Source organism: Oncorhynchus clarkii, chromosome 30, assembly GCF_045791955.1.
Source record: "Oncorhynchus clarkii lewisi isolate Uvic-CL-2024 chromosome 30, UVic_Ocla_1.0, whole genome shotgun sequence".
NCBI classification, from domain to species: domain Eukaryota; kingdom Metazoa; phylum Chordata; class Actinopteri; order Salmoniformes; family Salmonidae; genus Oncorhynchus; species Oncorhynchus clarkii.
The window spans coordinates 9,237,447-9,309,535 of record NC_092176.1 but is presented as its reverse complement, the minus strand read 5'-3'; the positions used below and the strand labels follow the sequence as shown (position 1 = coordinate 9,309,535).

At 41.4% G+C, this 72,089-nt stretch overlaps 3 protein-coding genes and 1 pseudogene across 4 annotated transcripts in view; 2 read left to right on the top strand and 2 right to left on the bottom strand.

Annotated features, from left to right (window-relative positions):
• Positions 1-13,134, top strand: part of LOC139389669 (transmembrane channel-like protein 2-B) — a 23,002-nt gene extending 9,868 nt beyond the window's left edge. Inside the window, exons 9-20 of the mRNA XM_071136547.1 lie at positions 191-333; positions 735-882; positions 1,596-1,790; positions 7,949-8,128; positions 8,632-8,790; positions 8,973-9,101; positions 11,477-11,544; positions 11,653-11,892; positions 11,972-12,097; positions 12,304-12,382; positions 12,540-12,669; positions 12,905-13,134. Coding sequence (XP_070992648.1) covers positions 191-333; positions 735-882; positions 1,596-1,790; positions 7,949-8,128; positions 8,632-8,790; positions 8,973-9,101; positions 11,477-11,544; positions 11,653-11,892; positions 11,972-12,097; positions 12,304-12,382; positions 12,540-12,669; positions 12,905-13,134 — 1,827 coding nt within the window. The remainder of the gene's footprint in view (positions 1-190; positions 334-734; positions 883-1,595; positions 1,791-7,948; positions 8,129-8,631; positions 8,791-8,972; positions 9,102-11,476; positions 11,545-11,652; positions 11,893-11,971; positions 12,098-12,303; positions 12,383-12,539; positions 12,670-12,904) is intronic.
• Positions 13,135-13,423: 289 nt separating this feature from the next.
• LOC139389336 (aldehyde dehydrogenase 1A1-like) lies at positions 13,424-22,929 on the bottom strand. Of its 2 annotated transcripts, none has more exons than XM_071136008.1 (14): positions 22,865-22,929; positions 21,209-21,348; positions 19,789-19,893; positions 19,450-19,590; positions 19,177-19,306; positions 18,435-18,496; positions 18,122-18,250; positions 16,639-16,752; positions 16,315-16,417; positions 15,974-16,158; positions 15,614-15,778; positions 15,352-15,509; positions 14,964-15,038; positions 13,424-14,857 (listed from the first exon to the last, which is right to left on the bottom strand). In XM_071136008.1, the coding sequence occupies exons 1-14, from the start codon at positions 22,920-22,922 to the stop codon at positions 14,785-14,787; spliced, it is 1,638 nt and encodes a 545-aa protein (XP_070992109.1). In that variant the 5' UTR covers positions 22,923-22,929; the 3' UTR covers positions 13,424-14,784. The 2 variants fall into 2 exon arrangements, with proteins under 2 accessions (XP_070992109.1, XP_070992110.1); XM_071136009.1 differs by having other exon boundaries at positions 21,209-21,345; positions 22,865-22,921.
• Positions 22,930-27,375: 4,446 nt separating this feature from the next.
• LOC139390221 (cytochrome P450 1A1-like) lies at positions 27,376-57,913 on the top strand (annotated as a pseudogene).
• Positions 57,914-63,631: 5,718 nt separating this feature from the next.
• On the bottom strand, positions 63,632-71,380 carry LOC139390220 (uncharacterized). The gene is made up of 8 exons (XM_071137477.1): positions 71,362-71,380; positions 71,010-71,202; positions 66,645-66,825; positions 65,773-65,983; positions 65,211-65,371; positions 64,669-64,871; positions 64,133-64,211; positions 63,632-63,682 (listed from the first exon to the last, which is right to left on the bottom strand). The coding sequence occupies exons 1-8, from the start codon at positions 71,378-71,380 to the stop codon at positions 63,632-63,634; spliced, it is 1,098 nt and encodes a 365-aa protein (XP_070993578.1).
• Between the last annotated feature and the right edge of the window lie 709 nt (positions 71,381-72,089).

Sequence of the window (72,089 nt, the reverse complement as noted above, 5' to 3'; positions counted from 1 at the left end):
CCATCTGATCCTGCCATTCTTTGATTGGGTTTGTCACATGCCTATGTGCTTGGTTTGCTGGTGTGTAATGTGTTCGGCAGGGCTGGCCCTTGGCATAAGAACATGTCACTATCATTTTGCATCTACATCCGCTTTCTTTGAGATGGATTGCTTTCACACATCCATGATTATTTTTGGTTAATTCCAACAGGGTTACTGCAAGTACTCTATTCTGTTCTATGGTTTCTATAATGACGAGCGCACCATCGGAGTCCTCCAGTTCAGACTGCCTCTCTCCTACCTACTAGTTGGTGTAGGCATCTTCGGCTACAGCCTGATGGTGGTCATTAGAACGTGGGTAAAGCACACACACACACACACACACACACACACACACACACGCACACACACACACGCACGCACGTACGCACGCACGCACTCACACACACACAAACACACACACACACACACACACACACACACACACACACACACACACACACACACACACACACACACACACACACACACACACACACACACACACACAGTAAATTATAATCCACATTCACACCCCGTATCTCAAATATTGATGCTAGCAACCCTCCCATTGCCAGCTCACTCCCTCCGCATTTTTCCAGTCAGCACTTGGATTCGAACAGCAACCCTCCAGTTACTTGCCCACATCTCTAAAATCAACCCCCCCCTCCCAGTATAGTGTACTGTATGTCACATCCATTTTCTGTGTTCCTCAGGATGGCCCGTAATTCGGACGAGGGAGGAGACGGTGGGGATGACGGACAGTTCACCTTCGCATTTAAGATGTTCACCAGCTGGGATTACCTCATTGGCAACCCAGAGACAGCCGACAACAAGTATGCCTCAATCACCACCAGCTTTAAGGTAATCACAGCAGAAGCTAATTCTTATCCATAGCTAGTAGGCCCTGTTGTTTATGACATAGGATGATTCTACACCAGGACAGCCTGGAAATATTTTGGCTATCTCACATTGTTATAATTCTCACATAGAAACTTAATTGGGAGGAAGGATCTTAGATATGTTTTTTACATTGTTATCACATTTTATTTGCGGGGGGGGGGGGGGGGGATGATGAAAGTGGGCATTTTAAGCCCTTTTTAGAATGTGAATAATTGTATTTCAGAATCTAGACATACTCCATATGTTAGAGCACACTATAAGGAGAACAATGGCACCACGAAGTTGTCTGTATCATGTACGGATCACAGATCATAGGGTCTTACAGGAGACATGTATAGGTCTGAAAAGGGCCTAAAATGGATACTTTTATCATTATTTTCTGAAATATGACTCTTGATACAAATGTAAAAATTATGTCAAACATCTTCCTGCATTGAAGTTTATATGTGAAAATTGCCAGAACAATCTGAGGTACCTAAAATATTTTTGGGCTGTCCTGGCATTGAATCTCCCCATAACATTGTTCTGCAAATATCCCTTCTCCTGCTCTTATCTTCAATCTCCCAAGAATCCTATGCACGTAAAAAAGGTACTACACGTATGAGCCTACACACTTACTATCTTCAAAACAAAGTATTCTCTGTGTTTCTCACTGACCGAACTGTTCTTGGTAGGAATCCATAGTAGACGAACAGGAGAACCAGAAGGATGAGAACATCCACTTGCGAAGGTTCCTGCGGGTTCTAGCCAACTTTTTAATCCTCTGCAGCCTGGGGGGCAGCGGCTTCCTCATCTATTTTGTGGTCAAGAGGTCTCAGGAGTTTGCCAACCTAGATCAGGATGAGCTTTCCTGGTTTGAAAAGAATGAGGCAGGTACAGTTGTTTTGATCAGATACAGTGCTTTGCAAAAATATACAATTATTCAGCCTGTTTGTTTAGGCAAGTCTAAATTAGTTCAGAAGCAAAATGTGGCTTAACAAATCACATACAGTGGCAAGAAAAAAGTATGTGAACCCTTTGGAATTACCTGGACTTCTGCATAAATTGGACATAACGTTTTATCTGATCTTCATCGAAGTCACAACAACAGACAACACAGTCTGCTTAAACTAATGACACACAAACAGTTATACATTATCATGTCTTTATTGAATACACCGTGTAAACATTCACATTGCAGGGTGGGAAAAGTACAGTGCCTTGCGAAAGTATTCGGCCCCCTTGAACTTTGCGACCTTTTGCCACATTTCAGGCTTCAAACATAAAGATATAAAACTGTATTTTTTTGTGAAGAATCAACAACAAGTGGGACACAATCATGAAGTGGAACGACATTTATTGGATATTTCAAACTTTTTTAACAAATCAAAAACTGAAAAATTGGGCGTGCAAAATTATTCAGCCCCCTTAAGTTAATACTTTGTAGCGCCACCTTTTGCTGCGATTACAGCTGTAAGTCGCTTGGGGTATGTCTCTATCAGTCTTGCACATCGAGAGACTGACATTTTTTCCCATTCCTCCTTGCAAAACAGCTCGAGCTCAGTGAGGTTGGATGGAGAGCATTTGTGAACAGCAGTTTTCAGTTCTTTCCACAGATTCTTGATTGTATTCAGGTCTGGACTTTGACTTGGCCATTCTAACACCTGGATATGTTTATTTTTGAACCATTCCATTGTAGATTTTGCTTTATGTTTTGGATCATTGTCTTGTTGGAAGACAAATCTCCGTCCCAGTCTCAGGTCTTTTGCAGACTCCATCAGGTTTTCTTCCAGAATGGCCCTGTATTTGGCTCCATCCATCTTCCCATCAATTTTAACCATCTTCCCTGTCCCTGCTGAAGAAAAGCAGGCCCAAACCATGATGCTGCCACCACCATGTTTGACAGTGGGGATGGTGTGTTCAGTGTGATGAGCTGTGTTGCTTTTAAGCCAAACATAACGTTTTGCATTGTTGCCAAAAAGTTAAATTTTGGTTTCATCTAACCAGAGCACCTTCTTCCACATGTTTGGTGTGTCTCCCAGGTGGCTTGTGGCAAACTTTAAACAACACTTTTTATGGATATCTTTAAGAAATGGCTTTCTTCTTGCCACTCTTCCATAAAGGCCAGATTTGTGCAATATAAGACTGATTGTTGTCCTATGGACAGAGTCTCCCACCTCAGCTGTAGATCTCTGCAGTTCATCCAGAGTGATCATGGGCCTCTTGGCTGCATCTCTGATCAGTCTTCTCCTTGTATGAGCTGAAAGTTTAGAGGGACGGCCAGGTCTTGGTAGATTTGCAGTGGTCTGATACTCCTTCCATTTCAATATTATCACTTGCACAGTGCTCCTTGGGATGTTTAAAGCTTGGGAAATCTTTTTGTATCCAAATCCGGCTTTAAACTTCTTCACAACAGTATCTCGGACCTGCCTGGTGTGTTCCTTGTTCTTCATGATGCTCTCTGCGCTTTTAACAGACCTCTGAGACTATCACAGTGCAGGTGCATTTACACGGAGACTTGATTACACACAGGTGGATTGTATTTATCATCATTAGTCATTTAGCTCAACATTGGATCATTCAGAGATCCTCACTGAACTTCTGGAGAGAGTTTGCTGCACTGAAAGTAAAGGGGCTGAATAATTTTGCACGCCCAATTTTTCAGTTTTTGATTTGTTAAAAAAGTTTGAAATATCCAATAAATGTCGTTCCACTTCATGATTGTGTCCCACTTGTTGTTGATTCTTCACAAAAAAATACAGTTTTATATCTTTATGTTTGAAGCCTGAAATGTGGCAAAAGGTCGCAAAGTTCAAGGGGGCCGAATACTTTCGCAAGGCACTGTATGTGAACCCTTGGATTTAATAGCTGGTTGACACTCCTTTGGCAGCAATAACCTCAACCAAATGTTTTCTGTAGTTGTGGATCAGACCTGAACAACGGTCAGGAGGAATTTTGGACCATTCCTCTTTACAAAACTGTTTCAGTTCAGCAATATTCCTGGGATGTCTGGTGTGAACCGCTCTCTTGACATCATGCCACAGCATCTCAATCGGGTTGAGGTCAGGACTCTGACTGGACCACTCCAGAAGGTGTATTTTCTTCTGTTGAAGCCATTCGGTTGTTGATTTACTTCTGTGTTTTGGGTCGTTGTCCTGTTGAATCACCCAACTTTTGTTGCGCTTCAATTGGCGGACAGATAGCCTAACAAACTCCTGCAAAATATCTCGATAAACTTGGGAATTCATTTTTCCATCAATGAAAGCAAGCTGTCCAGGCCATGAGGCAGCAAAGCAGCTCCAAACCATGATGATCCCTCCACCATACTTTACAGTTGGGATGAGGTTTTGATGTTGGTGTGCTGGGCCTTTTTTTACCACACATAGTGTTGTGTGTTCCTTCCTAACAACTCAACGTTAGTTTCATCTGTCCACAGACAGTGCAGCAAAGATTTTGGACTGCAGTGGCTTCTTCCGTGGTGTCCTCCCATTAACACCATTCTTGTTTAGCGTTTTATGTATCATAGACTCGTCAACAGAGATGTTAGCATGTTCTAGAGATTTCTGTACGTCTTTAGCGGACACTCTAGGATTCTTCTTAAGCTCATTGAGCATTCTGCGCTGTGCTCTTGCATTCATCTTTGCAGGACAGCCACTCCTAGGGAGAGTAGCAGCAGTGTTGAACTTTCTCCATTTATAGACAATTTGTCTTACCGTGGACAGATGAACATCAAGGCTTTTAGAGATACTTTTGTAACCCTTTCCAGCTTTATGCAAGTCAACACGTCTGAGATCTCTTTTGTTCGAGGCATGGTTCACATCAGGCAATGCTTCTTTTGAATAGCAAACCCACATTTTGTGAGTGTTTTTTATAGGGCAGGGCAGCTTTAACCAACATCTCCAATCTCGTCTCAATGATTGAACTCCAGTTTAACTGGCTCCTGACTCCAATTATCTTTTGGAGAATTCATTAGCCTAGGGGTTCACATACTTTTTCCAACCTACACTGCAAATCTTTAAATTATGCATTCAATATAGACCTGAAAAATACAATCATTTCTGTGTTATTAGTTTAAGCAGACTGTGTTTGTCTCTTGTTGTGACTTTAAAGACCAATTTTTGCAGAAATCCAGATAATTCCAAAGGGTTCACATACTTTTTCTTGCCACTGTAAATTACGTGGACTCACTCTGTGTGACATAATAGTGGTTGACATGATTTTTAATGACTAACCTTTCCTCTGTCCCCCATACATACAACATCTGTAAGGTCCCTCAGTCAAGTATTGCATTTCAATCACAGATTCAACTACAAAGACCAGGGAGCTTTTCGAAACCCTCATAAAGAAGGGCAGTGATTGGTAGATTTATTTTACCTTTATTTAACTAGGCAAGTCAGTTAAGAAAAAAGTCTTATTTTCAATGACAGCCTAGGACCAGTGGGTTAATTGCCTGTTCAGGGGCAGAACGACGTATTTGTACCCTTGTCAGCTCGGGGGTTTGAACTTGCAACCTTCCGGTTACTAGTCCAACGCTCTAACCACTAGGCTACTCTGCCGCCCCAATGGGTAACAATAACAAATCAGACATTGAATATCTCTTTAAGCATGGTCAATTTAATAATTATGCTGTGGATGATGTATTAAACCACCCAGACACATCATAGATAGAGTCCTTCTGAACTGAGCTGCAGGACAGGACAGGAATGAAATTGCTCAAGGATGCTACCATGAGGACATTGATGATTTTAAAACAGATACAGAGCTCAATGGCTGTGATCGGAGAAAACTGAGGATGGATCAACAACATTGTAGTGACTCCACAACAATGACCTAAATGAGCGAAAAGAAGAATACAAATAATCCAAAAGGCACTAAAGTAATACTGCAAAATATCAAAGCAAAGGAATACACTTTTGGGCATAAATGCTAAGTTTTATCTTTGGGGCAAATCCAACACAACACATCACTGAGTAACTGCCTCCTTATTTTCAAGTATGGTGGTGGCTGCATCATGGTATGGGTGTACTTGACGTCGGCAAACACAAAGGAGTTTTTCAGAAAACGCGGTGGAGCTAAGCACAGGAATTCTTCTTCCACTTTGACATTACAGTGTATTTAGTGTAGATTGTTGACAAAACAATTACAATCAATTTCTATACCACTTTGTAACACTATAAAATGTGAAGAAATCCAAGTTGTCTGAATACATTTGCAAGCACTGTACATGCTGTGTTATGGTTCATCTCATCAAATGCAGTGAGCCGGAAATGTACATTTGTGTTTGTCCTGCTTTCTTCAGTATTAGAAAAAAAAGTGTTATTTAGAACACATAGGTGAAACCTTGGAATAACCCCAGGGTTCTACCTGGAACCAAAAAGGGTTCAACTATGGGAACTGATGAAAAACATTTCAGAACACAAGATTCAAAATATATCGTACTGTAAAGGGTAACACTTCATTTGATGTGGTCCTTATTACAGTGTAATTTTTATTTTTACATTTTTAATTTAGCCTTTATTTAACCAGGTAGGCCAGTTGAGAACAAATTCTCATTTACAACTGCAACCTAGCCAAGATAAAGCAAAGCAGTGAGGCACAAACAACAACACAGAGTTCCACATGAAATAAACAAACATACAGTCAATAACACAATAGAAAAGTATAATATACAGTGTGTGCTATTGAGGTAAGATAAGGCAATAAATAGGCCATAGTGGCGAAATAATTACAATTTAGCAATTAAACACCGGAGTGATAGATGTGCAGAAGATGAATGTGCAAGTAGAGATACTGGGGTGCAAAAGAGAAAGAAAAAAACAGTATGGGGAGGAGGTAGTTGGATGGGCTATTTACAGATGGGCTATGTACAGGTGCAGTGATCTGTGAGCTGCTCTGACAGCTGGTGCTTAAAGTTAGAGAGGGCGGTATGTGTCTCCAGCTTCAGTGATTTTTGCAATTCGTTCCAGTCATTGGCAGCAGAGAACTGGAAGGAAAGGCGGCCAAAGGAGGAGTTGACTTTGGGGTTGACCATTGAAATATACCTGCTGGTGCGTGTGCTACGAGTGGGTGCTGCTATGGTGACCAATGAGCTGAGATATGACGGGACTTTACCTAGCAAAGACTTATAGATGTCTTGGAGCCAGTGGGTCTGGCGACGAATATGAAGCGAGGGCCAGCCAACGAGAGCATACAGGTCGCAGTGGTGGGAAGTATATGGGGCTTTGGTGACAAAACGGATGGCACTGTGATAGACTGCATCCAATTTGCTGAGTAGAGTATTGGAGGCTATTTTGTAAATGACATCGCCGAAGTCAAGGATCGGTAGGATAGTCAGTTTTACGAGGGTATGTTTGGCAGCATGAGTGAAGGATGCTTTGTTGCGAAATAGGAAGCCGATTCTAGATTTAATTTGTGTAATTACAATAACAAGTATTGTAGTAAATTGTAATAAATCAAAGTTACACTCTAATAAAAACATTTAACTGGTGGTAAATGGAGTCTGTAATTACAGACCTATAACAACAAATGCTTGTTACTGTGCTTGTTACATACGTGCAAGTTTCCACTAAATTTACCAATTCAATGTTTCGCTTCTTCTCAGCTGCATCCGATTCAGTAACAACTGTCACAAGGTTGTACATCTCTCGTGGACAGATGTGCTAGATGATCGAGATTACTAAAGTCGGAGGCTCAATAGGCTCTAATTACCTATCTGTGAGTGCACTCTGGGAGGGGATTAGTGAAGGGTCATTGCATTTCAAATTACATATGTAATTACACTGAAATAAGGACCACTTAAAATACATTTTTACCCTGTAAAGTATTACCACGCTTCGGTTTCACTTAATAACTTTAATGAATAAGCCATTGAAAGGATTATACATGTTTATATAAATGTTACACATACTTTATAAATTAAATGATATAGGCTATGTTATAAATGTTAATGAATTTAAAGCTTAAAATTATAATGAATGCTAATATCTCTTTACAAATAAATTGTTTTTCTAGCCTTCATCCCGGTGATTGGTTGTGTGTTACCTTCCAGGTGGAGTTTGTGATGTCACTGCTGGGGCTGGTGTGCCCCCCTCTCTTTGAGACCATCGCTGAGCTGGAGGAGTACCACCCTCGTATCGCCCTCAAGTGGCAACTGGGCCGCATCTTTGCCCTGTTCCTCGGGAACCTCTACACCTTTCTGTTCGCCCTTTTTGACGAAGTCAACGCAAAGGTACCAGACAGTATGTCAGTGGCATGTACCTGCAAATGCATATGTGTGTGTTTAGTCACCTGTATGTATGTATGTGTGTATGTGCAGTGGCGGATTTAGGAATAGGCAACATGGGCTCCCACCCAGGACGGCATCTTGCGCAATTGGTTTTCTAGCACCCATTTGCACGTCACGTCAATGATATCATGTCACCGTGTGGGACTGTGGGTCAATTAACCTTGTCGGAGTGGGCGCCCGGATTCTAGTTTGTGAGCTAGGCAGGCGGTTCTAGCCATACAAGCTAGAACTGCCACTGTGTGTGTGTGTGTGTGTGTGTGTGTGTGTGTGTGTGTGTGTGTGTGTGTGTGTGTGTGTGTGTGTGTGTGTGTGTGTGTGTGTGTGTGTGTGTGTGTGTGTCTGTGTGTCTGTGTGTGTGTGTGTGATGGTGTGTTCAGTACATATTGTATGCATGTGTATTTGACTTACTCACCTGAACCTGTCTTTGTGTGTTAACATGTGTACAGTTGGAAAAGGAGAAGTCTATTAGGAATGCCACTATCTGGGGACTGAATGAGTACTATTCCAACTATAGCTCCTACCACAACACTACTGACATCCCCCCTCCAGACATCCACCCTGCTGATGTCATCAGAGGGCCGTGCTGGGAGACCGCCGTTGGCATAGTGAGGCTTCCATGCGTTCTTCTCCGTTTTCCCTTCGTCACTGAGTTTTTCATCCTGGTTTTTCCTCCACCTGACCTGAGCAGGAAAAAGTTCCCTTCATTGTACATCAGTGATATGACTGAGGCTGTCTGTGACATGCCGAGTGTTTCCTGTTTAGTTTTCTTTCTGTGCTGTATCTCTAGGAGTTTGTGAAGCTCACCGTCTCTGACATCCAGGTGACGTATATGACCATCCTGATTGGTGACTTCCTGCGAGCCATGATCGTGCGATTCCTCAACTACTGCTGGTGCTGGGACCTGGAGGCTGGATTTGTACGTGCTAGGCTATCAAAGCATTACAGACCACTGTATGTGTGTGTGTGTTCCCATTTTATTGTAATCGTTTTTGGTAGTGTTAGGGTTGCGTCAATTCAAATCTGGTATCAGAACAAGTTATAACATTGAGTCACTGATTGTACTCTATGTAATTTTATTAGCTAAGCAATAAATGGCAAATGCAACTTTCGTATATACGGGCTCACTGTAATACCACGCAGGGCAGAACAGGGAACTGACAGGATGTAAGAAAACAGCTGTGATAGGCCAACAGACGGGTTGGAACTATGTCTATCACAGTAGAGGCTGAGCGTGGTTTAGACTTGCTCAGCCTATCGCAGGCGCTCAGGCTGGTCCCACCTCTTGGCGCTTCTTGGAGTCAACCCTCTGTCAATGTATAGATTCTCACTGTTCTGGTATCACCCCCTAGTTATAACAGTTGCTCAGTTCCTGCTATTGTGTTGTTCAGTATTTGTCCATCTCATTTAAACCTCGTGATGACCACCCCTCCCTATACCTGATTAACCACAACTTTGTAAGATACAGCAAGTCACACCATGTGCTCAATATTGTCACATACAAACACAAGGACAAAGCATCTGCTGGGCTGTTATCTACAGTTTTGCAACATGCAGGTCACACCATGTTACTCAGTTCTTGTCACACACACAAACAGGCAAGTAGATGTAGCAAGCAGTTGTTTAATCTAATGATGATGCTCAAGTGCACAAATGCAGATACTTCAAACAGCCAACATCAGATATTATTTAATCATATATATGGTAATGGCTATAATGTAAAAAACATAATCCCACAGTAGCATTACATTTTTTAAAACATTTTAGTAATTTAGCAGACACTTAATTAGGGTTCAGTGCCTTGCTCAAGGGCATATCGACAGATTTTTCAACTAGTTGGCTTGGGGATTTGAACCAGCTAGGCTACCTGTCTCCTTTTACATTACAATATGGGATAAAGTGGTAATAAAATGGTAATAGTATGGTAACAAGGTAGAGTTACTCAATATCAACACATCATTCTTCACAGTTACCCCTTCATTTGTGTGTAATTATATTCTTGTTTCAAGGTTATACACCACATATGTAAATACTCAATACTAGTGTTTTTCTTTGCTTTATTGCAAGTGGGAGTACATTATGTGTTTGTTCCAAGTAAACTTGATACCTCAGTGTTCATTTCGTCAACACTAATTATGACAGAAAATATTCAGCAACAACCTATTTTTCCTGAAAACTGAAAATAATGAAAACGAATGACGATAACGAGACAAGAAAGAAAATACAACTATTACAAATGACTTTTCATTTTAGTTGATGACAATGTAACGAGACGGGACTTCCATGTGAGACTAATGGACATTCAATTGCACATGAAGCTCCTTTTGATCTGTTTTGTCCAATCATAACCATGCCTTTGCAGAATATAATACAATCCTCTCATTGGTCTTTCAGTTGCGCGGGCTGCATGAGCTGATCTGCCTGGCCCTCCTCCACAAACAAAGCTACCAGGCAGTCACTCGTCTCGCCTTTGAACGATTGCAGATTGTAACTAACCTCAACTAGAAACAATGATGTTTATTCTTTCTTACTTTCATATAGGCTATTTTTGCTTTGATCACATCAGAAGCTCAATTACTATGTGCGCTTTTGTTCATCTGTGTTGCCGCTCTCGTGGTCGGCTATTGGAAATGCTACTGTTATTTGCTGAATATGAGGAGTACAGTAATAATTCTGGCATTGTTGGAAAGCTTAGATTCCCCATTTTAAGGGAATCACTATTATTTACCACCCATCACAAGGTTATGATGGGGAGAAAATCAGAGCTGTAGGCCTAAATTGTTTAACCTGTAGCCAAGGCTTTGTAGCCTATACAGTATAGTAAATCATGGCTGGCTTTGTTTAAAATCTGCCACAACAGCAATGTTGCCAGCTATATGAGGGGATTGTATGCCTAGTTGGACAAGGCTATGTGCACGTGATGGAAATTAGAGGTAAATAGGAATTATTTAATGGAAAAAAATGCACAGAGTAAGATTTTACTTAAACAAGACTAAAATTGTCCAGAGTTTTAATTGACTGATAAACTAAAACTACGAAGCATGTAAGGGCTAAAATGGGACTAAGAATAAAAGCTATTTTAGTCAAAGGACTAAGACTAAAACAAAAAAAATGCTGACAAAATGAACAGTGATACAACACAGTGACATCCGGCAAGATAGGTGATCCTTCACGTAGTGACACAGGACACTGCCCTGTTAAGTTAATTACTATGGGAGAGAAAGAGGGAGAGAGAATAGAATTACGTTTACATTATTTAACATGATTTGCAATATTTTTTGTATGTGATTCTAGCCGTCGTATGGAGAGTTTGACATCAGCGGCAACGTGCTTGGATTAATATTCAATCAAGGAATGATTTGGTGAGTAAATATGAGACACCACATAAACCATCAGCACATTTCCACAAACCCTGTAAGTTGTGTTGATTTGCGATAAGAGTCACATTTCTGTATTTGTGTTTGTTTCAGGATGGGTGCGTTCTACGCCCCTGGCCTGGTAGGGTTGAACGTCTTGCGTCTCCTCACCTCCATGTATTACCAGTGCTGGGCAGTGATGAGCTGTAACGTTCCCCATGAGAGGGTCTTCAAGGCCTCTAAATCTAACAACTTCTACATGGGCCTCCTCCTCCTGGTGCTCTTCCTCAGCCTTCTGCCTGTGGTTTACACCATAATGACCCTGCCGCCCTCCTTCGACTGTGGCCCCTTCAGGTGTCTCTCATACACACGCACAGACACACATACACACACACACTAGGCACACATCTAATGCTGATCTCTTGTCTACCAGCGGAAGGGAGCAAATGTATAATGTCGTCATGGAGACTATAGAGAACGACCTACCAGCATTCATTGGGAATATCTTCACCTACGCAACTAATCCTGGGCTGATCTTACCAGCAGTGCTGCTGATGGTGTATGCACACACACAAACACAGACACACACACACACACACACACACACACACACACACACACACACACACACACACACACACACACACACACACACACATACACACGTTACAGCAACACAGATATGGTCATAGTAAAATATCATAATCATCATAATACATGCCATGTTTAAAACAGGTTAAATAGTTTTCTGTGATCCTGTGGCAGGTTGGCCATCTACTATCTGAATGCGACCTCTAAAAACTATCAAAATGCCAACCTGGAACTGAAGAAGAAGATGCAAATGGTAAATGAGCATGATCACCTAAACTACTGTATCTCAAGCCTTAAATGATTTACTGTAAACAATGTAATGCTACTAAGTACGTGTTGGTCAATGCATGCACACAATGCTGATGTGGGGATTGCAGAAACAGCAACAGTATTATCTGCGTTGTGGTTAGGCTAGAGATGAGGAGAAGAACAGGAGGAACAACAAGGAGAACACCAACCAGGTGATGCAGGACCTGGAGGACCTCCTGCCCAACCGCTCTCTGCTCCCACCTGCTGCGGAGGAGGAGAAGCCCCCACCAGGTCAGTTCACATAGCCTACTCTACCTACCTACCTACCTACCGTCTCCACTCAGTGACACCTAGTGGCTGGATGTTTTTTGGGAATTCACAAAAAACGGTGGACCCACTTAATGAACATAATTTAAGAAACAGTTTGTTTTGAGTGAATTGTATCATAATATCGCCCCTCAGCAGAGCTACATGTATATAGGTGTACATGAATGTCCACTTTGTTTTTCGTTTTTCGCCTTTTCAGAGATAGTGCGCGAGAAGGGAAGCAAACCTCCCAAAGTGGCAAAACGTCCAGGAGCAGCAGCCAGTGGCAAGGGGGTTAATATTCAGAAGGATGTTTCGTTGGCTGCACCAAACCCCAAAGCAGCTGTGACCCATCCCCCAGGCCCAAGGGGGACGTCTGGAAACGCCAGAGGACCACCCCCAGGGCCGGCGAGGGGCAGAGGGAGGGGGACACCTCCCTCTAGACGCTAAACAGGTGAAAACCAGGGTGCTAGGATGTCAATACCACCCTGACAAATCAGGCTGTAGACAAGCAGGGGAAGAGCAGGGTTGTGTTCATTAGGTACCAAACGTTAGAAAACAGACCGAAACTCCAATAAGAAAAGTTCCTTGTTTTCCATCGGAAAAAGTTTGGGAATCTGGCCAAAGATCTAAAGCCTGTAGGTAGCATTTGTAACACCCTCGCAATCATGACATAACAGCATCCAAAATCCCAACATGAGGAGATTTTCTGTGACCAATTTAGGGAATGTTTATTTATTTATATTTGTCTCAGCAGAGATCTAAACTTCTACTCATTTCAGTCTGAAATCGTATGTTAATAGTTTGTAAGAGATGCATTTGTAGTACTTTTTTTTCTTCCAGCACTTTACATTCACACTCGGTAATAACAGGGTAATAACTATGTTTTAACTACAGTAGTAGTTACCAATGTAGTTTCCCCCCCCAATCCTTTCCTGTCATCCCAATTAGCCCATGGTTTGTTAATCGGAAGATGGAAGCTTCTATGTAAGAACGCCGAATCAGTGCTGGAAAATAACCACATTACCTGTTCGTCTTTAGTTCTGTACTGTTAAATCCATTCCCCATGAAATTGTCACGTGGCCTTATTTAGTGTAAAGTGTCTTAGAGTGTTCAAGTGACAAAACAAAGCCCAGTTCATAATCAGAGGTTTCTTTATTGATAAAAAATATATGACAAGATTTGACAAGTGACATTCGGTGACGTGCTCTAACTTAACTAAAAAGGAAAAAGACGGCTCAAAGACCGAGTTATTGGTCGGCTCGGGGCAATTTGGTGTCACTTTACACAAAATAAGGCCACATGACACGTTTACGCAGCATGGATATAATAGTAGAACCAAAGAGAAATGGGTGATGTGGCATTTTCCTGCACGGATTCAGCGTTATTACATAGAAACTACCATCTCTGTTTCCAGACACAAAACCATTAGCTAGTTAGAAAAGGGTTGGATGCCGTGTTATCGGGCTGTTTTCACCAACCTGGAAGGTACAAAGAGCTACCGTTTTGCTATTACAACCAATAAAATACAAGAGTTACAACATATGTCTACGAATCTCTATGCCAGATAAATCAGGTTTTATATGCTTACTTATGGGAGATTTACAAAAGCAAACACACACACACATTTACAGAAATACACCGTCACTATCCATTGGCAATGACAACGACAAGACAGTATGTACTATAAACCACACAATTAGCATTCCAACGGATCTCAAACTACTGGACTGTTCAAATAGATCACATACAGTGTACAAATGATAGATTATACCAAAAACATTGTCTTTCTCTCGAATTGGACCAGAATAACCAGTGGGATGCAGTTTATATGATAAATCAATGATTCCAATTGATGACAAAGTTAACCGTTTGTGCATGCAAACTTGTTTCGGATTAGGTGCTGTCCCGTCTAAATGGTGATGATAATTTTGGTCAACCTTGAGCACTGTGAGAGCTGTTTTAAACAGAAAGTGACTCCCTGTTTTGTCTAATAGCATACAATAGTATGTGGGTCGTTGCTGAGAATTCCCAGTCGGTCCATAGAGAATTTCGGTGGAAGTCCCACTGAAATACTTGAATGGTACCGTACAGCAAATCTTAGGAGTTCTTCTGTGAGATTTTGATAGTTACAGCCTTGACCTCTGTGTACTCCCGGAGGGCATACTCCCCTCTGAAACCCAGACACATGGTACAAACAATAAGGAAACTAAGATAAACTAATTGAATAAATTAATGTTGGTCTTATTCTAGAAATCTGGAAATCTGGAATCACTCACAGTTCTCTCCCATTCCCGGACATCTTAAACCCTCCGAAGGGACATTGGGTACTCATGGCATTGTAGCAGTTCACCCTATGATAAAGAGGAAATCAAAGGCCCAGTTCAAATACCTTTGAAATACAAAATCTGGCAGCGTAAATTCATTCGAAACATTCCTTCAACAATGTGCGTTATACGGATGTGATTATTGAACTAGATTTGAGTAAACTGAATAATCCATAACTAATCACGTCTTTATAATCTACAGTGTTGAAGAGGTGTTTCATATGAAATCACGCTGCCAGATTATAATGAGGTTTACAGAATTTGCACAGATCTGTGCTCTTTTGCCAGATGAAAATGCTGCCCGAAATGGTCAAAAGCTTTTGGCGGTGTCCATACATACCACACCATGCCGGCCTGTAAAGCTGAGGACACGGTGAGGGCTTTGTCGATGTCATTGGTGAAAACTCCGGCAGCCAGGCCGTAATGGGTGGCGTTGGCCCTCTGAATTACCTCATTCACGCTGCGAAAACGCATGATCTGCTGCACTGGTCCAAAGATCTGAGCGAGAGAAGAGAGAGAAAGAGAGGAGGGGGAGAGAAAGAGAGTGAGACAGAATTTGTGCATTCTCATGCGTGCACGTATGTATGTGTGTGTGTGTTTACCTCTTCTCTGGCAATACGCATGTCGTCGGTGACGTTAGAGAAGACAGTGGGCTGGATGAAGAGGCTGTTCCGGTTCCAGGGCCCACCCCCACACTCCAGTGTGGCCCCTTCCTTCTTCCCACTCTCGATTAGCTCCAGGATCTTATCAAACTGCTTCTGATCTATCTGCACCAACAAGGAGAACATCCGACAAATCATCACCACACAAGCTTTGACTGTCATTCTAAAAGTGTTCATATGAAAGCCTCACATCTTGCGACTTTGATATTAAAACTCACTCGACTGTCCTGAACTCACTCGACTGTACTGCTATTGTTATCCATTTGAGGAATAACAGTGTGTTCTACCACAATACCTTACCTGTGGTCCCTGGTCCACTCCTGGTACCAGTGGGTTTCCCAGGACCTTGTTACGGGCCTTTTCCGCGCTACGACAAACAAACTCCTCATAGATGGAGTCCTCCACAAACACCCTGGAGCCAGCCAGACAGCACTGGCCCTGGTTGAAGAAGAGACCACTGTGGGCCTGTTCCACTGCATACTCCACTACAACACACATACACACTCATGTTATGTTCATGAACACTTACTTGTATACACATACACAAACTCAACGCATCCCAAAAACATATACACAGAAACACACACAGACAAGCATACGTATGCACAAACACACACACACACGCACACACTCACACTTACAGTCACAGTCTGCGAAGACAATATTGGGGTTCTTGCCGCCCAGCTCCAGAGTGACACGTTTCAGGTTGCTGTCACCAGCAGCCTTCTGGATGAGTTTCCCTACCTGGAAACCACCACAGGAAAAAATGCTCAATTAACAACATAACTAATACCAAACCCCCCATCCTATCTGGTAACCATTCACACCAAATGGGGATGGCACTGGGCTATTGGTTTAGGAGTCAGAATCTGGACCAAACAGAAAGGATATTGTGAATTAAGGTTTGGGTGATCAGTGACATGTGTCATGATTGAAAGTGAATGGGTCATTCTCTGAATACGTACAGCAGTTGATCCAGTGAATGCTATTTTGTCAATGTCCATATGATGAGCAATGGCACTGCCTGCTGTTGGACCGTATCCTGGCAGCACGTTCACCACGCCCGGGGGAAAACCAGCCTGGACACACACACACACACACACACACACACACACACACACACACACACACACACAGACAGACAGAATGAAAGAGACCAACACTACATGATCTTATTAACTCAGGTCTATATTTTTAAAATGTCTGATTTTGGAATCATTAATTATGGACGTGCCTCAACAACATTATGCCATTAGCTAGTTCTACCAGCTCTCATAGTCTCACTTCAGAATTAGATGTTCATCCATGTTTCTAAATTGTCAAATTACGAAGTTCTTCCAAATGTCAAATTTCAAAGTGTTTAAAACCTTTTGTGACTAGGGGGCAGTATTTAAATTTTTTGAAAAATAACGGGTAAACGTAGTAAACGGGATATTTTGTCAGGACAAGATGCTAGAATATGCATATAATTGACAGCTTAGGATAGAAAACACTCTAAAGTTTCCAAAACTGGAAAAATATTGTCTGTGAGTATAACAGAACTGATGTTGCAGGCGAAAGCCTGAGAAAAATCTAATCCGGAAGTGCCTCATGTTTTGAAAGCGCTGCGTTCCAATGCGTCCCTATTGAGCAGTGAATGGGCTATCAACCAAATTACTCTTTCTCCATATTCCCAAAGATGTCTACAGCATTGTGAAATAGTTTTACGCATTTATGTTGAAGAATACCCGTAAGCGGCCACTTGCGCAATGCAAGTGGTCACCTGATGGCTCCCATAGTGACTCTCACGTAAAATACAGAGGTAGCCATTATTCCAATCGGTCCTACTGAAAAACGAATTGTCCCGACGGGAATATTATCGAATAGATATTTGAAAAACACCTTGAGGATTGATTATAAACAACGTTTGCCATGTTTCTGTCGTTATTATGGAGCTAATTTGGAATATTTTTCGGTGTTTTTGTGACTGCAATTTCCGGGCAATTTCTCAGCCAAATGTGAAGAACAAACGGAGCTATTTCGCCTACAAAAACAATATTTTTGGAAAAAAGGAACATTTGCTATCTAACTGGGAGTCTCGTGAGTGAAAACAACAGAAGCTCATCAAAGGTAAACGATTGCTTTTCTGATTTCCGTGACCAAGTTACCTGCTGCTAGCTGGACAAAATGCTATGCTAGGCTATCGATAAACTTACACAAATGCTTGTATAGCTTTGGCTGTAAAGCATATTTTGAAAATCTGAGATGACAGGGTGATTAACATGGTGATTTCACATAAGGGTAAAGAGCGGGGCCAGATTAAAACGGGGGGAAAAACACACTTCATCCTTGAGGTTGAGGGTGAGTAATAGTCGTTGAGTTAAGCACAACAGTGTGCGGCTAATGTGTTGTGAGAATACCTCTGAAGTATTAGAGGTGGATGTGCGTGTTCACATGTGTGTAGTCTACCTCTTTGATAAGGCAGGCCATGTGCAGGGCTGTTAGTGGTGTCTGTTCAGCTGGTTTGATGATTACAGTGTTCCCACAGCACAGAGCTGGAGCGATCTTCCAGGCAAACATCATCACAGGGAAATTCCACTGAGTTCAGAGGAGCAAAGGTATGGGTTATATGAGAGCTGAGGACACACGTGCATGTGCACGCACGCGCGCACACACACACACACACACACACACACACACACACACACACACACACACACACACACACACACACACACACACACACACACACACACACACACACACATGGGGATTTACTTACTGGAATGATTTGTCCACACACCCCAATGGGCTCGTGTCGTGTGTAGGTAAAATACTCTCCATCTGAAGACAATGGCATGTAAAGGAATTTGGGCAGTAAGACTGCTGTTCTGGCCTTTGAAACTATTTCATAATTGTTACAGTACCAGTCAAAGGTTTGGACACACCTACTCATTCAAGGATTTTTCTTTATTTTTACTATTTTGTACACTGTAGAATAATAGTGAAAACATTAAAGCCATGAAATAACACATGGAATCATGTAGTAACAAAAAAAGTGTTAAACAAGTTTTTTCAAAGTGGCCACCCTTTGCCTTGATGACAGCTTTGCACACTCTTAGTTTCTGGTGGCTACTTTGAAGAAACTCAAATCTAAACTATATTTTGATTTGTTTAACACTTGTTTGGTTATAACATGACTCCATATGTGTTATTTCAAAGTTTTGATGTCTTCACTATTGTTCTACAATGTAGAAAATATTAAAAATAAAGAAACACCCTTGAATGAGTAGGTGTGTCCAAACTTTTGACTGGTACTGTATGTAAATACAATTGTTGATACACATAATTTAATACATATATATATATATATATATATATATATATATATATATATATATATATATATATATATATATATATATATATATATATATATATACACAATATATTCATGTCAATCGGGTGGATATGATCTCATATTTGGGAGATGGTCAAATTAAAGTGTTTGTGGATTAACTCACCTACAGGAATGGTTTTGCCTTGTATCTTGTCGGCCCATCCTCCATAATAACGCAGGGTTTTAACAGTGGCCATTAGATCCACAAAGTATGCCATGAGGAAGATCTTCCCTGAGTCAAGAGCCTCCAACGTCTGAGTACATATACATTAAACAGAACTCCTCAGCAACATCTAGCAAATGCATAACAAATATTGAGCCCAGGTATGGGACATGTGGGACATATGGTTGTTGAGCACTTGCAGTGTTAGACTGTGTGTGTGTGTGAGTTCCTCACAGCCAGTCGGAGGCGATCCCTCTCCACCAGGTCAGCCAGCCTGTTGAGCAGCAGCCCTCTGTCGGACGCATCCATGCATCGCCATGGAGACCCCAGCTGGAAGGCTGCCCTAGCACTCTGGACCGCCTTGTCCACATCCTCCTAGGTATGAAAGGAAAGTTAGGCACACACATCCACAAAGACAGGCACACTTCCGAAGGTCACACAGGCACGCAAACAGACACAAGCGCACAAACACAACCCCTCTTTCTCTCTCTCTCTTTCTCAACCGTACTCAAAGAACCATACACAAAAAACATTTATTGATTGATTGTTTGACTAATTGACAATGTCACTCACGGTGTCTGCCTCCTCTACCTCACACAGCAGGTCTCCAGTGGCAGGGTTGTGAACTGGCATCTTCCGTCCACTGCAGGACTCATGCCACTCGTTATCAATGAATATCTGATCTCCCCAAATCACAGAAAGACACAACAGCAAAACAGATGACGTTAGTAAAAACCTCACTAATGAAAAGGCCTTGCACACAGACCCAACAAACCCCAAGCTGGTGCTGTACACTGAGTGTACAAAACAAGAATGACTCCTTCCTAATATTGAGTTGCACCTCCCCTTTGCCCATTCACCCTCTGAATGGCACGCATACACGACCCATGTCACACTTAAAAATCATTCTTTATGCTGTTCTCCTCCCCGTCATCTTCACTGATCGAAGTGGATTTAACAAGTGACATAAGTAAGTGATCATAGCTTTCACCTGGATTCACCTGGTCAGCCAATGTCACGGAAAGAGCAGGTGTCCTTAATGTTTTGTAGACTCAGTGTATACTGTACACTACACACAAACACTCCTGTGTCAATGAACTCCTATCCTGATTCTAGATCTGTTTGCGTTGTCTTGCCAACTATGGGAATTGACATGCCAAAACATAACAAAACAGTGACCATGGGAGTTGGCTATATAGAGAAAACAGATCTGGGACCAGGCTAATGAATGCCCTTCCCTCCTGTCATCCATGACCACGGGCCTCTGGCAGAGAGCATAGTTTTCCATTTCAGGGAACAGACTCCATAACAATGAGTTAGATTTTTATCCTCAGTAGAGCATGTTTTATAGCTTTGTCCTGACCAGATCTCTGTTTAATGTATAAGGAAGATTAACCTTGGATTAAATCCTTTCACTTGATTAGATGCATCTGAGTGTTGTTGGTAAGTCAATATATTAAAGTAATAAATCGTGGTAACTCTACTGTAATAAACTTTCTGATAAGATCACAGTAAACAGTTTACTGACTTCCTCTGCTCCTGGGAACCGTCTTGCCAAAGGGATGTAAATACCACACTTATTCTACTACATCTCCAATAGACAGACACACACGCACGCACGCACGCACACACACACACACACACACACACACACAAAGTATTCATGAAGAACTATTAATGAAATATGCCATTATAAATCAAATGCATCAGCGCATGGAGATGTTTAGACGGCATTTTGTAGCTGAAGATTTAGAGAGGGGACATCTGGAAAAAGACTGGACTTCACAACATACTGTGTGATATTCACTGTAGCAAAAGCTTTTTCACCACCCAATATACTACAAAATACTCCTAAAACTAATGATGCATAGATGATTTTAGCAGAAAAGTACTCCACAAAATTCAACACTTAAAACAAAAAGCAAAAGAGAATACATAACCTACACAAACATAATGACATACTACATTAGCTATAAAGATTGTTCCAGCTGACCTTAGTGTACTGGACCTCCAGGTTAGGGACGGGCATGGGCATGGTCTGTTTGGCTGGCCCGGCGTCTCCGTGGTCCGGATCATGGTCCTGGTGGTTCTGGCAGTTTCCTGGCTCGGAGCTCATGTTGCCCTGTTTTCCTACTGGGACAGCGAAAGGTGAAATTGTATGACACTGGGCTGAACACATGCCCCTCTCCCATCCCACCTACCGTCTCCTGCCCCTTCCTCTCATTGAGAGGCACTGATTGGACAATAGGCAAACCTGTGGAAGGGGGTGATTTGCATTGTTCAACCTGATTGGAGGGATGGTGAGAACCTGTGAGAACTTCACAGTGACGGGTTCTATCAAAGAGACGTGGTTGGTGGACATTTAAGTAAATCAAACCGACCAATCAAGTTTCCACACTACGAAAAGAGAAAGGCAACACACGAAAGTAAAAATAACACAGTAAAATCTACTAAAAGCAATACAAGCAATGTGTGTGCCCGTGTGAGCGCGCATAGTACTCGCAAGAGCAAGTGTGCAAACATTGTCATCCCTATGTAATTGTCTTCCCTACAGAATATACCATATGAAAATTGTGCCAAATGAGATATTGGCATCTGCTACTGCCTCACACTAAGGGGGCAGAGGTCGCGACTGGCACCATAAAGTCGGGGCTGGCGGTGCTGGCTCCAGAGCCCTGATCTCATCTCATTAGGCTACCGAGGGAACCTGAGGACAGCAGGGTCATGTTTATTAGGCACTAAATTAAACAAAACAGAGTGAAACATGGAGGAACTCCCTGGAAAAAATGCTGATTTTTGTTTTCCATTGCAAAGGGTTTTAAAAATGTTTTCAGTCCACTTTTTCAAACATCATTATCGTGTCACTTTTGGCATCACATGGACTGAAACAGGGAGGGACTACCTGTTGTGTCTCCTAATGAACACAAAACTGTTTAGTTATTGGACACGAATGACAAATGTTTCTTGTCGGACAGTAGTTGGCAAATATGTTGATAGAGCTGGTTTTTTTGTGACCCACATTTTTTTACGACAAGAAAACTGGACTATTTTAGTGACCCAGGATTTCATTGCTAGTCATGTGTGTAACATGTTCAATTTAACAATTAGTTAAAATTGTGTCTTAAAAAAGTTTACTTGGGAAAAAAATACTTTAGAAACAATGCATCGTATTGACATTGTGTTTGCATGAACATTACTCTGATTGTGACTGATTTGTAACTGATTCTGCATTTTGAAGCACTACTTGAGAAAGACACAGAATTCAAAATGTATTAGCCTATTATATTTCATGGATAATATTTCACAGCAGTCGTTTTCGTAATCGGCTGACATTCTTATAAAATCAAAGTCACATTTACAGAAAATGTATCCATTTTCATGTACTCCTGAAGAAAAAAGTTATTTTTCTGTCTTCACTTGATGTGAAAAGTATTTTTAGTTTAATTTTAAAATGAAATCCAAATGGTTTCTAAATCCAAACTTTATACCAAACATAATTATGGTATGTCAATAAAAACAGGTTATTTACACAAGAATAATGTACATTTATTATAACTTAATTAACCTTGACTTGTGACGTATGGCATTAGCAGACTGTGAGAAACAAATAAATGACTGGACGCAGTGGAGCTGAGTTTGGCTGTCTTACCTGTGCATGCAGATGGTGCACCTGCAGATTGAACATTCTCAACTCCAATCACCGGCATGTCTTCAACTCTCTTCACTGCAGCCCCAAATTTGAGAAAGGCAAAAGTACCCAACGCAGACCCACCACCCTTCTTATATAGTTGCACTCACTGGTAAAAAAAAAAATATACCCACTTCTTACTGGGACCAACAGAGAACCACGTAGCTGTCGCACCCACCAGGGACCCACGCCTTTGGGCCCATACGCTTAATCACTGTTCAAACTGAACCAATCCCTAATTTCCACTTTACACACCACGCTTGTTGTACACTGGCCGCGAGGCAAGCACGCATACCGCTCAGCTTCCATGACCGTGAAATGCAGCATGTCATTTTTTGATGTGAGAGCCACCTCTTGTCTTTCCCCGTCACCTTTGCATTGGTCCAAACCACTTATCTCTGCTGAAAGGGAAATTTAAAAAAGGGACTAGTTTTACACCACTTTGGGATATTGCACGCCCGATTTGGAGGCGGTGAACGTAATAATTGGGAAGATTTTAGCTTTGATAAGGGCCCCCTGCTGTCCCGCTGTCTCCCAGGAACAATACCATCGCATAACTGTGTCTGGTGCGGCTCTATTTTGGTGTAGCCTGTCTGGAAAGACGCAAAGTCCTTTGAAAATGACCCCTGGGCTTAGACAACATAACCTTGGTAATTAACCCTAGTTAAATAATGAAAAGCACAGCGGAGCTGCGTTTTGGAGTGTTGTAATGTGCCGTGAAAAAGAGCCATACGCTGATGCATTTTTCTCTTTGTCGCATACTCAGCGCACATTTTGGACTCACTTAGAAGGCTGATTCTTTGAGCCAACTGCAGTGGCGATGAGGATGATATCCTTGTCAATGAAATTAGGCTCGATGGTGTCTTATAAAACTGAACATCTGTATGCCAGAAAGAAGGAACAAAAGCCTCATCAGTGCTATTTGCAACTAATGACCGCATCCCAACCCAATAGACATTTAATCAGCTCTACGTATGTGATGCGGGCATGCATGTGTGTGTGAGTATGTGTGCATCTGTATTTGCTGTGTGTTGTAATGTATGTGTTTGTGTGTGCGTGCCTGTGTGTATGGTAGGGTCCTGGGAGGTTCCTTGGTGGTGTCTCCAGTGAGTCTAGTCTGTGTTGGTTGTCGCCATGGTTCCATGACACGTGTTGCCCCAGTGGCTGTGCTAATGACGGGAGGGAGGAGGAGTGGCGGGACTGCCGGATCACTCAGCCTGGACTGGGACTGGGACTGGGCCTAGGTCGGTCAAAGGAGGCGTCGCAGCCTGACAGCACCGGGTGTCCCACAATTGAGCCTGAGTGGAACCGACGACCCATTGGAGAGAGGAAGAGAGGGATATGGAGGGATATGGAGAGAGAGGATTTGCACTGACGCCAGAAACATAGAGAAAGCAGGGCAAGTCAGAGTTACAAATAAAGTAAACATGCAGCATAGAGACAAAATGCTGAGTCTGGATTGGTGGCCTGCTTTCAATGTTGATACTCTATCATGAAATAAAAAAGAGTCAATCCTGTACAAGTCTTCCTCTTTGCATTATCTTGTGTAGGCTGGCTTCCTTGTATGATATTATATACACTACCGTTCAAAAGTTTGGGGTCACTTATAAATGTCCTTGTTTTTGAAAGAAAAGCAATTTTTTTTGTCCATTAAAATAACATCAAATTGATCAGAAATACAGTGTAGACAGTGTTAATGTTGTAAATGACTATTGTAGCTGCAAACGGCTGATTTTTAATGGAATATCTACATAGGCGTACAGAGGCCCATTATCAGCAACCATCACTCCTGTGTTCCAATGGCACATTGTGTTAGCTAATCGAAGTTTATCATTTTAAAAAGGCTAATTGATCATTAAAAAACCCTTTTGCAATTATGTTAGCACAGCTGAAAACTGTTGTCTGATTAAAGAAGCAATAAAACTGTCCTTAGATATATGTATGTAGATATACCATTAAAAATCTGCAGTTTCCAGCTACAATAGTCATTTACAACACTAACAATGTCTACACTGTATTTCTGATCAATTTCATGTTATTTAAATGGACAAAAAAAAATGTTTTTCTTTCAAAAACAATGCCATTTCTAATTGACCCTTAACTTTTGAAAGGTAGTGTATGTTTGTCTAAGATAATTCCTTATTGTTTCTTAACCAAAAACTTTGGTTCAAGGTCAACACATTATATTCCAACTCCAAGGATCCTGAGACTTACCAGAGGAACATACAGATGTAGGATCTTAATTTGATCACTCTGTTGTTGCAGGAAATGTCCTGTACAGTTGGACATAGAAACTTAGTGTATTCAAGGTTTAAAAGGGCTTCTAAAGTTTATACTTTCCACAAACATTTAAGGCTTGATTTGCCCTGATTAAAAATGTATTGACCCCTACAAAGTTGTTTCTATGTTGCAAGACTCAGTCCAGGGTCATATATGCCGCTGTCACTGAATCATTTGATCCCACACCCACTCTTTTCATGGTAACTCTTGACATTTTAACCCATTTAGTCTTTCAGCTTGTTGTTTAGGTTGACATTATACAGATCCGCCAGCTAAGTTAATATTTAATTTCTCTTGTTTTACTTCTGAAGGAGGAAACAACCGTTTACAAGAGCAATGAAAAGCAGGTATGATAAACAAAACACATAGCATAGATATTTGTATTTGCCAAGGTAGCAGCTACTCTACCTGTGGTTCAGCAAATTAAGGCAGTTAAACATTACAACAGATTTCACAACAGATTAAGTGTGTGCCCCCAGGCCACTACTCTACTGCCACATATCTACAACACAAAATCCATGTGTACCTGTGTGTATAGTGCGTATGTTATCATGTGTTTGTATGCATGTGTCTGTGCCTGTGTATTACACAACACACAGAACATTGTCAATCAACAGGGATCTTTTCCACAGTTAGGGGTGTAGGGTAAGGGTAAGGGTCAGGGATAGGGATAGGGTTAAGGGTTTGGTTAGGGTTAAGGTAAGGATCAGTTTTGATTTTGGTTAGTCTTTTTTCGCAGGTCAGCAATGTCATTATAGTATCTCCTCTTTTGCTACACCCCCAGTGGAGCAGGTTATGTAAGCTCAACTTTCTGGGTTGTTCTGCGGCTCCCTTGACGCAATTTTGGCAGAGACCGCATCTAAATCTTTTTTTGAATCCAAAACGATGGATTTCAACACTCACTTTGCACACTTGCTCAGTGTCACGGGATTAGTTACATGTTGTCAGTAAGTACATATCAGTACCATGAGCTGGACCAGCTCTTAGGGCCATGTAGGCTCGAAACCAACCAGGGGTTCAAACTACTGGCTCTGTCATTGCCTACTACTACACAGCTGAATCTCACTGACTTACAGAACATATTAACTGAAGACGACATGGGCGATGAAACTTGGGAAAGCATTCATTTACAATGGAAGAAGTGAAGTGTGCAGGGGGACTGTTGGGCAATGTGAGCACGGGCGAGGGACGTGAGCACGGGCGAGGGACGTGAGCACGGGCGAGGGACGTGAACAGGGCATGACCAAAATTGGGGAAAGCAGAACTTTATGCAAATACACTGTGACATTGCTGCGCTATTGACCAATCAAAGCTCACTATAGCTTCCAGACCCTACTGGATTGATTGGGGATACCTAGCAGTACCTAACATGCTTGCTAGCTTGCAAGCAGCCAAACGAGGGGAAAGCTAGTGTGGAGTGGTGAAATGCAAGTGCTAGTCAATACGTACTTTGAGTCTGCCATCTTGTGGCATGTACAGTAGTATAGTATGTGACTTAATGAATTTCATTAAACACCTGTGGCCTCTGTTCCATGGTGTGCTATAAAATATTAATTTGTTTGTCAAATTACATTCATTTTTTGTTTTCTGGAATTAAATTGTTATGAATTGAAATATCAAAAGTTTGATGTTTAGATTAATCATGTTATTTTCTCTCTTCATGTTGGGCAGGCTAGATTGCAGTTAGTCAGAGAGTCCATACATTTTTAGAGTGAGGAAATCCAAACACGAATTTACAATGATTGTGTATGTTTGGCCACTGCCAGATGTGTGCGGTCTGCAGCCGCTTGTACACAAAATGATGAGAGAATTAAGCTACCGTTGACCACACAGTTAGCACCTGATACGCATATTGAGCACGCACAATAATGTCTCATCCTGTTAAAACAACGCAAAGAACAAGATGAAAATGGAATGCTAGATCAAGCTCTATGAAGCTGTTCAATCGACCGCCCGCTGGTTTGCAGTCTATGCTAAAACAGGCTGATATGTCACTGCCTCTCATGGTACTTGGACCTGCCTAGTGCCAGTCTTCTCGCAGAGTGTATCCAGTCATCAGACCCTGCGGCAATTTGCTTAGCTGGAGGTCAAACTGCACTCATTAGACCAGTCTCCAACTTTAGAGAACTCTTACTCCTGGAATTCAGTGAGTGACATACAGTATCCTGGCTGGGGCGCTCTGAGACTGCAATATGAGGCTGACGTTTGGGATATTCCCAAAGTATGGCTCCTGTATAACCTTCTCTGGAATCACCTTGGCTCTCTGTACCCTCACCCTGCTCCTAGTTGCTCTCAGCGGCTGAAAGCGAGAAGGCGGGAGCGGCCCCAAAAGGCACTCTGCCCTTCAGGGCCGACCCCGTTGCCCTGGTGGGTAACCTGTTCCAGATCCACCTGTCACTGACGTGTCTCCGTCTGCAGTACGGAGATGTATTCCAAATGCATGTGGGCTCCCTTGTGGTGGTGGTGCTGCAAGGCTATGCCACCATTAAACAGGCGCTGGTACGGCATGGGGAGGCTTTTGCCAGACACCCTGACCTCTTCACCTTCTCTGCCGTGGGCCAATGGCACCAGCATGACCTTCAGTGAGTACGGCGCTGCCTGTGCGCTCCACAGGAAGCTGTGCAAGAACACCCTGCGCTCCTTCTTGCAGGCAGAGCTAAAGTGCTAAAGGAGCACATGTGTGCCGAAGCGGCTGGTATGGTGGTGGTAATTTGGGAGCGCTCAGAGGGGAGCGAGGGGTTAGTTCTGGACCCTGTGCTCCCGCTGGTCACGTCGGTGGCAAATGTGGTGTGTGCCCTGTGTTTCGGGAAGAGGAATGACTACAATGACCCCGAGTTCCTCACTATTGTGCACATCAACAACGAGGTGTTGCGGATCTTCGCTGCAGGAATCCTGGCCGACTTCATTCCTGTGTTCCGCTACCTGCCGAGCCCGTCTCTGAGGAAGATGGTCGAGCACATCAAGAGAATGTGGAACACAACATCGAGGAGCACCTGTAGACATTTGAAAAGGTATGAACCACACCTGGGTCATGCAAATTAGAGCATGCCACAGAAATAGTTTAAAACAGAAAAAAAACACGAGTGCTTCATTTTGGGTCACTCCCCATAGTCACTCCCTGTTCCAGTCAGTTTTCTTCTGTTTGGTGCCTAATCCCAAGCGGGGAATTTTTAAAATGTAAATATGCTTAAATCATACTTCATGAGTATATTTAAATTATCTAAATTGGAACAATTTTGAATACATTTAATGTCCAGTTTTTTTAATTTTTTATTGGCATTTAAGTATATTAAATAAATGTCAAGATATCTAAATTGGGACACTTTTTTGTACTTAAGTATATTTTTAGTATATTAGATAAAGAGCAAAACAAATATACGTTGAATACACCTTAAGGATATTTTATTTATATTTCTCATAAATTATAAATATACCAAAATGGTATTTGAATTAGAATTTTCTTTACAAAAAAGTGTATTTATAATTTACTTTTACAAATACACTGCTACTCATTAACCACATTAGCTATTATAATTAGCCATGTAAAGGTTACCTTGATTGACCAAGGCATCTTCTCTCTGTGGCTGGAGCACACAACTGCTTTGTAACCCTTTTGAGCACTGTGCACCATTCACATTTCACACTTTAGTTGTTTGCATAATGGTAATAAATTAACATTTAAATAACATGTGTAATGTGTTACATTTGAATGGGATAAATATGAGGAACAATATCATATTATAAATCTAAACTTCAACAGAAAAGGATGATTAGGGATATGCAAATTTCTGTGTTAATGCGTTTTTGAAAGTATACTTTAAATATATTTTGTGGACATTTAAGCTAAATATACTTTTTGAAGTATATTTTTTTGTAATATGAAAAACTATACTCTCAGGAAGCATGTTCCTCCACTGTGCAATAAACAATCGTTATCATTGTCAACTTTGCACATATCTGAACAGAATTTCAGAAAGTACATAAAAACTCATTATTGGCACTGAAACTACAGTGCCTTGTAAAAGTACTCATACCCCTTGGATTTATTCACATTTTGTTGTTACAAAGTGAGATTAAAATGGATTTGTAATTGTAATTGGTCATTTTTTGACAACAATCTACACAAAATGCTATAATGTCAAAGTGGAAGATTTATATTTATTTGTTTTCAAAAAATTAATAGAAATGAAATAACTAAAATATAGTCGTTGCATAAGTTTTCAGCTCCATGAGTCAATATGCTAGAAACACCGTTGGCAGCAATTACAGCGTCTTTTTGGGTAAGTCTCTAAGAGTTTTACACATCTTCTTGGTAAGCAACTCCAGTGTAGATTTGGCCTTGTGTTTTAGGTTATTGTCCTGCTGAAAGGTGAATTCCTCTCCCAGTGTCTGAAGCAGGGTTTCCTCTAGGATTTTGCCTGTGCTTAACTCCATCCAGTTTCTTTTTATCCCAGAAAAAAGCATACCCATACCATAATGCAGCCACCACTATGCTTGAAATAAGGAGGCGGTTACTCAGTGATGTGTTGTGTTGGATTTGCCCCAAACATATAGCATTGTATTTAGGCCCCAAAAGTTTTTTTTGCAGTATTACTTTATCACAACAATGTTGTTGATCCATCCTCAGTTTTCTCCCAATAATTTAATGATAGTGAACTTAAAGCCTGAAAAACAATTAATTTAAAGTACACTTTTAATAAGTGTAGTAAAGGTAGATTATAGTATATTTATAGTATACTAAAAGACTGAAACAACTATCAATATAAAGTTAACTTTTAATAAGTGTGTTGAAGTGTAAAGATATGAAATGTATAGTATACTTAAGATATACTACAAAAATACCTCTCGTATTTAAAGTATATTATTTTAATATTTTGTATATTTAAGTATACTTGTTAATAATTAAAATCAACTTTTTGGGGGATGAACAGATCCTGAACACAGACAGTATGATATATCGCAATATTTATGTATGGTAACATATCCAACGGGATTTAGCCATTCTACTGTTACAGCTGGAGGCAGGGGTAGGAAATGTTGATAGATATGCTATTGAAACTATTGGCTAGAGGCGTATAATCTATCATGTGTATACAGTGAAAAAACGAGTTGACGAGGATAGTTTTTGCAGACATCTCAACCTGGAGAGACATCTCAGCTTTCATGTGTGACTTTGAGGCTGAACTTGGTAGATTAGTAAACCGTTAGATTAGATATGATCAGTGCTATCAGATGCTGGTACAGAGGCACAGAAAACCAGTCAGCCATTGAGGGATTTGTTTCAGAGGGATAGATTTTGCTGGGGGGGATACACAGAGAGTAAAGGACTAACGCAGGGGTAAAAGAAAGGAAGAGATGGGAGAGAGGGAGGGAGAGATAGTTTGAGGAGAGGTACATGTGTACCTTTTTGGAAAGCATATTTTTGCTTGTGATTTTGCCTCTTCGGGTTGTCTATGTGAAAAATGGAAATAGTTGGAAGCTGAAATCGAAGCTACAGTATAAGAGACCTGTACTCTAGGAGAGGACAGACCAGGCTAACATATACCGAACGAGGCTTTGTTCTTGTGCACAGTGTCTAAAACGCCCGCGCATACTCTTTAATTAGGAATTATTAATCTGGTGGAAGCTCACATGTTTTCTAGAAGATGCTGCCATTTTACAGTCTCACTCTCACAAGTTGAGGGTACATTTGATTAGTGGGTCGTGTGCTAGTTTTGAAAGGATTACATTTGATTGTGAGTGTATATGGAAATGTAATGGATGTATATAGGACCCGGATATAACCTGGCGTGGCAAGGTTAGGACTCGTCCTGCGCATTTCATCTGAATCGTAATAGCTGCAGGCATTAAGTAGAGTGTGAAGTAACGTTTTGATGATATGTGTGTTTCCAGGACTGTATCCGTGACATCACAGATGCTCTGGTTGCACTCTGTGAGGAGCGGCAGGAGGATGAGGACACAGCAGTGCTGTCCAACTCCCTCAAATCCAGATTAGTTCATTTTTTCTTCTGGAGGATCTCCATGCCTGGCAGGGATGGGTTGAAGAATGCCTTTGAACAGACCAGCACTGCAGAAATCTCGTTTAGTTGGCGCTCATCATACCATAGATACGATGATGGTAATAAAGAGGATTGTAACTGATGTTACAGTTTTTAGTACACTTTTACATTTCAGGACTCGATACCATCATAGCTGGTTTGCAGTGGAGCCTCTTTTACCACATCAAGTTTCCTGACATCCAGGTCAAAACACACCAGGATATCCTCCTGTATAGGAACAACACCTCCTCACTCCTCCTGACTGAACAGCACTCCTTCTAGAAAACTTGAATACCTTATGCCCTTATAGCGCTATATGGTCTTATTGTCTCCTCATACCTTGTCTCTTTGTACGTCTGCTTGGGTGTCTGCTTTACCTGCTACTTTACCTGCTAAGAATCATTCCTTTGTTTTATAAAAAAATGGATGGGAGTTCAGCTGTTTTAGGAATGAACGGTCATTCCTGACAAACAGCATGTCCTAATGAGCAGAGATTCCTGCAGTACCGCCCAGTTTGACAGTTTGATGGTGTAGATGGGCCGTCCGTGCAGTTCCATACAATGATCTAATCTTTCATAGACAGATCCCCCCCCCCTCCCTTCTGTCCTGTCCTCAATGGCTAGAGACCATTGCTTGCCAGGGTGACACGCAAAAGGTCACTCTAATTTGCTAAAGCCCAAGCTAGTTTTGATGTGGGCTGAGAAAACTGGTGCAGTCTGTTCAGTAGGCACGATGCATTCACACAGAGAGAGAGAGAGAGAGAGAGAGAGAGAGAGAGAGAGAGAGAGAGAGAGAGAGAGAGAGAGAGAGAGAGAGAGAGAGAGAGAGAGAGAGAGAGAGAGAGAGAGAGAGAGAGAGAGAGAGAGAGAGAGATTTTGGATACTTGGACAGTCTACTCAGACAGACACAAAGGGGATCACACACAGGGGTATTGCACCGTACGTGAATCACAATCACACAAATCATCCCTTTATTTGAAGATGGGAACTCCAGGATAGATGGCAATAATCCAACAGTCTTTCTTTCTTCTTGGGTCTCACTTTTTCTGATCGACTTGGCAATGTATCTGATCCTTTTCTCTGCATTTTCACTTTCAGGTACAGTATCTTGTTGTCTTCACCCGAGACATTTAGTATGTTGCCTTTGTATGGTTTAGGCGACCACATTGGCCCTGCCAGACTCCCACGGTTTGTGGATAAGACCAAGATGCCTTTTACCCGACGCCTTCATAAACAAGGTGTTCCATCACGTATCCTACGTCCTCTTCACCATACCACACGGGTGAGGCTCTGATAACACTTGTACAACTTGTAATGTATATTTCTGCATGGTGCCTGTCTGCAAGTATGTGCAGATCAAAGTGTTAGTTCTGGGAATGGAATGTTGCTATTCACTCAGTTGGTCTCTTTTGTCCTCCTTTTCCTCCCTTTAGTACCGCAGAAAACGTCACACTCAATGCATACTTCATTCCTAAGGACACTTGTCTTCGTCAATCCGTATCAAGTTGATCATGACACGTGAGTGTTATCTGTATGCGTCTCAAAACACACTTGCAGCGATGAGACAAGACTGTAACTACCAATTGGATACCAAGAAATTGGGGAGAAAAAGGAGTAAATAAAAAAATAAAAATATAAGAAATGCGAATTTCTGTTTCCAAGTTGCAAAACATTTTCCGTTGTGTGCCCTAATGAACACAACTCTCTTGTGGTGGTCATCACTGGTTGGTTGTCGTTTAACTCCAACTGGTTTTGACCGTCAGTGGCAGTGGCGTCATTATCCCTGTAATGCAAACACAGTTGCAAGCTGTCAGAGTCAAGACAGAGTTGAGCCGATACATAGTGAGCAGCCATATCCAAGGATTTGTTCAGAGTAATTTCCTCATTGGTAATACAATTGATTGATATTGATATTTACCTAGAAGCATGTTATGTGCTATTTTAGTGGTTTAAGATCAGCCTATTCTATATATAACTTAAGTACTTTTATGATATCTGAATACAATGAAAGAATATCTATGCATTCCAAGATTTGGAAAAGAGTATTGTAAAGGGTCATCCCCAGTATTATTTTGACTATTAGGGATGGTGATTGGTCCTTCTACCTTCATCAAGTGGAATGAGTTTAGAAATGCCTTTTATTTAAACCCCTATCTGGTTATTAATCACAACTAAATGCTTAGGAAGACGGGGAGTGTTGTTTTAGATAAGAGCCTTGGGCACCACGCAGCGTTCACTCAGGGTTCATTCCTACCCGTCTCACTCTTCCCCTCCTCTTCATCTGTAACTCCGGGGTTTAAAGAGATCTCTCTATCTCCCTTTCTCTCCCCAATCCCCATCTGAAGTAGTTTCCGGGGCTACTCATAGATAGAGTAGAATCGCCTTTTTACCAAATGCTCTCCCGTCTCTCCAACAGACCGATTAGACACAGTCTTTGGATCTATCAGACTTATTCCAGGGAGGTTAAGAGGACAGAAGACACACGTCTGAGAAATTCAAATTTGGATCATGTGATGTTCTATTTTAATATATATATTTTTAGATAAAACTAGAACTGAAAAGCCATGACAATACGTTTGAATAAGATGAGTATCTGATTTCCAGTATATGTTTAGAGAATCATTCACGGATGTCACAGCAGTGAAGCCATTTTGGGGCTCACGAGTGGCGCAGTGGCACTGCATCTCAGTGCAAGAGGCATCACTACAGTTCCTGGTTTAAATCCAGGCTGTATCACATCTGGCCGTGATTGGGAGTCCCATAGGGCGGCGCACAATTGGCCCAGCATCGCCCGGTTTTGGCCTGGGTAGGCCGTCATTGTAAATAAGAATGACTTGCCTAGTAAAATAAAGGTTAAATAAAATAAAGTCAAATTTGAAAGACATGTCCTTTTTCAGACAACAGTATACACCATGTTTTGCTATAAAGCAGTGGGATGGGACTGGAGAAATGTGACCACTCAAAATCGTAGATTGAGATACATTTTTTGAACATATTTTAAAGCACTGTTTGTTCGCAAAGACGAATTCTTTAAGAATATAACTTGCCTCAAAATATAAACTTGGTTTCATGTTCAGGCTCCATGCTATCTTCTCCATGATACATCCTGTTAAATGAGCCATAGGATAATTCATTTGCCTCTGTGCTGTCATAGGAGACTCCAACTATGTCTGTTATAGCAGAGAGATCGTTTGGGCGGGTGAAATAAGGGTTGTTAATCAGCAAAATAGCTGCCATACTCTACAGGGAACGCGACCCCCCTACGCTCACCCAATTTCTCTGCCTGTTCCCTCTGCTCTCTGATCAACCCATTTGTCTCTCACTTAGTTCTAGTCAGCAGAGCTCATAGTATCTATTAAACTCTGGAGTTATTAAGAATAACAAACTAGGGTGAGCATGTGTAGAAGCAGCTCTGATCTGATTGGGCCAATACAGCAAGAACGCACAAAGCGAATCAGAAGGCTAATGCGGCAGAAAACACTTGAGGGGTACAGTATGGTTTAAAAAAATACTGAGCCATTAGGATCGCTCCATTGAAGACAAAGGGAGGTCTACAGATGTCGGATCTTAATTTGACCCATTTCACCACAGGAGAAAAATAATCCTTTAGCAGAAGGATTTTAATAAATACTTCATATTTAGAATCGCCGCCAGGGGGCAGCTGAGTTAAGCTATAGACCTTTTTGGGATGGTCAAAAATAACAAACTCATTTAGAATGCATGGCCCCACTCTACCTCCGGCTAGCTAGCTGCCAAGTGCATGTTAACAGGCAGGAAAGTAAACAAAGTCTACATATAAAGACAGAAAAGCAGTGTTACATGTAGCTTAGTCAGTGTGTGGAGAAGATGGAGGCGGAGCTAGCCAGCCAGATACTTTAAAGGCTGTGGGCTACTTCGCCTGGATTGTGGTGAGAAGCAGCTGGCTGTATTGGGGAGGTGTGCAGTGGACACTGTCGCCTCCATAGAAATTAGACTCCTTGTGGACAGGCAGAGATGTTAGGACAATTTTTTTTCACAGGGCTGTAGGGAAGCCACATTTTTATATTCATCTGCTTATAATTTCCAAAATTTGACAGGCTATTTTAGTCATCTTGTCTAGTCAAATATGCCTACACTAGGCCTTCCCTCATAACTTCTTGACTTAGAAGACAAATTAATAATAATACTAGAATGAACGCGTCAATCATCTAGCTGACACCTGTAAAGCTTTCTCTTTCAATGTTACTCCTCTCAATGGGCCCGGGGAGAAAGGAAATGGGCTCTAACAGGGTAGCCTACATATTCTTCCCTTGCAAACATTTTCAGATTAAAACCAGTGAAAATCCATGTTTCTGACGCATATTTTACGTGGTTGAAATACTGTCAGCTGTTATGTAAAATTATCAATCACTGAAGAAGACACTCACATATGCCTACTTAAATATTTCACACTGTGAAGAATAATGTCTCTATTACAATGCATACGTTAAGTATATTGTGAATGACTTGTTTATTGTGAAAGATTGTGATATTGTGAGAAACGAATATATCGCATTACAACAGCCCGCTGCTTTTCACCACCTTCCAGGCCAAGTAGCCCACGTCCTCTGAAGTATTCGCATTTGCTCGAGATACTGAAAGAAATACATCTTACCCTATTGCTCCACTCCTTTTTCCGAGACAAAAAATAACATTTGGTGTAACATTGTACTGCAAGAAATACTTAATTCTGCAGGAGTTAATTTCATATAAGGTTACATGAGAGATGTTACAGGCCTGTCAGTGTTCATATTTCAGTTATAATTCCATTTAAGCCATCTCAAGTTCAAAGGTATGGTTTTAGCCCTCTCATTTCAGCTCTCTCATTTGATGGCAAAGTAAACGTGTTATAATGTGACGTATTAGTATCTCACAATATCAGGATACTTCACAATAAACAAGTCATTCACAATAATTTTTAAAGTAGGCCCAGTAATTGCGACATTAGTCTTTCACAGTGTGAAATATTTAAATAGGCATAGTACAGGATAGTTTACATTGCACAATTAAATAGTAGTCCTACATACAGTAATGGCAGTGTAGTAGAATACCAGGAATGCAATATAGTTCACAGCGGTGTCGGTGTAGAGATATGGAAAGAGTCCTCTTGTGACAAGAACATGGAGAGAATAGATACTTTTTTGTTCATGGGTTAGAAAGGAAATGTGTCTTCTGCTTTTCCCAACACCCTGCAGTGCAGCAACCCTAGGTGGAGAGCAATTCTGAGTGGGTTACGTGCCTTGCTCAAGGACACAATGTCAGGAGATGGTACATGGGAGCCTGCCAGCTGCCAGTTCAGTTCCATACCCAGTTTTGTGTCGTCCTGGGCATGAACCATTGTAGTCATGGCACAACACTCATTAATTTGTCCTGTAGGGACCCAAAGTGGTGCACATTTTTGTTTTTGCTTTAGCACTACACATCTTATTTAAATCAAAGGAGGGGGACCCTGTTATATGTTCAAGAAAGCAATAAGCAGAATTCATTATTGCTGGCCTCATTGCCTGTGTGCTACAGCGGTTACAGCCGCTGACCCCAGCACACATATAATGTATGTAGTAGGTATGGGTTTGAATCAGGCCCACTTACCTTCCCCTTCTTTCCACTCTCTTTCCCACTACTTTAAAAAATAATTTTAATAATAATAATAGGCTTGTATAATATAATGACGATATAGGCTATGTCTAATAATATGCCATTTAGCAGTGGGAGGATTGTAACAACACATGGGTGCGGAAAAGTGTCCGATTCTTGAATGATAATATCCAGTCATTGTCGCATGATTAAAGAGATAGGGATGGCGTGCACCGTTGGAGTGGGGATGGTGAAATCAGCTGTTCAATCAGCTGTTCAATCAGCTGTCAATCAACTGATGGCCCAAATCAGCTCATCAACTCAGCTAGGGAAACAAACAGTAGCCTGTTACTGGTTTTCACAACTTTTATTATGTGACAATGGACAGGCTAGCCTTTTATTTATTTATTTTATTTCACCTTTATTTAACCAGGTAGGCTAGTTGAGAACAAGTTCTCATTTGCAACTGCGACCTGGCCAAAATAAAGCAAAACAGTGTGACACAGACAACAACACAGAGTTACACATGGAGTAAACAATAAAGGAGCCAATAACACAATAAACAAATCAATGACACAATAGAAAAAATAAAGTCTATATACAGTGTGTGCAAAAGGCATGAGGAGGTAGGCAATAAATAGGCCATAGGAGCGAATAGTTACAATTTAGCAGGTTAACACTGGAGTGATAAATGAGCAGATGATGATGTGCAAGTAGAGATACTGGTGTGCAAAAGAGAAGAAAAGTAAATAAAATAAAAACAGTATGGGGATGAGGTAGATAGATTGGGTGGGCTATTTACAGATGGACCATGTACAGCTGCAGCGATCGGTTAGCTGCTCAGATAGTTGATGTTTAAAGTTGGTGAGGGAAATAAAAGTCTCCAACTTCAGCGATTTTTGCAATTCGTTCCAGTCACTGGCAGCAGAGAACTGGAAGGAAAGGCGGCCAAATGAGGTGTTGGTTTTGGGGATGATCAGTGAGATATACCTGCTGGAACGTGTGCTACGGGTGGGTGTTGTTATCGTGACCAGTGAACTGAGATAAGGTGGAGCTTTACCTAGCATAGACTTATAGATGACATGGTGCCAGTGGGTCTGGCGACGAATGTGTAGCGAGGGCCAGCCGACTAGAGCATACACGTCGCAGTGGTGGGTGGTATAAGGTGATTTGGTAACAAAACGGATGGCACTGTGATAGACTGAATCCAGTTTGCTGAGTAGAGTGTTGGAAGCTATTTGCAGATGACATCGCCGAAGTCGAGGATCGGTAGGATAGTCACTTTTACTAGGGTAAGTTTGGTGGCGTGAGTGAAGGAGGCTTTGTTGCGAAATAGAAAGCCGATTCTAGATTTGATTTTGGATTGGAGATGTTTAATATGAGTCTGGAAGGAGAGTTTACAGTCTAGCCAGACACCTAGGTATTTATAGTTGTCCACATATATCCACAGGTCGTAACTGTCCAGGGTGGTGATGTTAGTCAGGCGGGCGGGTGTGGGCAGCAAACGGTTGAAAAGCATGCATTTGGTTTTACTAGCGTTTAAGAGCAGTTGGAGGCCACGGAAGGAGTGTTGTATGGCATTGAAGCTCGTTTGGAGGTTAGTTAACACAGTGTCCAAGGAAGGGCCAGAAGTATACAGAATGGTGTCGTCTGCGTAGAGGTGGATCAGGGAATCGCCAGCAGCAAGAGTGAAATCATTGATATATACAGAGAAAATAGTCGGCCCAAGAATTGAACCCTGTGGTACCCCCATAGAGACTGCCAGAGGTTCGGACAACATGCCCTCTGATTTGACACACTGAACTCTGTCTGCAAAGTAGTTGGTGAACCAGGCGAGGCAGTCATTAGAAAAACCAAAGCTATTGAGTTTGCCGATAAGAATACGGTGATTGACAGAGTCGAAAGACTTGGCTAGGTCGATGAAGACGGCTGCACAGTACTGTCTTTTATTGATGGCGGTTATGATATCGTTTAGTACCTTGAGCGTGGCTGAGGTGCACCCGTGACCGGCTCGGAAGCCGGATTGCACAGCGGAGAAGGTACGGTGGGATTCGAAATGGTCAGTGATCTGTTTATTAACTTGGCTTTCGAAGACAGGGCAGGATGGATATAGGTCTGTAACAATTTGGGTCTAGGGTGTCACCCCCTTTGAAAGTGGCTGTTGGCCCGGGTTTGGAGTAGCCAGAAGGAAGGCATGGCCAGCCGTTGAGAAATGCTTATTGAAATTTTCGATTATCATGGATTTATCAGTGGTGACCGTGTTACCTAGCCTCAGTGCAGTGGGCAGCTGGGAGGAGGTGCTCTTGTTCTCCATGGACTTTACAGCCTACAGTTTGCATTGGAATATAATCAAATAACAATTGGCCTATTGCAACCATAGATGGCACTGGATTATTGCCATATGATGTCATATTAAACCATCAATAAGCAAAAAATTCACCTGCACAGTTGATCTCAATTGCAAACATGATTGGTTACCTCTCCCTAAAAGATTACGTCGGCATTACGTTATGCCTCACTCACATGCTAATCGGAACTGGGAAACTCTGAAATGTCAGACTCTCAGAGTTTCCGAGTTCCTAGCATGTGAACTAGCATGTGAACGCGGCATTAGTCCTGCTTGTAACCATAGTCTTTCAAGATATGTTCACCCTCTGATTTTTAATCATCGGAACAACTTATTAACATAAACACATTTAGCATCTCCTGATTTCCGTGCATAGTCTACAAGCCACTTTGGAACATCTACATTTGAAAAAGTATAATAAATCCATTTAATATAGCCCACACCATCACAATAAATCCATTAGTTATTTTACACAGGTCTAAAGAAACATGATATGAAGAAAAAGTAGTCTATTTTCAGAAGAACAGAATAGTATATTCTGAGTTGTCCTTATGTTAGGCCCTGATCTGGCTATGCCATTATGGCTGTGGGCTAAACTAGTTCATTAAGCTGACAAGATTTGCTTAGAATTCCGTAGCATTCTCTTAAATTATTTTATAGTATTAAGAATACAACAGAACCTAACTGAATAAAATAGAACAATTCCTGAGGGAATGGAGCTTTTCTGTGTTAACAAAGAAACGGGTCCTCCTATATGCTTAATTTAGAGTTATTTATGCAACTTTAGTTGTGATAGAAACTTTGGTCTGTGTTTTGATTTTTAATACATTCTAAGTCGCATGAAAGGCATGAGCTCTGCTTTGTTTTATTGTGAAGACTACACACACTTCATCAGTCTCTCATTCACAATTTGACAAGCACTTCATACATTTCTCACCAGGCCTCGAATTTCCTGCGGCATCCCCCTTGTGTGGCCATAATACCCCCTTAAAAATCCAGGCCTTTTGCAGCCAAAGTATAATAATTATAATTCCCCTCTCCCTGCAGCCGTGCACCGAAGCACCTCTTACTCACATGGCTCTCTCAGATATCTCAATTCTTATTAGCCAATGCAGTCACGTGATTGGGTCCTTCTCAGCCCCGAAGTAAAGTACGAGTGAAGACAGCCAAGTGAAGACAGCCACATTGAGGATGCTACTGCGCATAGCAGTAGCAAGATGTTAGGAGAACTGTCCACATTTACTTTTCGTCAGTCAACAAGATGATTAGGCCTAACAAACAGCAGAAGCACTAGCCTATGTCAATCTACTATCCCCCATAGTACAAAAGGTGACCTACTCTATTGGTGAACTTGTCCTTCTGTGCGAGAAATAAATATTCCAAACACACTCTGGGACAGTTGTGGGATGCCACTCGCATCAAATAACCACTCGCATCAAATAACCTTTTAAAAGCAATAAGGCTGATAAAACAGATCAGAACGTTTAGCTTAAAATGCTGAAAAACCATTAGAGTATTTCTTCACATTATAAGCGCGGAAATGCGCACACGCTAGCAGGCTATAAGCGTGAATGTTCCAAATTGCAATCAATTAGCGGGAATGCAGTTATGCATGTAATGCTTTACTATAAAGGTGCATTTGTGGTGAATATGATCTTCCCCAAACTTGAAACTCATGAGCCCCGTATGTCAGTTAGGCTCTATACAGGTTGTAAAGTGGATTAATGTGCTTAATTTTGAGAAGTTATTTGGCCACTTTAGTTGTGATACAAACCTTATCAAAACATATAGACCTAAGGCCTAGGCTACATGAGGTTTGTGACTATGATTTCAAAAAGTCTTAAAACTTGTTGAGGATAGGGGGCAGTATTTTCACTTTGGATGAATTGCGTGCCCATAGTGAACTGCATCAAACTCTGTCCTAGATTGCTAATATATGCATATTATTATTACTATTGGATAGAAAACACAACACAAGTTTCTAAAACTGTTTGAATTATGTCTGTGAGTATAATAGAACTCATAGGGCAGGCAATCTTCCAAACAAGAAGTGAAATTCTGAAAGTTGGGACAACTTTGACGTCATCGCCCACTCCTTTCCCAAGAAGATATGGATCTGGAAGCACTTCCTACGCCTTCCACTAGATGTCCTCATTCAGTAGAAAGTGGAATGGAGCATTTGCTGTGAACTTTGACCTAATGGGAGGGGAAATAGTCAGTGTCCCGACAGAATGCCATTCTCCTGTGGCGCATTTCTCTGTGGGTGCTACCACTGTTCCATTTGGCTCCAGATGAAAACGTATGATCCGGTTGGAACGTTATTGGATATATATGATAATAACATCCTGAAGATTGATTCTCTACTTAGTTTGACCAGTTTATTCGACCTGGAATATATCATTTAGAACTTTTCGTGCAAGTTATTTTGGACCAGCAGTCAGTTTTTGAGCACGTGAGCTGAAAGTGATAGCAAATGCAGCTACTTGGACACTAGTATTGGACATTATGGAACAAAACAACGATTTATTGTGGAACTAGGACTCCTTGCACTACATTCTGATGAAATATCATCAAAGGTAAGGGGATATTTATGTTGTAATTTCGTATTTCTGTTGACTCCAACATGGCGGAGAAATACTTTTACGTCTGAGCGCCGTCTCAGATTATTGCAATGTTAGGCTTTATCCGTAACGTTTAAAAAAAATCTGACACAGCGGTTGCATTAAGAACCAGTGTATCTTTAATTATATGTAGAACATGTATCTTTAGTCAAAGTTTATGATGAGTATTTCTGTTATCTGGCGTAGCTTTCTATAATTCCTCTGGATATTTTGGAGGAATTTCTGAACATGGCGTCAATGTAAACCGAGATTTGTGGATATAAAAATGCATATTATCGAACAAAACATAAATGTACTGTGTAATATGTCATATGACTGTCATCTGATGAAGATTTTCAAAAGGTTAGTGATTCATTTTATCTCTAATCCTGCTTTTGTGATTTTTTCTTTGGCTGGAAAAAAATGGCTGCGTTTTTCCTTTGATTTGGTGGTGGTCTAACATAAATATACGTTGTGTTTTCGCTGTAAAACATTTAAAACATCTGACATGATGAGTAGATGAACAAGATGTTTATCTTTCATTTGAGGTATTGGACTTGTTAATGTGTGAAAGTTAAATATTTCTAAAGAATATTTTTGAATTCCCTGCGCCACCTTTTCAGCTGAACGGGGGGGGGGGGGGCATAACAGGTTAAAAAAGGCATGTACTGTTTCTTGCCTTACTGCACACAAGCTGGGCATCATTCACAAGTGATAATACATCATTCACAAGTGGCTAATACTAATATCGTCACCCATTAGACTATTCTTAATTTAATCTTGTTTTTACATATACTAAATAATATATGTGTGAAATTTGTTTTGATTTAGAATTGACCATGATCATGCACCTGTCTCGGAACAGGGGCAGGGGAAACAAAATACATGTCTATTCACTTACAGTAAATAGCGAATAGAGGAAGCTTTTCCCACGGTTCATTTTCATGCCAGACACGTAGGCTATAATCCTGTTTTAAAGCAAAGCAATGTGCTTAATATTAGGAAAGTTGAGAAGTAAATATAGTAGGCCTAGCCTATAGTAAGCTGATGGGATCCTCCTATTTTTAATAGCATAGCCTATAGAAATGTAGTGCAACATAAGCTCGTGGGTTCTCATGAAGTGTTTGATTTGATTACATTTGCATTGATGTCAGTGTGATTAGAGGGACAAGAGAGTGCTGAGTACCAGGGCCCAGTTGCATAAAACATCTTAAGTTAATTTGAGCCTTATCTTTCCCTTAAGTAAGTTGCACAAAACATTTTAGGGCATATTTCCCTCTTAAATTAAGTGGAAAAAGTTAAGGGTGCCCATGAAGTCCCTTAAGTGCTTCATTCAGTATCAATGTAAACAGCATTTGTGGAGGTGACTGTTGCTTTCCTCTGCCCTGGATTCAAAAGGAAAATATCCACCAACTAGCTAGTAGCTGGCTAGCTACTTAGCTAAACAATGGAAGGTGCATAATTCATGGTTACAAAGCTAGCTGGCTAACAAGCTACCTACTCTGTAAATTAGCTTGATGTGCTAGAAAGTAATAGAAACAAGTTGAGAAAAAAGTAACTCAAATAATGTGTTTTATTATTTCTGAATCAATTTGTTTTTCCTCTCTTGAATATAGAAGTTCTATTTTGTGATCCTCCAAAATAAATGTGATCTCTTTGATGAGATGTTCAGTCAGTGAATCAGGTTGTCTCTATGGAAATGTTTGAGGGGCTCTATGACTCACCTTTAAAACAATTCTCTTTGGCAAGGGAAAATTAATCCTTAAAAACCTCTCAATTTTTTGCCTAAAATGACATACCCAAATCTAACTGCCCTGAAGCAAGGATATGCACATTCTTGGTACCATTTGAAAGGAAACAATTTGAAGTCGGTGGAAATGTGAAAGGAATGTAGGAGAATATAACACAATAGATCTAGTAAAAGATAATACAAAGAAAAAAAAACTTAATTTTGTATTGTTTTTGTACCATCATCTTTGAAAGGCAAGCGAAAGGCCATAATGTATTATTCCAGCCTAGCTGCTTAATATGTTTATTAATAACTTCATGTTCAAAACTGTGCACTCTCCTCAAACAATAGCATTGTATTCTTTCACTGTAATAGCTACTGTAAATTGGACAGTACAGTTAGATTAACAAGAATTTAAGCTTTCTGCCAATATCAGATATGTCTATGTCCTGGTAAATTGTATTGTTACTTACAACCTCATGCTAATCACATTAGCCTACGTTAGCTCAACCGCCCGTGGAAGGGACACTGATCCCGAATAAGTTTTTAAGGTAAACCCTTAAGGGGAACAGTTCGAAAGTTTGGCAGGCTACTAATGACCATCAGCAGTTAAGATCAGACATCTATACTTTTAGAATGGTGGCCTCTTGCAGGGTTGCCAGGTCTATCTAACATTTCTAGCCCAATGACTACTCAAAACCCTGCCACAAGGTCTGAAAACCAGCCCAAAAATGTCTTGTGTTTTTCGCAGCAAGAAAGGAGTTACCACATTTAGACAAAACCCCTTTTTCCAGAATGTAATTGAGCAAATTATGTGGTATTATGTACCAGATGGTAAGACTACAAACTGTTATAAATGGCCTATTTGCAAGATTGACTTGTCATTTCAATAGCCATAGGCTAGGCCTGCTGACTAAAATCTGGGTTTTTGATTGTAATTCAACTTTGCCATGGCATTTCGCTACACTCGCATTAACATCTGCTAACCATGTGTATGTGACAAATAACATTTGATTTGAGCTAGATGCAGGTAGCCTATAGCTACGGATAGGCCTACATCTCATTTCAGATAGCCTACAGTAGGCAAGATGTAAAATTAACGATTTAGCAGCTTGCTTGACAGACTCATATATTCAACAAGAACAGCAAGATGATTTCAAGGTAAGAAGTGCTTCCGTTTCCCAATAGCCTGCTGGAATAGGCTACTGAGCAGTGGTGACCCATCATTCAGGGCAGGTGGGGCAGAGCAAAAAAAAATTATATATATATATTGGTCCCTTTTGGAAAAGAGACCCTTAATCCCAGACTTGGACCACACATCCACTCCACTGAATAGCAGGCTAGAGATTTCTTTGCAATGCATGCAGTTAGCCTCTGATTCCTTCCAAGCCACTCTGTTGAATTTGCGATTTGCAACTTGTTGTGTAATGTTTATGTCCAATGGTTGATGAGCACCGATACGTTTTATCTATAATCTATAATAATTTCTCTTCAGAATTTCTCTTCATATGACAAATATTGAAAAGGATTTGCCAGTAGATTGTCGACTTGATTTATGTTAATGACTGCTAGCATGCTAACTAGGATTTTGAAAGTATGACATTGACATGATCAGTCCAATCAAAGCTACTGTAGATATTACGGGATTTGACGTAATTTTATCTGTGGCCAATGACCTTGAGCCTTCTTGAATGGGCACTTCTAATGTAACTCTATGGCAGCACCCAGGGGGCTTGAATTTCTGAGCACTCCCCAAAGATTTTGCTGTGACGTAGTGTCCCCATGAGGGACAGAACACTGAGACAATCACTGCGCAACTAGAAAACATTACCAACCTCTACTCTCCGTATTTTCAGCTGGCTGATCCACCTCCACAGAAAGCACTAAACTAGGCTGAAACACCAGCGTTTTGGAGCTGCCTCACTCACTCAAGAAAAAAAGAGACCAAGTTTGTATGCCACTTATTTAACTCAACAAGTTTTTTACATTGTTTGCAAACTGATATATGACACATATTAATGCCAAAATAACATGCAAAACCAGCAAAGATATATATACAGTACCAGTCAAAAGGTTGGACACACCTACTCATTCAAGGGTTTTTATTTACAGTGCCTTGCGAAAGTATTCGGCCCCCTTGAACTTTGCGACCTTTTGCCACATTTCAGGCTTCAAACATAAAGATATAAAACTGTATTTTTTGTGAAGAATCAACAACAAGTGGGACACAATCATGAAGTGGAACGACATTTATTGGATATTTCAAACTTTTTTAACAAATCAAAAACTGAAAAATTGGGCGTGCAAAATTATTCAGCCCCCTTAAGTTAATACTTTGTAGCGCCACCTTTTGCTGCGATTACAGCTGTAAGTCGCTTGGGGTATGTCTCTATCAGTTTTGCACATCGAGAGACTGAAATTTTTTCCCATTCCTCCTTGCAAAACAGCTCGAGCTCAGTGAGGTTGGATGGAGAGCATTTGTGAACAGCAGTTTTCAGTTCTTTCCACAGATTCTCAATTGGATTCAGGTCTGGACTTTGACTTGGCCATTCTAACACCTGGATATGTTTATTTTTGAACCATTCCATTGTAGATTTTGCTTTATGTTTTGGATCATTGTCTTGTTGGAAGACAAATCTCCGTCCCAGTCTCAGGTCTTTTGCAGACTCCATCAGGTTTTCTTCCAGAATGGTCCTGTATTTGGCTCCATCCATCTTCCCATCAATTTTAACCATCTTCCCTGTCCCTGCTGAAGAAAAGCAGGCCCAAACCATGATGCTGCCACCACCATGTTTGACAGTGGGGATGGTGTGTTCAGCTGTGTTGCTTTTACGCCAAACATAACGTTTTGCATTGTTGCCAAAAAGTTCAATTTTGGTTTCATCTGACCAGAGCACCTTCTTCCACATGTTTGGTGTGTCTCCCAGGTGGCTTGTGGCAAACTTTAAACGGCACTTTTTATGGATATCTTTAAGAAATGGCTTTCTTCTTGCCACTCTTCCATAAAGGCCAGATTTGTGCAATATACGACTGATTGTTGTCCTATGGACAGAGTCTCCCACCTCGGCTGTAGATCTCTGCAGTTCATCCAGAGTGATCATGGGCCTCTTGGCTGCATCTCTGATCAGTCTTCTCCTTGTATGAGCTGAAAGTTTAGAGGGACGGCCAGGTCTTGGTAGATTTGCAGTGGTCTGATACTCCTTCCATTTCAATATTATCGCTTGCACAGTGCTCCTTGGGATGTTTAAAGCTTGGGAAATATTTTTGTATCCAAATCCGGCTTTAAACTTCTTCATCATTTGTCATCTGATGAAGATCATCAAAGGTTTGTGATTAATTGTATCCCTATTTCTGCTTTTTGTGACTCCTCTCTTTGGCTTGAAAATGGCTGTGTGTTTTTGTGACTAGGCTCTGACCTAATATAATCATATGTTGTGCTTTCGCTGTAAAGCCTTTTTGAAATCGGACACAATGGGTAGATTAACAAGAAGTATATCTTTCATTTGGTGTATTGCACTTGTTAATGTATGAAAGTTACATATTTAAAAATATATATTTTTTGAATTTCGCGCACTGCCTTTTCAGCGGAATGTTGTCGAGGGGTTCCGCTAGCCATAAGGCTGTTTTGGCTCTGCCCAGGACACATCGTTAGGCCTGGGCTTCTGGGGCCTCAGCCCCGGATGTTTTTGATCCAGCCCTGAACCTTTAGTTGGTAAAATAATTATAATAAAAATACAATTTTATTTGTTTGATTTGAGTTTGCATAACCACAATTCACTTGTGCTATGCAGAATAAAAAATACATATTTTACAGACTTATTTTTATGACAAAAATAAACAATAAAATTATAAGACACTCACAAACTTTTACAGATGCCCCATTGAGAGCATCCTGTCGGGCTGTATCACCGCATGGTACAGCAACTGCATCGTCCGCAACCGCAAAGCTCTCCAGAGGGTGTTGCGGTCAGCTCAACAGATCACCGGGAGCACACTGCCTGCCATTCAGGACATCTACAGCACCTGGTGTCAAAGTGAGGCCAAGAAGATCATCAAGGACCTCAGCCATCCGAGCCATGGCCTGTTCACCCCGCTATCATCCAGAAGGCAAAGTGCATCAAAGCTGGGACTGAGAGACTGAAAAACAGCTTCTATCTCAAGGCCATCAGACTGTTAAATAGCCATCACTAGCCGGCCTCCACCCGGTACCCTGTCCTGTACTTAGTCACTGTCACTAGCCGGCTACCACCTGGCTACTCATCCCTGCACCTTAGAGGCTGCTGCCCTATGTACTGTACATAGAAATGGAACACTGGTCACTTTAATAATGTTTATGTAACAGTATAGACTTTACTTCCCGTCCCCTCGCCCCGACATGGGCGCGAACCAGGGACGCTCTGCACACTTCAACAGTCACCCTCGAAGCATCGTTACCCATCGCTCCACAAAAGATGCGGCCCTTGCAGAGCAAGGGGAACCACTACTTCAAGGTCTCAGAGCAAGTGACGTCACCAATTGAAACGCCACTAGCGCGCACCACCGCTAACTAGCTAGCCATTTCACATCGGCTACACTTACATACTGTTTTATCCATTTCATATGTTTATACTGTATTCTAGTCAAGGCCATCCTATTCAACTATTCCTGCACATACACTATTCTATCCACGTATTCTTCAGATATGCTACATATTCTATCCACATGCTGTCCATAATGTCTATACATCCCCTCACACACACACATTTATATATTTCTATATTTATTAATTCCATTCTAAGGTTTAGATTTGTGTGTATATTTCTGTATTGTTAGATACTACTACACTGTTGGAGCTAGGAACACAATAATTTCTCTACATCTGCAATAACATCTGCTAAATATGTGTGCGACTAGTACAATTGTATTTGATTTGATACAATATACTGCGCTAGCCAGTATAGGGTTGTCACTAGTTAACACAGCCATAAAGTCATTATTCTGGTTAAAACCCACCCATTTCTACACTTTCTCTTCTTAATGCATGATTTTAAACCTAACCCTAACCTTAACCACACTGCTAACCTTATGTCTAATCCTAACCTTGATTTAAGACCAAAAGGCTCATTCTTGTAGCCTTTATGGCTGTGCAATCTGACCTTGTGGCCGTGTTATCTAGTAGAAACCCAATAGAAGACACTGCAAGAAGCCCCTGGAGTGAAGCAGTAGCTGCTGTGATTGGTCAAGATATCACAACTCTGTGGGCTGCTCACGTCCCTTGAACGCTCCACCACCCCTACAGCAAAACGCCTGTCGCTCTGCTCAGTATAGCACAGAGCAAATATGGATATTTGGAACTTCTTCCGAAAAAAGAGGGAAGAAAGTGAACAGGTTGAGCATGAGCGGTCTGCAGTGAATGAGGTGGAGAAGGCAGAACAGCCAGAAAGTCGAGGTGCAGCAGCAATAGCAAAGTTAGCCACAGGTTTGTGCAGGGTTGGTGGTAGCTAACTAGCTAGTGGTAGTGCTCAGCATCCTTATGCTACTGGGTGTCAGTCAGAGTTATTTAATAGTATATTTATTGAATGGGCAAGGTAAGGATGTTGATATAAGTCATGATATTTGGAAAAGTGTTTATTTCCAGGGAGTGTGGGTTTTTGATGGGTTTCATTTCTGTAGCTAGCTTGGTTGGTAGCCACTTCGGTAGCTATTGGCTGGCTAGCTAGCTGAGTTGAGAGAAAGTTTTTCTGACTGAAGCACCTTCTTCTGACAGTGACACAGGGCCCCCATGTGGACTGAAACGGAACTTTACTACAACTTGATATTAACTGTGTTTAAATGTTGAGGTGGTAGAACTGTCAAAATGAAATGAATCATAACCTATTCCATTCTACAGGTAAACATGTTATATCCATATAGGCTATGTAACTATTTTTAAAACATTGCCCATTTTTAAATTGGATGAAGTTATTTCATTGAGCTTTTATTTATATTACTGTTTTTGTTCACTTGTGCATTTCTACAAGAGGAACCAAACCGTGCTGGGCCGAACTGCAACCAGCACGAACTAGACTTGTTCGTTCTTGGTGTGTTTTTAATTTGCCGTGGAGCTGGAAACAAGACTATGTTTAATATGTGGGAAAAACTGCAAATGTTTCGACAGTGACATTGTTGTGATCTTTGGTGACTGGCATTTTTAAGTATGGAGGAGGGAGACGTGCTGGTAGAGTTAGGCTATTTTGTGCCGTCCTTTTCATTTTTGTTTGTGGCAGCAATGGAGGCTGAACAGAAAAGAGCAAAAAAAAAGAGATGGAGAAATAGCCGGTTAAAAGATGTGTAGAAAGAAACGCTCGAGAGGTACAGTGCATTCAGAAAGTATTCAGACCCCTTGACTTTTTCCAACATTTTGTTACGTTACAGCCTTAGGTCTTTCCAGAGCCCGTCTGACCGTACGCAAAGATACACACGTTTAGGGGCTCGTAAGTAAGCATTTCACTGTAAGGTCTACACCTATTGTATTCGGTGCATGTGACAAATAACATTTGATTTGGTTTGATTTGAAGTCGTCAATGGCAGACTGGATCAGCCTGGAAAAGAGAATGGTTCGAACAGGGATGCTTAAAGGCCCTGTGCAGTCAAAAATGTTTTTACAGTGCCTTCGGAAAGTATTCAGACCCCTTGACTTTTTCCACATTTCGGTAAGTTACAACCTTATTCTAAAATTTATTAAATTGAAGTTTGTGGAAATGTGAAAGGAATGTAGAAGAATATAACACAATAGATCTGGTCAAATATAATACAAAGGAAAAAGCAACCGTTATTTTGTATTTTATTGTACCATCATCTTTGAAATGCAAGAGAAAGGCCATAATGTACTATTCCAGCCCAGCTGCAATTTAGATTTTTGCCACTAGATGGCAGCAGTGTGTGTGCACAGTTTTAGACTGATCCAATGAACCATTGCATTTATGTTCAAAATGTTGTATCAAGACTGCCCCCCCCCCCCCCCCAAAAAAAAAAATAGAAATACCTTATTTACATATGTATTCAGACCCTTTGCTATGAGACTCAATTTTGAGCAGGTGTGACCTGTTTCCATTGATCATCCTTGAGATGTTTCTACAAATTGATTGGAGTCCACCTGTGGTAAATTCAATTGATTAAACATTATTTGGAAAGGCACACAGTTGACAGTGCATGTCAGAGCAAAAAAACAAAGCCATGAGGTCGAAGGAATAGTCCGTAGAGCTCTGAGACAGGATTGTGTTGAGGCAAAGATCTGGGGAAGGGTACCAGAAAATGTCTGCAGCATTTAAGGTCCCCAAGAACACAGTGGCCTCCATCATTCTTAAATGGGAGAAGTTTGGAACCACCAAGTATCTTCCTAGAGCTGGCTACCCGGCCAGACTGAGCAATCAGGGGAGAAAGGCCTTGGTCAGGGAGGTGACCAAGAACTTGATGGTCACTCTGACTGAGCTCTAGAGTTTCTCTGTGGAGATGGGAGAAACTTCCAGAAGGACAACCATCTCTGCAGCACTCCACCAATCATGCCTTTATGGTAGAGTGGCCAGACGGAAGCTACTCCTCAGTAAAAACACATGGCAGCCCTCTTACATGCTGACCAGACCGGACACGTCGTGTGCGCGAGCGTCGCAAAATAAATGTAGAAATCCATGTTATTCAATTATTGCACCCACACTGCTCGCGCGCGCCAACGAGCGTCTGCGATGCCAAGGGCTAAAATAGAAGTTGTTTCTATTTCTGACGCAGATCACGCTGAAAGTCATCTCCTCATTGTTTTATAGAAGCAGATAACCACGTGCCATCTCCTCATTGGTTATACCCACGTGGGTGATTGAAAGACGAACTTTGTTGCCGGTTGCCGTGGTAATTACAATGAAAGTTTAGATGTGATCACCATATAAGTTCAAAGATGAAAAAGCCTGGAATGTGTGGAGGTTCTTGTGCGTTTCAGGTAAAATAACAACTCAAATCAAATCAAATTTTATTTGTCACATACACATGGTTAGCAGATGTTAATGCGAGTGTAGCGAAATGCTTGTGCTTCTAGTTCCGACAATGCAGTAATAACCAACAAGTAATCTAACTAACAATTCCAAAACTACTGTCTTGTACACAGTGTGAGGGGATAAAGAATATGTACATAAGGATATATGAATGAGTGATGGTACAGAGCAGCATAGGCACATACAGTAGATTGTATCGAGTACAGTATATACATATGAGATGAGTATGTAAACAAAGTGGCATAGTTAAAGTGGCTAGTGATACATGTATTACATAAGGATACAGTCGATGATATAGAGTACAGTATATACGTATGCCTATGAGATGAATAATGTAGGGTAAGTAACATTATATAAGGTAGCATTGTTTAAAGTGGCTAGTGATATATTTACATCATTTCCCATCAATTCCCATTATTAAAGTGGCTGGAGTTGAGTCAGTGTCAGTGTGTTGGCAGCAGCCACTCAATGTTAGTGGTGGCTGTTTAACAGTCTGATAGCCTTGAGATAGAAGCTGTTTTTCAGTCTCTCGGTCCCAGCTTTGATGCACCTGTACTGACCTCGCCTTCTGGATGATAGCGGGGTGAACAGGCAGTGGCTCGGGTGGTTGATGTCCTTGATGATCTTTATGGCCTTCCTGTGACATCGGGTGGTGTAGGTGTCCTGGAGGGCAGGTAGTTTGCCCCCGGTGATGCGTTGTGCAGACCTCACTACCCTCTGGAGAGCCTTACGGTTGAGGGCGGAGCAGTTGCCGTACCAGGCGGTGATACAGCCCGCCAGGATGCTCTCGATTGTGCATCTGTAGAAGTTTGTGAGTGCTTTTGGTGACAAGCCGAATTTCTTCAGCCTCCTGAGGTTGAAGAGGCGCTGCTGCGCCTTCTTCACAATGCTGTCTGTGTGAGTGGACCAATTCAGTTTGTCTGTGATGTGTATGCCGAGGAACTTAAAACTTGCTACCCTCTCCACTACTGTTCCATCGATGTGGATAGGGGGGTGTTCCCTCTGCTGTTTCCTGAAGTCCACAATCATCTCCTTAGTTTTGTTGACGTTGAGTGTGAGGTTATTTTCCTGACACCACACTCCGAGGGCCCTCACCTCCTCCCTGTAGGCCGTCTCGTCGTTGTTGGTAATCAAGCCTACCACTGTTGTGTCGTCCGCAAACTTGATGATTGAGTTGGAGGCGTGCGTGGCCACGCAGTCGTGGGTGAACAGGGAGTACAGGAGAGGGCTCAGAACGCACCCTTGTGGGGCCCCAGTGTTGAGGATCAGCGGGGAGGAGATGTTGTTGCCTACCCTCACCACCTGGGGGCGGCCCGTCAGGAAGTCCAGTACCCAGTTGCACAGGGCGGGGTCGAGACCCAGGGTCTCGAGCTTGATGACGAGCTTGGAGGGTACTATGGTGTTGAATGCCGAGCTGTAGTCAATGAACAGCATTCTCACATAGGTATTCCTCTTGTCCAGATGGGTTAGGGCAGTGTGCAGTGTGGTTGAGATTGCATCGTCTGTGGACCTATTTGGGCGGTAAGCAAATTGGAGTGGGTCTAGGGTGTCAGGTAGGGTGGAGGTGATATGGTCCTTGACTAGTCTCTCAAAGCACTTCATGATGACGGAAGTGAGTGCTACGGGGCGGTAGTCGTTTAGCTCAGTTACCTTAGCTTTCTTGGGAACAGGAACAATGGTGGCCCTCTTGAAGCATGTGGGAACAGCAGACTGGTATAGGGATTGATTGAATATGTCCGTAAACACACCGGCCAGCTGGTCTGCGCATGCTCTGAGGGCGTGGCTGGGGATGCCGTCTGGGCCTGCAGCCTTGCGAGGGTTAACACGTTTAAATGTCTTACTCACCTCGGCTGCAGTGAAGGAGAGACCGCATGTTTTCGTTGCAGGCCGTGTCAGTGGCACTGTATTGTCCTCAAAGCGGGCAAAAAAGTTATTTAGTCTGCCTGGGAGCAGGACATCCTGGTCCGTGACTGGGCTGGATTTCTTCCTGTAGTCCGTGATTGACTGTAGACCCTGCCACATGCCTCTTGTGTCTGAGCCGTTGAATTGAGATTCTACTTTGTCTCTGTACTGACGCTTAGCTTGTTTGATAGCCTTGCGGAGGGAATAGCTGCACTGTTTGTATTCGGTCATGTTACCAGACACCTTGCCCTGATTAAAAGCAGTGGTTCGCGCTTTCAGTTTCACACGAATGCTGCCATCAATCCACGGTTTCTGGTTAGGGAATGTTTTAATCGTTGCTATGGGAACGACATCTTCAACGCACGTTCTAATGAACTCGCACACCGAACTCAATGTTTATATCCCAGGACAAATTAGCTAGCAACAGCAAGCTAGCTAAATAGGACAAATTAATGTTAGCTAGCAAGTGCAAGCTAAATTGCCATACATGTTTAATGCTTTTCGACCTGTCCCCAAATTAATGTAATTGGTTCAGTTTATTTTGATATTTTAACCTGCATGTCGTGATCGCGTTTGGTGTGGGGGGGCAAAATACATTTATACACGATAGTTCACGATGGCGCACGCGCGTGTTAGAGTTTACCAAAAAAAACAAGATTCTCTGGTCTGATGAAACCAATATTGAAGTCTTTGGCCTGGCACCATCCCTATGGTGAAGCATGGTGGTGGCAGCATCATGCTGTGGGGATGTTTTTCGGCGGCAGGGACTGGGAGACTAGTCAGGATCGGGGCAAAGATGAAAGTAGCAAAGTACAGCAGGTGCCTTGCTCAGGGGCAGAACAAGAGATTTTTACGTTGTCAGCTCGAGATTCGATCCAGCAACCTTTCGGTTACTTGCCCAACGCTCCTACCCGCCAGGCTACCTGCTGCCCCTAAAGGGTCTGAAAACCTATGTCAATTTAATATTTCAGTTTTATTTGTATTTGTTTTATTTTTTTCTAGTTACAGTTTTGACTTAAATCGTCTTGGAAATCTATTGCAAGCTGAATACTTTCCGAATGCACTGTATGTGTATCTGTTTAGCTAGCTGTCTTTGTGAATTGTTCAAAACGTATTAATGGATGAGAACAGCTATGCAATAAGGTGCAGTCCTGCAATATGGTATTACTTGTTCAGTAGGCTGTGTGTGGTAGTACAACGTATCTATTTAGTTACATAATGTGTATCTGTCTATTGGATAGATACAGTACATACCTTGGACTAACAATACATCATACATGACATACTGCAAGAGTAATATTGCAGACTGCAACTTATTGGAAGTGTAATAGCTAGCTGTCCTTTTTCAATACTGCAAGAGTCATTTAGCTGAACATTCTAATGAGAAACACTTCCTGACCTAATCAGATGATAATTTATCAACCCGATCAACTTTGTTATCTCCACCTATTCTATGGTGAGTTGATGTGTGTTCTATTGACTGTAGTGGCCAGCTCACATTCTTTTCCATACTGTCTATTCCAGACGGTCTGATCCAGGTGAGTATTACCATCTGAACAGTAATTGTGATTTCTCTTAGGATCTTCTGTAATTCTGTGAGTGGGGAGGTAGGTGCCGAGGTAGAAACAGACAAAGTACTTTGACAACATCATGAACCTATAGTAATAATCTGCAATTTTCACTACATGGCCAAAATGATTTGGACACCTGCTTGTCGAACATCTCATTCCAAAATCATGGGCATTAATATGGAGTTGGTCCCCCCTTTCCTGCTAAAACAGCCTCCCCTCCTCTGGGTAGGCTTTCCACTAGATGTTGGAACATTGCTGCAGGGACTTCCTTCCATTCAGCCACAAGAGCATTAGTGAGGTTGTGCACTGATGTTGGTTGATTAGGCCTTGCTCGCAGTCGGATTTTCAATTCATCCCAAAGGTGTTCGATGGGGTTGAGGTCAGGGCTCTGCGCAGGCCAGTTAAGTTCTTCCACACTGATCTCGACAAACCATTTCTGTATGGACTATGCTTTGTGCACGGGCGCATTGTCATGCTGAAACAAGAAAGCGCCTTCCTCAAACTGTTGCCACAAATAGTATAGAATGGCATTGTATGCTATAGCGTTAAGATTTCCCTTCATTGGAATGGGCCTGGCCCGAACCCTGAAAAACAGCCCCAGACCATTATTCCTCCTCCATCAAACTTTACAGTTGGCACTATGCATTCGGGCAGCTAGTGTTCTCCTGGCTTCTGCCAAACCCAGATTTGTCCGTCCGACTGCCAGATGATGAAGTGCGATTCATCACTCCAGAGAACGCGTTTTCACTTGCAGTCCAATGGCAGTGAGCTTTACACCACTCCAGCCGATGCTTGGAATTGCGCATGGTGATCTTAGGCTTGTGTGCGGCTGCTCGGTCATGGAAACCCATTTAATGAAGCTTCCGACAAACCGTTATTTTGCTGAAGTTGCTTCCAGAGGCTGTTTGAAATTCGCTAGTGAGTGTTGCAACCGAGGACAGACTATTTTTACGCACTACGCGCATTAGCACTCGGCGGTCCCATTATGAGCTTGTGTGGCCTACCACTTCACGGCTTAGTCGTTATTGCCCCTAGACATTTCCACTTCACAATAACAGCACTTATAGTTGACCGGGGAAGCTCTAGCAGGGCTGAAATTTGATGAACTGACTTGTTGGAAAGGTGGCATCCTATGACGGTGCCACATTGAAAGTCACTGAGCTCTTCAGTAAGGCCATTCCACTGCCAGTGTTTGTCTATGGAGATTGCAGATGGATTATTTTAGCAAAGGAGAAATACTTCCGAGATGTCAAGTAATTTCTGCACAACATTTGAGAGAAATACAGTTTTTGTGAGTATGTAAAATGTCTGGGATCTTTTATTTCAGCTCATAAAAATCATGGGACCAACACTTTACATGTTGTTTCTATTTTTGTTCAGTGTACAGTACAAGACCCGAAGATACCTCTGCTGCAGAGGATAAGTTCATTAGAGTTACCAGCCTCAGAAATTGCAGCTCAAATAAATGCATCACAGAGTTCAAGTAACAGACACATCTCAACATCAACTGTTCAGAGGAGGCTGCGTGAATCAGGCCTTCATGGTCGAATTGCTGCAAAGAAACCACTACTAACCAGTACTCCCTGTAGGCTGACTCATCGTCGCCGGTGATCAGGCCTACCATCAGGCCTAGTGTCGTCAGCAAACTTGATGATGGGGATGGAGTCATGCGTGGCCACTGCCAGGAATGATTTTTCATCGAATAGAATTGTGAAAAACACCTTGAGGATTGATTCTAAACAACGTTTGCCATGTTTCTGTCGATATTATAGAACTAATTTGGAAAAAAGTTTGGCGTTGTGTTGACTGCATTTTCTGGTTTTTTTCTTAGCCAAACGTGATGAACAAAACAAAGCTATTTCTCTTACACAAATAATATTTTTGGAAAAAATGAACATTTGCTATCTAACAGAGTCTCGTCATTGAAAACATCCGAAGTTCTTCAAAGGTAAATTATTTTATTTTAATGCTTTTCTTGTTTTTGTGAAAATGTTGCCTGCTGAATGCTAGGCTTAATGCTATGCTAGGCTATCAATACTCTTACACAAATGCTTGTGTAGCTTTGGTTAAAGCATATTTTGAAAATCTGAGATGACAGTGTTGTTAACAAAAGGTTAAGCTTGTGTTTCAATATATTTATTTCATTTCATTTGCGATTTTCATGAATAGGAAACATTGCGTTATGGTAATGAGCTTGAGGCTATGATTACGCTCCCGGATACGGGTTTGGAGTCGCAAGAAGTTAAGAAGCAGTGAAAACAGCATCGTTGTCATCAAGATTGTTGCTTGTGTTGCATTGACCTTGGAGACTGAATGCTGAAAGTGGTCAAGCAATAACAAATGCACTCCTTGAGTGACAGGAGGCTGGGCTATGTCTGTGTGGAAAGCGGTATGGAGAGAGAGAGAGAGAGATGACTCAAGTAGCAGAGTAAACTATAAAAATGGATGGCATATCACATTTAACAAACCAAACATTCAAATACAGTTATAGAAGGTAAAGTAAAAACCCAAACCAGTCTGTGCATCAATACCGGTATATCATAAAATACAGTATACTGCCCAGCCCTAATAGGGAGGAGCCATAGCTATAAAGGTATCTGTGAGATTCAGTTATGTTAAAGATAACCCTGTGCTAAACTAGAGCCATATAGCCGAAAATACCTTTTGGACATTAGATCGGCGCTCACTCACCAGAAATAAGAACAGAAACTTTGTTTGTTTGAACTTCCCGAGGCAGCTTTATTCATCCCGGGTGTTCCACCAAAACACCGACGCCGGAGAAGAGGAAGAAGAAATGGGGTCCAAGTCAGACTCAGGTGGCGTGCATACCATGTAACATACTCTATTTTACGGAATCATGGCCCTCTCCGGATATATTGTCTTCATCCATTCAGCCAGCGGGGTTCCCCGTCTATCAAGCAGACAGGGAGAAAGAAGTCTCCGGGAAAATGAAAGGTAGAGGGTTTTGTTTCATTATTATATATACATACACTACCATTCAAAAGTTTTGGGTCACTTAGAAATGTCCTTGTTTTTGAAAATAATAAAATAAATGTGTCCATTAAAATAACATCAAATTGATCAGAAATACAGTGTAGACATTGTTAATGTTGTAAATTACTATTGTAGCTGGGAACAGACACATTTTTTTAATGGAATATCTACATAGGCGTACAGAGGCCCATTATCAGCAACCATCACTCCTGTGTTCCAATGGCACGTTGTGTTAGCTAATCCAAGTTTATCATTTTAAAAGGCTAATCATTTGATCATTAGAAAACCCTTTTACAATTATGTTAGCACAGCTGAAAACTGTTGTCTGATTAAATAAGCAATAAAACGGGCCTTTAGACTAGTTGAGTATCTGGAGCATCAGCATTTGTGGGTTTGATTACAGGCTCAAAATGGCCAGAAACAACTACTACTACTACTACTCTTGTTCTGAGAAATGAAGGCTATTCCATGCGAGACATTGCCAAGAAACTGAAGATCTCGTACAATGCTGTGTCCTACTCCCTTCACAGAACAGAGAAAACTGTCTCTAACCAGAATAGAAAGAGGAATGGGAGGCCCCGGTGCACAACTGAGCAAGAGAACAAGTACATTAGAGTGTCTAGTTTGAGAAACAGATGCCTCACAAGTCCTCAACTTGCAGCTTCATTAAATAATACCCGCAAAACACCTGTCTCAACGTCAACAATGAAGTAGCTAGAAAGGGTTCTACCTGGAACCAAAAAGGGTTTTTGAAAGAGTTCTCCTATGGGGGCAGCTGAAGAACTGTTTTAGGTTCTAGACAGCACCTTTTTTTTCTAAGAGTGTAGCAGAATCACACGCATATACAATGCACATGGCTCCACAATTTAGATACACCATACAGTAGCATATTATAATTATAATAAAAACAATTATAAAAACTTGTTTCATTCTCACATAATAAGATACCATACATGCATAGAGAGTTAGCTATAGGAACAGAGGTATTCAGTTTAATGTCTATCAATTGCATCCATGCCTGTTGGACAGTAAACAGTCCCCCCAGGATTTCACTATTCTGAATATCAACATTTTTAGCAAAATTAACAAACTCACACATAATGTGAGGGAATGCACATTTTAACCAATCACCGCGCTTTAACCACAAAAATGGTTCAATTATGCAACATGTCAACAAACCTTTTCCCTCGTCAGTGAATTATCGCGACAAATTGGACAATATCATTGCAAATTGCCATGCAAAATTGAATTATGCTGCAGCAAAATCAATCATTATGGCCTGAAACTATCACAAAAAAATGCTACAAAATCCTGGAGGGACTGAGTAAAGCAATAACGCTTTGTGCCTCAACAGTGAGAGCACAATGCATAGTTATTTTTACATAAAATAACAGAATAGCGATTGTTGAAATACTAACATGCTAGCTAGGATACAAAGCTAGCATAATGGTCCGTGCTATCTGGGATCCTTGGGACGTAGGTGTTAAGGTTAGGGACATCCCGGATAGCACTGACCCTAGCACAGTGCAAAAAAACGACACTAAGAACTAGCAGCTCGTGCTCAACATTACAGTGATCATTCCACTGAGGTTGTACAGATAACATTCTAAAACTACCAGAACTCCGACTCAATTCATAAAGTTTGAAACAGAGAACATACTTTACAACTACGGTGATATTTTAAACACTTCTAAAATAATTAGCGGAGCAGAACAACATAGAAGAAGAATGGAGAAGAAAACAGAACACGTAGCACCAACGGGCTCATAGTCTTGATCGTCATATTTTCTTGTACCAGCTCTGCTAAACTCAGATGACACGACAGATTTATATTTATTTGAGAAATAAAATAAGACCAATAATAACCTAAAATTATGATAAAATAATAAAGTGATAAAATAAAAAAGTGGTAAAATAATAAAGCAACAACACCAGTAGAATATTAATTTAGAAATAGAATAACCCCTAAAGTGACCTGATTGACCCAGTCCACTCTAAGATCACTGTATCAAAATAGAATACAAGCATAAAAATTGTTCATAACCTAGGGGAACAAAATTACCTTCCCACACTCAACAGCAGAGAAGCACATTTTGGATCTGAATTTGTATTTAAAATATTTTGTTTATTGACACCTGCTGGGACACACTGTACTGTATATTCAACACATTTAACACCCGAAAAAGTAAGACATTGCTGAAAGGGAAATGAGTGGAAGGGAAAACCAGTGGAATCAACCTCACCAGTAATGACACAGTTTTTAGAAAGTGCCAGTTAAAGTGCCAGTTTTTCAACAAATGAATTAAATATGAAAAGCTGAAATGTCTTGAGTCAATACGTATTCAACCCCTTTGTTATGGTAAGCCAAAATAAGTTTGGGACTAAACATTTGCTTAAGAAGTCACATGATAATTTGCATGGACTCCCTCTATTTGTAATAATAGCCTCGCCTCTGTACCCCACATATACAAATATCTGTAAGGTCCCTCAGTCGAGCAGTGAATTTCAAACATATATTCAACCATAAAGACCAGGGATGTTTCCCAATGCCTCACAAAGAAGGGCACCTATTGATAGATGGGTGAACATGTAAAACCCTGGTGAAGTTATTAATTACACTGTGGATGGTGTATCAATCCACCCAGTCACTACAAAGATACAGTCGTCCTTCCTAACTCAGTTGCCGGAGAGGAAGGAAACCGCTCAGGGATTTCAGTATGAGGCAAATGGTGACTTTAAAACGGTTCATGTCTGTGATAGGGAAAACTGAGGATGTATCAACAACATTGTAATTACTACACAATACTAACCTAAATAACAGAGTGAAAAGAATGAAACCTGTACATAATAACAAATATTCCAAAACATACATCTTGTTTGCAATAAGTCACTAAAGTAAAACTGCAAAATAAGGTGGTAAAGAAATTAACCGCATGTCCTGAATACAAAGGGTTATGTTTGGGCAAATCCAAGAGAACACATCACTCTTCATATACCACTCTTCATATTTTCAAGCATGGTGGTGGCTGCATGATGTTATAGGTATGCTTGTCATTGGCAAGAAAGTTGTTTTAGGATAAAAATGTACCGAATAGAGCTAAGCACAGGCAAAATCCTAGAGGAAAACCTGGTTCAGTCTGCTTTCCAACAGACACTGGGAAACAAATTCACCTTTCAGCAGGGCAATAACCTAAAACACAAGACCAAATATACACTGGAGTTGCTTACCAAGATTACATTGTATGTTATTGAGTGGTCTAGTTACAGTTTTGACTTAAATCGGCTTGAAAATCTATGGCAAGACTTGAAAATATCAAGATGGCGCCGGAGGAGATGGCCGCCGTTTTACGGTCTCCTAACCAATTGTGCTATTATGTGGGTTTTTTTCGCGATAGTTGTCAATTATTTTGTACATAATGTTTCTGCAACCGTATCTTACGGCAGAAAAGAGCTTCTGGATATCAGGACAGCGATCACTCACCTCGGATTAGACAACGATTTTTTCAACAACAACAACAACAACAAGCAGGACACACGATATTCTCCAAACACCCCACAGGGCAGACATCCCAATTATACGCAGAAGGAAGTGACGCAGAGGATGAAGAGCCGGATGCCTCGTCCGGACCCGCGGAAGGCGAGTGGGAAAGCTGCCGTTACCGTCAATACCACTCGCCAACGTGCAATCATTGGACATTAAACTAGACGAGGTACGATCACGAATATCTTACCAACGGGACATCAAAAACTGTAATATCCTATGTTTCATGGAATCGTGGCTGAATGACGACATGGATATTCAGCTAGCTGCACCGGCAGGACAGAACAGCACACCCCGTCCGGTAAGACGAGGGGGGTCGGTGTGTGCATATTTGTAAACAACAGCTGGTGCACGAAATCTAAGGAAGTCTCTAGATTTTGCTCATCTGAAGTAGAATATATTGTGATAAATTACAGGCCACACTACTTGCCTAGAGAGTTCTCAGCTATACTTTTTGTGGTATAGCACCCCAGGTGGTGAGGGTTGGTAGCAACACATCTGCCACGCTGATCCTCAACACTGGAGCTCCCCAGGGGTGCGTGCTTAGTCCCCTCCTGTACTCCCTGTTCACCCACGACTGCATGGCCAGGCACGACTCCAACAGCATCATTAAGTTTGCAGACGACACAACAGTGTTCGGCCTGATCACCGACAACGACGAGACAGCCTATAGGGAGGAGGTCAGAGACCTGGCCGGGTGGTGCCAGAATAACAACCTATACCTCAATGTAACCAAGACTAAGGAGATGATTGTGGACTACAGGAAAAGGAGCACCGAGCACGTCCCCATTCTCATCGACAGGGCTGTAGTGGAGCAGGTTGAGAGCTTCAAATTCTTTGGTGTCCACATCAACAAGACAGTCGTGAAGAGGGCACGACAAAGCCTATTCCCCCTCAGGAAACTAAAAAGATTTGGCATGGGTCCTGAGATCCTCAAAAGGTTCTACAGCTGCAACATCGAGAGCATCCTGACCGGTTGCATCACTGCCTGGTACAGCAATTGCTCGGTCTCCGACCGCAAGGCCCTTCAGAGGGTAGTGCGTACGGCCCAGTACATCACTGGGGCAAAGCTGCCTGCCATTAAGGACCTCTACACCAGGCGATGTCAGAGGAAGGCCCTAAAAATTGTCAAAGACCCCAGCCATCCCAGTCATAGACTGTTTTCTCTACTACCGCATGGCGAGCGGTACCGGAGTGCCAAGTCTAGGACAAAAAGGCTTCTCAACAGTTTTTACACCCAAGCCATAAGACTCTTGAACAGGTAACCAAATGGTTACTCTTGACTATTTGCACTGTGTGCCCCTTTTACGCTGCTGCTACTCTCTGTTTATCTTATATGCGTAGTCACTTTAACTATACATTAATGTACATACTACCTCAATTGGCCCGACCAACCAGTGCTCCCGCACATTGGCTAACCGGGCTATCTGCATTGTGTCCCACCACCCGCCAACCCCTCTTTTTATGCTACTGCTACTCTCTGTTCATCATATATGCATAGTCACTTTAACCATACCTACATGTACATACTACCTCAATAAGCCTGACTAACCGGTGTCTGTATATAGCCCTGCTACTCTTATTTTCAAATGTTTTTTTACTGTTGTTTTATTTCTTTACTTACCTACACACATACATACCTTTTTTGCACTATTCGCTAGAGCCTGTAAGTAAGCATTTCACTGTAAGGTCTACCTACACCTGTTGTATTCAGCGCACGTGACAAATAATCTTTGATTTGATTTGAAATGGCTGTCTAGTAATGATCAACAACCAACTTGACAGAATAATGTTCAAATATTGTACAACCCAGATGTGCAAATCTCTTAGAGACTTACCCAGAAAGACTCACAGCTGTAATCACTGCCAAAGGTGATTCTAACATGTATTGACTCAGGAGTGTGAATACTTATGTCAATTAGTTATTTCTGTATTTCATTTTCAATACATTTCAAAACATTTCTTAAAACATGTTTTTACCTTGTCATTATGTGGTATTGTGTGTAGATGTCTGAGATAAAATAAAATCTATTTAATCAATTTTGAACTCAGGCTGTAACAACAAAATGTGTAATAAGTCAAGGGGTATGAATACTTTCTGAAAGCACTGTAGATCCAATTCCGACAGCCTGGAATTAGACCTCCTCATCCTCCACTGGCTGTCCTGACCTCAACTTCATGATCACCTGCCAGAAATAGAGAAAGAAAGGAGTAAACGAGAGAGAAGGGTCATGAGTGGGGCTTGTACTCCGTACATTTGTTTTGACAGAGAATTCCTCATTGTCAGATTAAAACTGGTGTGTGTATGCGTGTGTGTGCATGCATGATGGTGTAGTGGACATGAGTCGGCCATGGTTGCTCATGGTCACAAAATCCGTGTCTGCCCTTGGGCCAAGAGGGAATTTCCTCTTGGTCTAATGGTCGACGTTGGCTTCCCTCTCGTTAGACCCAGGATCATATCCCATGTGTTACAATGGCATGCCTCAGGTACCTCAGTTTGCCAATGTATTGCTCTGTCTGATAGTCGTCTTGGGCCATTAGTCAATTTATATCCCAGACATCACGTCCTCAAGAAGAGGAGTTTTATCTACATTCTGCAAAAAAAGGAAGGGTAGTGTGAAGAAAATTAACTTTACCTCTTTGAGCTGGGCTATCTCTTTACTCTCCAGGTTTCTTTGTGCAATGTTGGTTATGGTCTTCACTCGAGTGGCATAACTAGAGGATAAATAATATGAAACGGAGAGATGGTACGTGTTAAATTATGCTACGATATACATATGTGTTACAGAGATGGTGCGTGTTAAAATATGGTACGATTTACATACGTGTACATACGTGTTACAGAGATGGTACGTGTCACATACATGGTACGTTACACACAAACAAGAACAATCCAAGCAAGGGCAACTGAAATGGCACAAGGGTGCAATTTTGGAGGGTGCATCTTGGGGGCTTAGTACTACAGTTTTAACCATTTCCTGGAGCTCCAGCCTGGTAAGGATGTAGGGATGTGATTTCAGCATTTTTTTTTACTATAGGCATCGGTCAATTGGACATGTATTTCTCTTCTTATAGCAGAGTTTGTTAGAAGTGTTTGTCGGTGGGGGGCCGGGTGTTTAGGTGTTTGAGTTGTGTGTTTTATGGGGTACGTTTGATGGGAAAACTCTCTCACATAAGAGAGGTGAGCGTCTCGTCCAGGTTGCAGTCAGAAGGCGAGACGTTAACGACCATGAGCGTCTTGGCATTGCCGCCCAGCGAGTCCTGCATGATCTGGGTGAGCTTGCTGTTCCTGTAGGGGATATGTGGCAAGTCCGAGGACAGGGCAGAGATCACATCTCCCAGAGCACTCAGAGACTTGTTAATGGAGTTAGCCTCCTATAGAAAGAGGAGGAAGGGAGAGAGAAAGAGACAGAGAGCCTTGGTTATTGTTGTTACTGTTGTCCCGTTGACAATTTTGATTCTTATTATTTTCATATTGTAAATATCCAAAGTAAGCTTTGGCAGTATGTACATTGTTACGTCATGCCAGTAAAGCAAATTGAATTGACAGAGAGAGAGAGAGAAACATCGAGAGAGAGAACGAGAGGGAGGATTATTCAACAGTGATATCCATGGGAAAAAATGCAAACTGTTAGTTGTAAAACAGCCCGCCCACATAAATGACTGTAATATATAAAGCTTTATGCCTGAATTCTAACAGGGTAACCTAATAACCTTGAGCTGGTCGTCTTTTGCCCCAGTCTTGGCTGCTCTCTCGCTCCCTGCCAGATCCACCAGACTCAACTTCCCAAAGCTCACACTCCCATTGGTCAGATTCCTGCTCTCCACCATGATCCCAATGATCAGGTGGGAACGAGAGCTCTCCACGTTCATCTCTGCATCAACCACACAGAGGAAAAGAAGTAAGCCTTTTTAAATCAACACCTAAAATTGTTTTCAATGTCTTTATATAGATTTATTTCCTGTTTACTTTATTCCTATTTTCTGATTGTATCATATTTTGTCAGAGAAACAGCATTATGACATGAGGTAGAATTGTGAAGTATGGTATCATGGTTGTCACGTTAACCCCTGAAGTAAATGAAAGAGCCAGTGATTCAGTTAAGACCCCAATATCTCCTCTTTACATGTGCCTTGCTTAGCAGCTCTCTCTCTCTCTGAGCCCAGTTCTGTAATGATGTACCTACCATCCACTCAATCTGACTGTGACTAAACCAATAAATCAAAACCATTTAACAGGGTGCTTTTGAAATGGGGAGTGGGCGTTTGGGCATACTGGTGGCTGCGTTATGGCGGTTGGCGCAAGCCTGCTGAAACATGGCGAAGAGCTCCCCGGCGCTGGAGGCCTCCTTTGTCTCTGCTCCCTGGGCAAACACAAGCCCCTTTCTGTTCCTTTTAATCTCCACCCGCCTGCTCTGGGCCTCGGCCCCGCTCACAAAGAGGTCCTGGAGCCGGTCATTATACAGTTCCAACATATAGACCGAGACCTAGGAAGAGAGTAACACAGAGAAGAGATGAGAGGAAAGGAGAGATGAGAGGAGCAAAAAGGACAGGATGGAGGAGAGGAAGTTTACTGTAAAGTATATTTGCTTCTTGTTGCTGATACAGTGAGGGAAAAAAGTATTTGATCCCCTGATGATTTTGTACGTTTGCCCACGGACAAAGAAATTATCTGTCTATCATTTTAATGGTAGGTTTATTTGAACAGTGAGAGACAGAATAACAACAAAATAATCCAGAAAAATGCTGATTGATTGATTGCTTCTGTGGACAGGTGTCTGTTATACGGGTAACAAACTGAGATTAGGAGCACTACCTTTAAGAGTGTGCCCCTAATCTCAGCTCGTTACCTGTATAAAAGACAACTGGGAGCCAGAAATCTTTCTGATTGAGAGGGGGTCAAATACTTATTTCCCTCATTAAAATGCAAATCAATTTATAACATTTTTGACATGCGTTTTTCAGGATTTTTTTGTTGTTATTCTGTCTCTCATTGTTCAAATAAACCTACCATTAAAATTATAGACTGATCATTTCTTTGTCAGTGGGCAAACTTACAAAATCAGCAGGGGATCAAATACTTTTCTCCCTCACTGTATACAATAGGAAATAGTTTCTCATCGCTCAGAAAGTCTTTGCATCCCTCACCTTGAAGTCAAACTTGGTGGCATTCTCCTGGAGGATGTCAAATACGGCATTGAACGCTCTAGGCATGATGCCTGGGCTTCTCTGGTCTCTGTCACCCACCATGGTGAAGGTCTTTCCGGAGCCTGTCTGACCGTACGCGAAGATACACACGTTGAAGCCGTCGATGGCTGACTGGATCAGCCTGGAAAAGAGACTGGTTCAAACAGGGATTCTGAAAGACACTGTGAGGTCAGAAATGTTTTTACAGGAACCTGAGGCATGTCATTGTAACACATGGGATATGATCCTGGGTCTAACGAGGGTGAAACCAACGTCTTGACCATTTAATTTTTTTTTATTTTTTTTTTAAAATTATTTATTACAAATTACACAAGGAAGGGGTAACATTAAATAATTAGAACATGAAGGACAAACAATACAGCATCAAGACACTAAAGAGAAAAAAGGAAAAGACAAAAGAAAACAGCAAACAACAATGCAAACATTTTTTTAAAAAATAAATACATTTAAAACAAAGGACATCAAGGACAACTGAAATCATAACAGCAATGCCAACTGTATATCTTTGTGTGCATGTCTGGCACTATTACATGTATGTGTGTGTTCTTGTATGTGTTTATTTGAATGAGAGTGTGTGTACATGCATGTGTCCAAACACCTGCACGGCATCAACCTCAGGCAAACCGACGTTAGTTGTAAAAACACTGCCAGTTAGTGTCATTCACATGTACTTTTATTATGTTTTATTTTGACCTTTTTTTCTTTTATCTTTTGACCATCATTCTCTCTCTCACACAGCAACTCCACACCCGCTTGTCTCCAATTCCACATACCAACCCTCAGCCTCCCTCAGCCCATCCCATCTATCTCTGCTGGCCACCCACTTCCTGTTTCTACACAACACATATCTTTCACTATGCTGCGATGTTTAACGTACAATTTGAATCTGTCTAATCGAATAGAATCTACAGATTGCGTGTTGAAGATAAATAATTTTACTAAGAGTATTACTATATTAGTAATTGACTGACCCGGTCTCTCCAGATCTCCTAACAGTACTATTTCTAGGGTCAATTTTAGATCAATGCTATGCATTTTCAGCCATTCCTGAACCTGAGACCAGAAACAGGCTAACTGAGGGCAATACCAACATAAATGGTCTATTGATTCTGTATGCTCACAACAAAATCTGTAGAGCTTAATGATTTTATACCCCAAATATTCAACATTTTGATGGTGGCAAGAATTATATATAATAATTTGAGCTGAAAAGCACGAAGTCTTGAATCTTGGTTTGTTTTATATATCAACTCATGCCATGCAATCGGTAAATCAAAAATCTCTTCCCAACTATTCTCTATTCTTCCCAACATCCTGGTCCTCAAATGAAACTGGTATCCTATTTATGCTATGTTTATTCCTCCGCCAGTTTTGATCCTTTATATTGGGCAGACAGACCAGTTCCCTACCTCCTCCCGCTGCCACCCGCCTCCTCCATTTTTGGGGCAATGCTGTAATCAATTGGTTGTACTCTTTGATTGAGCAGACCTTCCCGTACAAGTTATGTCCTTCAACTCCATGAAGGACATAACTCTACCATTACAATTTGCAAAATAATTTAAGAACAAAATACCCTTTTCAAACATCTTTCCCATAAATACAGGTATTTTATCAACCAGCACATTTGAGTTCAGCCATAATATTTGTTCTATATTTTCAGGGGGATGAATTTGAAATTGTAGCCAGCTCTGCAATGCTTGCTTGAAAAAGACAGATACTTTGATAAAAGTATAATTTTCAATTAATTGAAAATGAGACATGGCAATCTGCACAGAGGCAAAAAGGCAATTTTTAAACAATGGATGAGCTTTTCTTATTAATCTACTTGAGAACCATTCAGGGTTCAAATAAAACTTTTGAATGAGTGAAGCTTTTAGAGAGAGGTTTAGTGCTTTTATATTTAATAATATCAACCCACCCAATTCATATTCATTATATAGAAAGGCTTGTTTTATTTTGTCTGGTTTAGCGTCCCAGATAAAACAATATTTTTTGCTCATATGATTTGAAAGACGAATTATCAGGAGTAGGCAGCGCCATAAGTGAGTAAACTGAGATATGACTAAGGAGTTAATCAGGGCATTTTTTCCATAAATAGACAGGTATTTACCTCTCCATGGTTGCAGGATCTTGTCTATCTTTACAAGTTTTCTATTGAAATTCATTGTGGAGAGCTTATTTATATATTTTGTGATATGAACTCCGAGTATGTCTACTTCACCATCAGCCCATTTTATATGTATGCTGCAGGGTAATGTAAAAGTTGTATTTAAGGATCCAATATGTAATATTGTATACTTATCATAATTCGATTTTTATCCAGAGAGTACAGAAAAGTTAATGAGACATTGCAGGGATCTAGCTTGCGGACTTAACATAAAACTTGAGTCATCGACATACATGGACACCTTTGTTTTTAAGCCTTGGATTTCTAATCCTCTAATGTTGTAATTGGATCTGATTTTAATAGCTAGCATTTCGATGGCCATAAAGAATAGATATGGTGACAGCGGACACCCTTGTTTAACTCCTCTTGACAATTCAAAACTCTCTGAGAAGTAACCGTTATTTACTATTTTACACCTGGGGTTGCTATACATTATTTTTTACCCATTTTAAAAGAGAATTACCGAAATTGAAAAGAAAATAAAACGTCTTGACCATTAGACCAAGAGGAAATTCCCTCTTGGCCCAAGGGCCGACACGGATTTTGAAGTCACAGGAGGAGCTACCCATCACGTGACCAAGAGCAACTATCGCCGACTCATGTCCACTACACCATCATGCATGCACACACGCATACACACACCAGTTTTAATCTGATAATGTTGAATTCTCTGTCAAAACAAATGTACAAGCCCCACTCATGACCCTTCTCTCTCGTTTACTCCTTTCTTTCTCTATTTCTGGCAGGTGATCATGAAGTTGAGGTCAGGACAGCCAGTGGAGGATGAGGAGGTCTAATTCCAGGCTGTAGGAATTGGATCTACAGTGCCTTCAGAAAGTATTCATACCCCTTGACTTTTTCCACATTTTGTTAAGTTACAACCTTATTATAAAATGGATTAAATAAACTAAATTCCTCATCCATCTACACACAATGCCATAATGACGAGGCAAAAACTGGTTTGTAGACATTTTTGCAAATGTATTAAAAAACATTTTTTAAACAGAAATACATAAGTATTCAGACCCTTTGCTATGAGACTCGAAATTGAGCTCAGGTTCATCCTGTTTCCATTGATCATCCTTGATATGTTTCTACAACTTGATTGGAGTCCACCTGTGGTAAATCCAATTTATTGGATATGCTTTGGAAAGGCACACACCTGTCTATATAAGGTCCTACAGTTGACAGTGCATGTCAGAGCAAAAATCAAGTTATTAGGTCAAAGGAATTGTCTGTAGAGTTCCGAGACAGGATTGTGTCAAGGCACAGATCTGGGGAAGGGTACCAAAAAATGAACCATATGGTTCAAGTGGAAATAGCCTAATTAATGAGAAAAGCATCTAATCAACAATGGCACTATTTTCAATTGCCTCTGCAACTCGTTCAACTATTCACCAGTTTGATGCCAAAACATATACAATATATACATATAGATACAGTAAAATAAGTGTATAAAATAATAATATAAAGGATATTTCATGCTGACACCCTCATATTAAACACCAATGGCATTCACTAAGCTAATGGTTTGTATTTAGGATAATGTTTTTCAGCTTTGTCATTCTAGCTTTTTATTTTAAAACATATTTTATAATTATTTCATAAATGTTACATGTGATAAGGCCAGAGAGAGGACCAGAGATAATTACAGACACCTGTAATAATCTGAAGTACTCAAAAGGGCCACTAGATAATTTATGATCGGTTTAGCCCCTATTGAACTGTACATATTAATATCTTGAAACTGTAATTGTCTAAGACATGCAAGAAAAATGAATAAATAATTGTTCACAAAAATTCTGGTAGTTTACTGGTAAACATACAATGTTGCGTACAATAAGCACAAAACTCTAAATTTACAAAAGACCTTTGAGTACATTTCCAGTTCCCCCACCTCCACCAAACCAATCACAGTGCTCTCAATCACAGTGCTCTGTACTGTATTTCGTGACAGACCTATTGAATCTGACATAGGGGTAATAGGGTCTAAGGATGGGCTTTGGCAGAAGTTTTGAAAGGGGAAGATACCTCCTTTCCTGTTTCCTTTGGTTTAGACATGAACATTTCGGCTTCCTAAATCAAATCAAAATGAACCATTTGAGCCAATAAAAGGATGTTAAGATTGGCAGCATCACCTGTTGGTGTCTTGGAACACATCTTCCTGGGAGCTCTCCCCACTGAATACCCGGTCGAACTGGAACTCTCTCGGCCCCCTTGAGGTTTCCACGGTAACAGAGTAATCGTCCAGACGCCCCACGGTGATGGCCCCTCCCTGAGCTGCCTCGGTGCGGCTCATGGGCCGTATCCGGCAGAACACCCGAATTTTACCTGCACCACACGACAAAACCACTGCAAAGGTTAAGCGACGCCACTGACCCCAAACTGTACAGTACTGAACTTGCACCTATGCTAGCTCAGCTAAAATAGTCTTGTGGCATGCAGAAGACCCGCATTCAAACCTAGTCAATTACATAGGTGGATAACTACCTTTCATGTCCTCCACCATGTTGTAGTACTTCTTTCTCATGGTCCTCTCTGAAGTGTAGTTCTCTACGACCTTCCTATTCTCCTCTCTCACTTGTTTCAGCTGCCAACAGGGGATAGAAGAGACAGTACAACTGAGACTACAAATAGTAAGACAACCAAGAGTAGAGTGGATGAGAACCCCTCTGAAAACATCAACTACAAACATGGTTGTCCCGTCAAGGCCCTTAGCATTGAGAAATGCTGATTGTGCGCACTGAAGGTTATACTTCAGGTCTTAGCTAGCTAGCTATAGCCTAGTTAGTCACACCACATCCAGGTCCCTGTTTGGACATCTCACCTGGTCTTGCAGCAATAAAAGTTGCTGGCCAACGCTTTTCCCTCCCTCACCTTTCCTCAAAATCTCATCCAGCTCTGGAGTTGTGTCACAGTCTGAGAGAGTGGAGAGGAAAGCACAGTATGGGTACTGTGGTGCAGGGTTGGGGTCAAGTCGATTTGAAGAAGTCTATAGGCAGGTTTCCATTAATCCAGGTTTATTCGACAAAAGCAATGTCACCCCAAAACTATTTGTGACGTGTAATGGAAGTGGAAAATATAGATTTAATTATAAATGCCAACTGCCTGCTAAATCTATTTTCCAACTATAATGTTTCTTTGCAGGATTCTCATCCTGACTTTCAAGAATGGCTGAATTGCTTCGACTTGCTTTTCAGTTTGGCTGGATGCAAGTT

What these genes read in the sequence shown, in the direction of transcription:
- LOC139389336 (XM_071136008.1), bottom strand. Translation starts at nt 22,922, where the DNA reads ATGCCGGTGATTGGAGTTGAGAATGTTCAATCTGCAGGTGCACCATCT. An exon ending in TGGAGGTCCAGTACACTAAG is followed by an intron (nt 19,894 to 21,208) that starts GTCAGCTGGAAC and finishes TGGGGAGATCAG; the next exon opens with ATATTCATTGATAACGAGTG. An exon ending in TCCGGGAATGGGAGAGAACT is followed by an intron (nt 14,858 to 14,963) that starts GTGAGTGATTCC and finishes TCTGGGTTTCAG; the next exon opens with AGGGGAGTATGCCCTCCGGG.
- LOC139390220 (XM_071137477.1), bottom strand. An exon ending in CAAAAGACGACCAGCTCAAG is followed by an intron (nt 64,872 to 65,210) that starts GTTATTAGGTTA and finishes CTCTTTCTATAG; the next exon opens with GAGGCTAACTCCATTAACAA. An exon ending in AGATAGCCCAGCTCAAAGAG is followed by an intron (nt 63,683 to 64,132) that starts GTAAAGTTAATT and finishes TATTTCTGGCAG; the next exon opens with GTGATCATGAAGTTGAGGTC.